Here is a 69044-nt window from a genome sequence, read left to right on the forward strand (position 1 = left end):
GACCGGGATTGTAATAATGCAGGACGACAAGGTCATTTTAGCCAAGGATCAATGTAATTTGTTTATTGCGTCGTTCCGTACAGCCCATAGAGCCCAAAGCAAAGTGAGAGAGGAGGCCAAACTAGCTTTTTTGCCCAATACAGAGCCAGAAAAGAGCCGGAAACCGAGACGAGAATAATCAAAATACCGGAAACCGAGACGGGAAAATTAAAACCGCTTTACAAATTAAACTAAGAGTATAAAAATATGCCTCCGCGGATAAATAAAACTACTTGTCTCAGTAGGCCAATTTTTTAAATTGACAGAACTTAAAACCGTAAATAAAACAGGAACCAAATGAAGCATCAATTTCAATAGTTCAATAGAGACAAGAAAACGAGAACAGTTTTCCAGAAACTACAAAAATTTAGATGAAATCACTTATTCTGGTCAACAACAAGGATAAAACGGAGTATATAACGCCAAACGTACAAATGAGAACTAGCACGAGACACGGAAGATAGAAAAATTGGTACAACCGACATCTAGTCGAAATTTTCTCTTCAAGAAGACAACACAGTGCAAGACCGAATCCGAAATATTCTACAGGTACACATACCGTTCTACAATAAAACAAAATTCAAAGATAAGCGATACAAAAACTCAGCCGATCATTTTATTTATGCAATATTTGAAACAACTGCCGACGTTTTAGCGAATCCAAAGGCTTTGGTCACAAAAACAGGGTTTAGCAAGACAACAGACGAGGGAACCTCATCGAGAGCACTTACTGCAAGGTTTAAAAAAATTCACAGATAAAAAAGTTTGGAACAGGACTAATAGCAAAAGTTGTTTGACCCTGAAATCCCGACCAAGAAACGAAAACCAGAGGTGCAGCTTACCATATTAGAATACACAATTAACGCAGAAAGCACAATTAAATTTCTAATAATCAAAACAGATAATTGATTTTAGATAACAAAGGTAAAATTTCAAAATTTTCCAAACAGACCGACAAAACCCAAAAACATTTGAACAAGAAAAATGGTTTCCGCAAGAGAAAAGAAATTTCAGAAGCCTTGCAATGACTAAAAGACATCCTCAACTAGCAGGAAAGCCGATCATAGCAACTATACAATTAAAAACCACCCAATACATTTGTGTAGATTTTGAAAAACGGGTGCGGAGATTCCCTAATCAAATCCCAACAACTTGTAGATACTTGAATATTCAAAAAAGAAACAGAGAACTAGAGTAGTTGCAACTTCGCAAGCCTATTATCCTGTATATCAGAGAGGGTTATACCAGGACATTCTACTACTCCTAAGATTCAGATCGGAGGCAGCACTATTTTTAAAATAGTAATGATAAAGTTGGATTCAGAGTTCTCTAGCCTCAACTATGAGCTAAATGTATAGAAAAAGGAAAACAATTATAAAATAGGTGGCACTATGATTGAGAAGTATATCAAGTTCTCATAGCAACTAAGTTATACTAGGAGATCAATCTGTGACCCTAAAGCTTACTAAAATAGAAGATGAAGCGAAGTTCGTCGTAGTTCACTCCACAACCCAACCAGACGAATACCAACCACTTGAAAAAAGAACGCAAGATCTACTTCCCATCAGGTACATCAGGCTTGCTGCAGTTTTAAGTGTCTACTTGGTTCGCCCATCCATACTACAGGGGTTCGTCTTACTCGCCAAGTCTTCCACGAGCAAGCCAACCCTCCCTCAGACTGGCTTCACTTATTTAGTCTCCAAAGGAGCGCGGCGATTGATACTCTTAGAAACTCTCGTCTTGAAGGTTTCTGCAGTCACTCTCTTGATGTCCAAGTCCCGGGAGATCACATTTTAGCCTAATAGTCATTGATCTCTGTAAAACCACCTATGTTCCTAAGTAGCTATGTTATGTTTTGCAATAAAGCCAAACTCTATTTTAAGAAATTACTAGACTTATAAATTGAAGATTGCAAAGTTACCACAGACCTTATTCCTAACTAAATCAAAGCTAGAATCAAACTAAGTGTATTCTACAACAAGTCTCATAACTATTTTCTATTTCTCTATTCGATCTCTGAGTCTACACCGACTCTATCCTATAATCCTAAGAAATAAGAAAAATCGAATTAAGTAAAGAATATTACCGCTGAAAATAACGAAGGTTGTATAGCAAGCAAGTGAATTTAGAATCAAGAAATCAGGATAAGAAAAAGGCTCAAAAATTAGCCGTATTTATACTAGCTTATTTTTTCATAACTTGAGATACTTGAGATAATGGGGCGCAGAACCAAGCCTCTTTCAGATATCTCAGTTCCCCCGTTACAAGGAGGTTGTATGATGCAGCTTCGGCATCCGCTCAATCTACTGCTCTTTAGGGTGTTATCTGTAGTTTGCTTTGTCCAGTTTTTTGTGGTAACTGACGAATTAAGAAAATTTCAATGCGCTAAATAGGTTGCAGTAGGCATTATTGAAATGTGGATGGCATCAAATTTACAGGTATGTAAAACAGCTGCTTCGTGACGAAAAAATAGACTGACCAGACAACCGGCTTGTTGGTTTCTAGTCATTTTGATGGGTTGTTCACAGACTTTTAGTCGTTTCGAATCTTGACAAGAGAAAATCTGTGCTTCGTCAACTTCAGCAAAGTTAGTCGTAGCTTCCGAGACGACAAGGAGTTCATGCTCGGGTACAAGCACTGACGGTGTTGTTGAATTTGCAATAGGTTGCGGAAGGGGCACCCCTTTAAAGACTTTGTGGATAGGACTTTGACTTGACATCGGGATTTCGATTATTAAGAGGAGCCCATTGTCTCCAATAAAAACATTACGAAGTAGCTCAAGTTCAAAGTAGAGACTAACATGCTGGAATGGTATTGACATCGTTTTGTGATGGAATCAAAGAGGTTGTAGGATTCGTTGCAGTTCGCCTGGTTCAACAAGTCTTGATGGTATTCTTCCGTTCGACATCTTCTGGAAAGCCTCCCGAACTTTGTTATTGAATTGCTTGAGTTCGTACTTAAAGGATTGCACTTCCGAATGAAAAGACACTAACGCGAAAACTTATTGATCACGCTTTGCGTTTTGAGGAAAAAGTGAATACGTCACTCCTCTTGTGGTCGCAGGCTTGGGCCTGTTTTACTTGTTCCATATCGTGTTCAAGGTTGTTAATGGCTTGCTCTACGGTTCCGAAGTTCCCAGCAGTATAGTTCAAGATAGTTTTCATTTCTTCCTGATGTTTTAAGTTTTCGTTGCCCAGGATGTGTATTGTGTCATCTGTGTTGCTCGATAAATGATGAAGCTCTTAGTCCATGCGGTCCAATTGACTTGCAATTCGTCAGGGTATTCTGACTGTTTTCCAGGATGCCGTTTAGTTTCTGGTTATTGCAGTATCCCCACTGCGTCTCTCTCCATACGTGAATTTCCATCTCTTTGAGGATTTTCAATAAATTTTAAAATGCGCCCCAGTCAATGTCGAAGGGTTTAGGAAAGGGCACTGGAAAGGGCACTGCAACAGAGACAACAAGTTTTTTTTTTGATACTGAGGTTTCAGTTTTGTTTAACAAAAATGTGCAATTATTATTTGGAACTAAGTTTTGTATTCAAATTGGTTCTTGTGCCCAATCTTTGTGTTCTTTTTTGTGCATGACTCATTTGCTTTTGTTCTAAAACTTTTTTTTAATGGTCTGGAAACCTTAATTGAACAAAAAAGATTTCAACTGATTATCATTTATAGTCCGGGTTCTGTTCCGACGAGTGTTGCTATGCTTAAGTGCTATTTAAAGTCTTAATCAAGACTTTTCGAACGTTTTGATCGCTTTTTTGTGTGTTTAGCGATCGGCTTGGAAGAAGAAGATTTTATTAGTCCACAGAGATTCTCTCTATCAAAGTGTTCACAGTACAATGATAAAAAATATTTTGGTAACGTTTCAAAGTTTTTTGAGCCGAGTTTGTTAGTAGGTTCTTCGTGATCGCTATGATTAATGTTTTCATTCGTCATCGATTCCGTATCTTTTGGGGAATCACTTTGACCAGTTGGGGCGTCCCTCCGTGTTAGAGAGGGGGCTTGGGCTCAGTGTTTTGAATTTGAGTGTCATTAGTGTTCGTTTGAACCTTTTCGCCTTAAGAGGTCTAAGGATGTTCTCGAACTCTGCATTGAAAGCCTTATCCGGGGTAGTGCTCTTTGATCCGTTGACTCTGGTAGTTCCGCTTGATCGGCACTTGGGGGAGAGGGTTCGTGGCTGGCTTCAGTCATGCTCTCTCTCTCTCATCAAGTCCCGTCAGTTCAGTTGCCTGTACTTTCTCGACCTCCTGCATCTCGTGGTTTGCATCTCGTCTGAATGCTGAAGTTTTCACCTACTCCTCAAACAAATTGTTGAAGAACTCTTCTTCTTCCTCCATCCATTTGTATCTTGAGGTGTCTCGGGGTTTTTCTGTGTTTCGACGAAAAAGTTTTCGTGTAGTGTTTTCCGAGAAAAGTCCTAGATTTGTTGTTTCTTCCAAGTCTTGTACTGCTTCTCCAGTTGGCTGTCGTCTTCCTGGTGAAGGTCGAGTAAAGATCATGCGTTGATCCGGCTCCTCTTTCACGGGTTTCAGCCTATTGTAGTGTACACTCTGCCATTTGTTTGAACTGCCCGTTTTAGATATCTTGTAATGTACATCAGACGTTTTCTCTGACACAACGTAGGGGCTTCCCACGGCAAGAAGAACTTTATCGATTTGGCATTGTGGGGAGCGAACAGCCGAACTCGATCACCATTGCGCTAGCTTTCTCCAAAGACTTCTTTGTGGTATTGGTCTTTTTGCCTCTCTTGATTGCATCCCAAGGTTTCTCTGGCGTTCATGTGTGCTTCAGGAATTTGTTCCTCCAACCATCGAGTGAATTCATAACTTTGAATTTTGTGACCTGGTGCCTTAGGTAGAAGTAAATCGATTGGGTATTTGCACTCTTGTCCGTAAACTAAAGTGAAGGTGGTATGCCCTGTTGTTCTGTGCACTGTTGCGTTGTAGAAGAAGCTCAGATATGGGAGCATCTCATACCAAGTGTTCGGATTTCCCGCACAGTATTTTGGAATTACATCAGCAGTGACCTGGTTGGGTCGCTCAACCGTGCCGTTGCCTTGAGGTTGGTAAGGCGAGGTTTTTGTTTTTTTTTTCGTTCCGAACAGCTTGCAGAGTTCCAAGATTAGTTCACTGCACAAGTTTGAGCCCTGATCAGTGTGAATTGAATCTGGGGCCCCAAACAGAGGAATCCAATATTCCACGATTGCTCTTGCCACGGCCTCGGCCGTTGTATTTTGCAATGGTGTGCTGAATACAAATTTTGTGAAGTAGACCGTGAATACGATAATTATTTGTACCCTACTGTTTTTGTTTTGGTTACTCGCCCCAGGATGTCTGCGGCAATTTTGTTGAAAGGAATTCCTACGTTGATTGTCTCCAATGGTGCATTCCGTTTCTTCCCAGCAGTAGATTGCGACTGACACGTCAAAGTGTTTTCACATTTTTTCTCGATGTACTTTCATCATATTTGGCCGCCAGAAACGTTGCCTAGCTCTGTCCAGTGTCTTCTGAAAATCGAAGTGTAGTGTCCACCACTTATCTTAGAGTCGTGTAGTTGTTCTAGCACCTTTTCCCTCAGGCTTGTGGGCACAACGAACTGTATGACATTAGAATTTGTTCCCTCAATAAGCCACTTTCGGTAGAGAACTCCCTCCGATTATTCTAGTTGTTCCCACACACACCAGAGTGCAGCGCATCCTCTCCGGCTACAATAGCTGCTGGTGTCGTCACGTTAAGTTTACCAGGGGACGTTTGTGTGCAGTTTTTGTCAGCATTGGCCCATTGAAAATCAAGTTTAATTGCAAGGTCTTGTGCCTGATGTTCTCTAGCCGGTTCTCTGCCCTCCTCTAGAATAATATCCATTGATGTCTTGTCGTTGTTGGAAAGGTTTTGCTTCATGTTTGCTGGATTCGTCCTCAATTGAGGTCATTTGAACTCTTCCAAAATTGTTATGACTGCATTAGTTGTTTCCATCGTCAGTTTCAGGAACTTCTATCTCGGGTTTGTTGAAATCGACAGTTTCTGTGGTCATCTGGTTCTCACCAACGTCGGTTTGGCCGGAGTAATCACTCTCCTCGTCGGTCGACCAGTCGAGTCCAAATTTTCCTCTGGATGCCCGTTCTTTCGTCACAGCATCATAGAGCTTCCGGAAGCTCAAACTGTAAGGAATTTCATATTCGTCGTCATTGTCGCTGTTGATGATACTGGATATAATTCCGATGAAGTCACCATTTGGATATGCCCGAGTGCGTCGCTTAAGCTTTCACCTGGGGGGCAGTCGCCGAACATCTCTTTCTTCTCCTCTTCAGTCAACTCGGGAGTCCAGCTACACTGTCGTGAAAGTCCAATTGCGTTTCCATGTTTCTCACCAGGACGTTGAACCACCTGGAAGTCAAACTCTTGAAGCTTTTGTAAAATTCGAAATATCATTCCATCCTTATTTTGCTTGAACAGCCATTGAAGTGAAGCATGATCTGTTCTCAACACAAACTCTGTCCCCATATGCATGGTTTGTACCACTTCATCGCCTGGATTACAGCTAGTGCCTCCGCTTTGTTGCTATATATTTACATTTGGCTGGTGATAGCACTCTGCTCGCAAACGCCACTGGATACTTAACACCATCTATGATATTCGAAAGAACTGCGCCCAAACTTTTGTAACTTGCGTCTGTATCTAGCACGAATGGTGAGCTGTAGTCTGGATGCGACAAAACCGTGCTCTCAATCATTGCTGTTTTCAGGTTCTCGAAAGCAGCTTGACAGTCCGGTATCCAAGTGAATCTCCGGTTCTTCTTTGTGATCTCATGTAGTGGTTTTGCTATCCCGGCAAAGTCCTTTACGAATCGACGAGAGTAACTGCAGAATCCATTGAACGAACTCAGTTCTGTAAAATTTGCCGGTCTTTTCCACTCTTTCAGGGCTCTGATTTCTCCCTCATCGGGTGATATTTTTTCGGCACTGAGTTTGTACCCCAAGTACGTAACCGAGTTTTGGTATAATTTACACTTCTTTGGCTTAATTTTCAAGTTTGCTTTCCGTAGGGCTTCAAACACAATTGGGAGATGTTCTTCGTTTTCTTCCTCTGACTTGCTGAAGACTAGAAATTTGTTCAGAAGTTTGAGAACAAAACTGAAGAGGTACTCGTTGAAGATTGCTGTCATCAAACGTTGAAATAAGCCTGGGACATTGCACATTCCAAATAGTAGTCGCAGGAACTCGTAATGACCACCGTCAGTGTTAACGAATGCAGTTTTTAGTATCGCTGACTCTGCTAGTGGGAACTGCTAGTATCCGGAGGCTAAATCCAAGCTCGAGAAAAATTTAACTCCGTGAAGATGATCAAGGATTTGACCGATTCTGGGTAATGGGAAAGCATCCTTTCTAGTTACCTTGTTGAGTTTCTAAAAGTGTACACACATTCTATTGCTGCCGTCTTTTTTTGTTACAAGTACAATTGGCGCCTTGTACGGGCTTTTAGATGACCGGGCGATATTCCTGGAGAGCATATCGTCTACTTCCTGTTTCACAACTGATATCTTCCCGGGTGCTAATCGATAGAGAGAAAGTTTAATTGGGCCAGCGTCTCCAGTATCAATCTCGTGCTCCATTAAACGTGTCTGACACAACTCTCCATCGTTTAGCGCAAAAACATCCCGAAAAGTGGCAACGGTACTCATTATCTTGAGTCCAGTTTCGTGGTCTGTCGAGTCCGATTTCACCAGGTCGCAAATTTGTTCCGCCTCGTCCTCTGATGCTGGCATTGGACAATTGTTTCTTTCTGTTTCTCCAGGTCTGTCGGATTGAAACTCACTCTCCGCGCCGCACACCTTGACTTGTCTGGGTTTTTTGTTTTCCAGAGAAATGTCAAATTGACTGTACTGCTTTTTGTGCCCATCATTAGTTGCCTTGACTGAAAGTCTATCGAAATTTGATTTTCCTGCAATATAGGTGTCCCTAAGATCAACGGTACGTCTGTGTCCGGGGTGACAAAAAATTCCGTCTGAACGACCATTCTGGGACCGAATGCAAGAATTCCAGCGAACTTTCCTAGAATGCGGAACGGGTCGTTTGTTGGAGATAAGACTGTATCGTGGAAGTCAGACGGTAACATTGGTGTTGAATAAAGTTTGTATGTTTGTTCAGATATAATTTTCGCATTACTGTCTGTGTCTAGCAGTGCCCTGTTCAGCTTAACGTTCGGTTTTGCATCAACACAAAGAGTAGGTCCAAAAAAGCAACTAGAATTCTTGATACCTGCAATGTTAAAGGTTTCATGTCGTTTTGTTCTCTGCAGAATCATCTTAACATCTGGCTGTCTTTCGACGTTTCCACCATTTTTTTTTCATGGGGTAGTGCTTCGTTTTGGGCATCGACTTGCAAAGTGCCCGAGTCCTAACAATGATAGCATTGTACGTTGCTGTTCCGATCAACTCTGGCAGGGCTGCGCGACGCTCTAGGGGCTGCAGCAAATTCTGTTAAAAACCAGCTCTGTGTATCCAGAATTCTATCCTGCTGTTCTTGCTGTGTGAAGTTCCTGCTGTTCCGACAATTTGCTGAAACTCCTGATCTAATTTTCCATCAAGTCACTGAGTCCCAAGACGACATTCGTCGATAAATCGCGGAGTTCGGCTTTTCTCCCATTTTCTTTGTCGTCGCTTTGCGTCCAACATACAAGTCCTGTCCGTCTTGGTTGGTATTGGGCGTTCTCAACTTTTGCCATTGCTTCGAGGGCTGTGGTTCTTTGTGCGGATGCATTGAAAGTATCCGGTTCTTTTTGGAGGAGGGTATATCGTATCTCACTGTCCAACAATCCGTTAATAACTGCGTCCTTATTTGCTTCCTGTCTTCCGGCTGCGTTAAAATGGGCATCATTTGGTGCTTCGCCCATTTTTTGGATTCTTCGTGGGAACTCCTGTATGCTCTCCCCTTCATTTTGCTAGCTGGAGAATTTTGAACTCGGTTCTGGCAATCCCTGCATTAGGAAAGTCTCTTATTCGGTTGTTGAGGGCATTGAGCACACGTTCGATCGTTGGGGCTGGTTGTCCTTGTACTTGATTGAATTACTAATTGAGGAGGTTGTAGAACTCTTCAAGTGCGTAGGTGTTCAACCAAGCGGGGAGGACCGCTCGCTGCCTGGCGTCATCTCAATTGTTTGCCTGAGACATTGCTTTGAAATGGCCTATCCATCGCTCGAAGCAGTCGGAGTCTTTGACTACCTTTAACGTAAGGTAGTTAGAGGTGAAGCAGCCACTACGATTTGCTGCGGGTGCTAATGTTGTTTACGTTTGCCATTTGTATTGCATTCACGTAAGGAACGTTAGTTGATTTCTTCCTTAAAAAGTGTTTTATTTTAATGCCTTGTTTTTTTGTTTCAAGAACCCCCTGTCAGTGATTTTTTTTTACAAAAAGGCAAACAAACAGAATCTAAAAACTACAAAACAACAATTTGGATTCGCAGTATTTCAAACGTTAAATTTTCTTTCGAATTGTTTTCAAACTAGCACTCAGTTTTCGTTTGTACGGTGGTCTTGATGTAAACTAGATTGATTATGATCGGTCTTTCTTCTCTATTGTTTCATAAGCGATCTCTTCTTTTTTTGTTCAAAGTTTTTTTTTTGAAATTTCACTGACGGTACGTGAGACCTGCTCGCGTTCTTTGTTTTATATCTAAGTATTCCTCTTTTTAGCTAGCTTTTACAGTAATGCCTGTGACTTTTTCTTATAATAAATCCCTCTGTGGTCACCAACGTAGAATTTGAAAAACTGGGGTGGGGAGATTCCCCAGCCATCAAGTCCCAACAACTTGTAGATGATTGAAAATTCAAAAAGAAACAGAGAACTAGAGAAGTGGTAATATCGTAAGCCTATTTTCCTATATAACAGAGAGGGTAATACCAGGCCCTTCTATTATTCCTAAGATTCAGATTGGAGGCAGCACTATTTTCAAAATAGTAATGATAAAGTTGGATTCAGAGTTCTCTAGCCTCAACTATGAGCTAAGTGTATGGAAAAAACGAAAACAATTATAAAATAGGTGGTCCTATGATTGAGAAGTATACCAAGTTCTCATTGCAACTAAGTTATACTAAGAGATCAATCTGTGACACTAAGGTTTAATAAAATTGAAGATGAAGCGAAGTTCGTCGTAGTTCACTCCACAACCCAAGCAGACGAGTATCAACCACTTGAAAAAAAGAACACAATATCTTCCGCCCTTCAGGTACTTCACGCTTACTGCAGACAGTTTTAAGTGTCTACTTGGTTCACCCATCCATACTACATGGGTTAGTTTTACTCGCCAAGTCTTCCACGAGCAGGCAAACCTACCCTCAGACTGGCTTCACTTATTCAGTCTCCAAAGGAGCGCGGCGATTGATAATCTTAGAAACTCTCGTCTTGAAGGTTTCTGCAGTCACTCTCTTGATGTCCAAGTCACGGGAGATCATAACTTAGCCTAATAGTCATTGATCTCTGTAAAACCACCTATGTTCCTAAGTAGCTAAGTTATGTTTTGAATTAAAACCAAACTCTAACTTAAGAAATTACTAGACTTATAAATTGAAGATTGCAAATTTTCCACAGACCTTAATCCTAACTAAATCAAAGCTAGAATCAAACTAAGTGTATTCTACAACAAGTCTACTAACTATTTTCCTTTTCTCTATTCGATCTCTGAGTCTACACCGACTCTATCGAATAATCCTAAGAAAATAGAAAAGTCGAACTGAGGAAAGACTATTGCCGCTGAAAATAACGAAGGTTGTATACCAAGCAAGTGAATTTAGAATCTGGAAATTGGGTTTTAAAAAAGGCCCAAAAATTAGCCGTTTTTATACCAGCTTATCTTCTCATAACTTTTTAAAATTGAGTCCTGTGGACTTAACTTAGCCTAATCATTTGAGAAAATACCCTTTACGGGCCCTAAATGTGGCCTGATTTCTAGGGGTTTTGTATATCCGTACGTATTATGTAAGGTCCGAAAAAATGCATTCCAGGTCATTTGTTCATGCCTTAATCTTTGAATAGTAATTTTAGTATACTTTCAAGGTGTTTCGTTTATTAAGATTATCAGGTCCGAATAATATTGTTTTAAATTTGGTACCAACTTGGTTTGAGAGAATCAAATCATAACTCTAATCCTGATCTGTTCAAATAACTATATTTCTCTTTGGTTTAGTTTCGGTTTCGGTTGATACGGTTCATCGAGAAAATTTTAAGGTTAGTTCAAATTACTTTAGCTTTCGTTTTCCTGTATTTCTTAAGTTTCAGTTTCTACAATCTGACAGATGGATTCCATGTGGCCTTAAAAGATTTTAAAAAGTGATTTCAGAACCATAGAAGCTGCTTACAAAACGCCGCGTACAACACTTGTTCTTGTTCCGAATAAAAGGAATGAAGAAGCCCCCAAACAGAGGAAAATCAGAAAACAAGAAAACTTCACCCGATTCAAACCACTCGCACTCATCCTATACGAGCTCAGACATTTCGGTATTAAAACAGCTCCCCAAGAACTATGGGAATTCCTTGTTTCTTAACACTGGACAACTGAATAAACTTTTGAGACCTACCTGAAAGCTTAGAGAGGCACTTAAAGGACTGATAGAAAGCCGAGGAACAAAAAATGTAAAAGTGGAAGAAATTTCACAACGAGACAAACAAACAGTTCTACACTCAAGCCTACCGCTGCTAACGTACCCAAACTTGACTGCAATAATCAGAAGATCGATTAGCAAAATTAAACGGTTAGCAAATCGGCCAGAAACGAGAAAGCCGACTGTAACCCTTTCAATTCGAATCGAATCCACTCTTGATGGGACCCAGTAGAGGTAGTGACACAAGAGATAATAGTAAAGGCAAAGCAAAATTAAGCAGGCTAGGTAATTTAGACCGAGTAGGCCGCCAGAACAATGATCAATCAAAAATTAACGATGAACCATAAACCAACAGACAAGGAGAAATCTAATGCATATACCAACAAATTCATACGCAAGTCAAGTGACAGATAAAAACGCAAATATGTTCATCTAGTTTGATAGAAATAATATTGATTATTTTTTTCTAGATCGTCATGCAGAGTTTTGAGTAAATCTCTGAAAATGGTCGAGCAAATTAAGAGAGGGTTAAGTCTAACAAGACTTTTTAGGTGTATTGGAGAGCAGACAACAGGCAAGCAACCAAATGTCGGACTACACCACAAAAGTCCTAACCCACAATTCCGAAACAAAACTAACAGAGACCGAAGTCAAAATTGGTCTGACGAAGACAGCCGGGTTCTATTTCCCGTAGAAACTATATCAGGAGAATCTATATCCCGTCAGAATAAATAAAGTTGTCAACATGATCTGTAGAGTTCAACCTCTCATCAATTGTCACACTAATATAATTGGGACCATTTACATTTTTCTTTTTTATTCTTTAGCGTGCTCCATATCTTCGCAAACTGCTTTGTCTCTGTTCAGAGTTTGTTTGGTTATCCAACTGCTGGTTTCTGCTCTATTTTAAAGTGAGTTCTGCGACTCTCCTTTTTTTATAAACAAAGTTTCAATCCCTGAAAAAATCCTAAAAATAGGTGTAGTAGTGCTACTAATAAACTTCCTTGGGGTCTGCCAATCTGGTTTATCTCACTTCTTCATTTTTCAATGTTGATTCCTTCAATGACTTTTGGTTAGTGAGATAAGAAATCAGCAACTATTAGACTATACCATTGATTCCATATGCGTCGCAATTTTTGTAACAACGTTTTATGTTCTGCATTAGCAAAAGCTATTTAAAATAAGTAATTGTTCCGACCCCCTTTAGTGGGAGAGGAACTATATGCTCAACTGGTTTTTTCTCATTCAATTTTAGCTGGTCGATATATTCATCTTAGAGATCTGTTAGCGGTAGCAGTGGAAATTTTGTCAAGCGTGGAATATCAAATCAAAAAGGTCTTTTAGTTAGCTTTTTCAGAGGAGTAAATGACGTTTAAAGTTTTGTAAACGTTACCCTCAGTTCTTATGTTTTGTGTTGTTTTATTAACTTTTAGAAGTTTTGGAAAAATATGGAAAATTGTTAAAACTAGATTCATTGGTTTTGCGACGAAATATAAAAGAAAGTTAATGAATTGTTTGAAACAACTCTATTGGCTAAGATTTTTATTAAATTTTGAAAATTCAGCATATTATTCTTTTCATGAATAATGGCATGACATTTGCATTTTTAGCCCATTTTGCCCAAATTGACCGCTATTGCAGACATGGAAACTGCTGCTAATAATTTTCGCCTACTCAAATGATGTCTTTTCTTTATCTCCGGTTCCTAAGAAAATGTTCTGGAACAAAGAATTTAGCTGTTTTTCTCTAATTTAATCGATATATTTCAAAAACGAATCATTTATTTTTTGATAAATTTAGATTTCCGTCTGCCATAAAATTTATCAGGCAATTGTCGTGAAAAATGACGCTCTTAACAGCCGTTCAGTGACAGCAAGGCCAGTTTTGGTCCCATCTCCATTTTTGCGATGAAATAGGCTTTGGATCGTTTTTTGGGTCTGTCCTTTTCAAAATGTTATCCGCATATTTTTCATCCCAACTAGAGACATGTATAATTTCTTTTAAAAGTCTTCTAATGAAAACTGCTTGTATGTTCAAATGATACCCAATGAATAACTATTTTGATTTCTGAGTAAATCTCAGGGTTTTTTGGCTCCGACAAATTGTTTTCGTCAATTTGGTTATGAATTCTTGAATTTTTCCAACATTTTTTTCGTGGTCTTTTGACAGAGTTTCATTGCTCAAAGACCTCTTTTTATATTGAAAATGCTACCAGCAAAGATTTCTAATGCTTTCAAATTGCACCTGAAGATTTTTTGATAATTTAACTCGATAATTATCCTAAATTCATCAATTAGTTTTGATTTTGATTTTTTTGCGAAATTAGCTATTTTGGTACCATTTTGAACACTTTTTTGATCTATTGGATGGACAGCAGTAGCAAGATAGTCTGCTTGTAGAATTTTAGAATTCAAAAATCATCAGGATGAAGTGGGCTGCTGTCTTCTTTTTTTGCCGTTTCCTTTTTTACGTTAGCTCAAAACCAGAATCAATTCAAGTAAAATTTTACTTATTGACAAACGAATTTTAGGTGCAAAAAAGGGCCAATACATTCACATACTAAATTTAGCGATGAGTTCATCAATTTTGGGCTTCAACACTGTTTGCCTACTATTGTTTGTGATATTTCGCTTTCATTCGTTCTGGCTTTATTCGTTGTTATTCTGTAGCCTACTGACTAATGACATGTCCGATCGGATTCTTAAAAGCTAAAAACAAGTTTAACTGTTTTTTGTTTCAAAGCTTATGGCTTTAGAAAAAATTGTTTATTTAGCAAAAATATCTGTTTGAGATTTGACAGTTTCAGCTTGTTTTTGCCACTTTGTAGCGTAGTCTCAGCATGGAGAGAGTTCGCATTCCCTTTCAAATGAATTAGAATTGTTTTTCACTGTTGTTTTAAAATTTTAATTATGTTCTTTTGGCATTGATATTAAGAGTCTTCAAAACTTTTTTTTTATTTTCGACATTTTCTTTTATTTTTTGAGGTTCTTTTTGCTGTAATGTCAGTTCATTGAATTTATTACACGATACAATGATAATTCACTAATAACAATAATGGCGTTGAAATATGGTGGAATTGATAACAGTTAATGTTTTCAGTTATTAGATTACGATTTTTTAGGCTTCAAAAACCGTTTTTTCGAATAATTCAACAGAATTTTTTTTTGCCTGAGTTTGTTCTTTTTGTAGTCGTATGTCACTCTGGGTATTGGCAGGTCTCAATGATTTTTTTAAGGAAAAAATGAAGTGATTTGATGATTTCAAATGACAGCTAATTGTTTTTGTGACTTTGAAGTTAGTGGTTTTCAAAAAGTATATTTTTTCTTTAGTTTTTTGTTTTTTTGTGAGCTTTTTAATTGTTGTCAATAAAGATAGGTCGCGTATCTTTTTTGTGAGTTTCAAAATTAATTATTTAGTTCAACTTTTTCCTGTGCTGTTTTGATTTTGTCATCAATTTAGAAAATTTTCAGAAATAGAAAAACATGGGGTTTTGATCGTAATAAAGGCCATTTTTCCGACCCCTATTGAGGGGGGCAGGAATTATATATATACTCAAATGGGGTTGTTTTGTTCAGTCAATTTTGACGAATCGATATGTTCATAGTAGAGAGTTGAAAATTGTATCATTTAAAAGCCCGTCCACAGTAGAATATTGATTTGAGAAGATTTTTTGATTTTTTGATATTTTTTCTAGAGCAAGTTTTCCTGGTTCTAATTTTTGTGAATATCAGACAGATTTGCGTTAATTTCTTTCACATTTTTGCCTAAAATTTCGTCAATTTTGTAAAAACATGTAAAAATGGTTAACAATGGCACTGCTGATTATATTTATAAAAACAAGAAGTATTGTTGACAGTTTTGATTTAATTTTTTGCCTAAAATTTTGGCTATATACTACAAAATTAAGCCTTTTTCATAAAAATTGCCCACTTTGAGCTACTTCAGTCCAATTTGATCAAATTTGCCGGAAGTACACGCCCAAAAATAACTAAGACAATTTTTGCAAACAACATAGGGAGCTATGAGCTAGTCTCGCTTCCACTTCCATTGAGAGTAGTCTGGAAGTAAAATTTTACCGTTTCTGGCTAACTTTGCTCTCGGATTATCAAAAACGCAGCCTTTATTTTTGATCTTTTAACTAACAAATTATCTAGATCTATGACAATCGAAACATTTAATTGTTATTAATGGACGAACAGCAATAGCTACGCGGGTTTTGATCCAATCTTAGTCTGTCTCAAACCAAAAATATTTCGGATTGTAATCAGTCGGTCTTTTTGTTAAAAAAATTCGATATCACGTGTTTAATTAAAGAACAGAATAATTCCATTCGAAGCTCACTATTGATAGTTCCAAATAGCTCACGAAGCAGTTCGAATATACGTTATCTTTTTTTTCTCCAAAGATTATGGTGGTTTTGACTTTTAAAAATGTTTGAGTTTTAAATAAACAATGGCTTTCATAATTTTTTGTCTTTTATCTAACGTTTTTACTTTATAGTTTTAGTCTAATGAAACTCCCTGGATAATGACAGATCTCATTGGCTTTTAATGAAGGAATAAGTGAGTCTATATTCTGATTTGATATTCTGATTGCTTTCATGATAGCTGATGGCTTTCAAGATTCTGGAAACAATTGTTTCCAAAAAGAAAAAAACCCCTTCAAATTGGCGTTTTTGTTCTTTTTTCTCTATTTGTTCCCTAGTCTCGATAATTACAGGTCACATATTGTTGTCAAGAGACGGTGCAAGTCTGCAAAACCTAATGTTTTTTGACAAAGCTCGTTATGAGTTTACTGGCTTCGACTCCGGGATTTTCGGAAAAAAGTAGATTAAACTTTAATTTTCGTCTATATTCGAAGTTTTTTGTGAACGTAAGAAATATTATGAATAATTACAGGTCTCATGCACTCATATTGGACGAACAAACGAACCTATTTAATTATTTTGTTTTGTAGCTTATGGTTTTCATGATTTCAGAATAATTGTTTCCGAAAAATACAAAAATAATAATTAATTTTCAACTTTTTTCCCTTTCTTAAGTTCTTGTTAAATTTTCTCGTTAATTAGAGGTCGCATTTTCTCATTATCACATTATTGGGGTTCGAGTGAGGTTCAATTGAACATATTTTGAGTCCTGAAATATGGCTTTATGGCTTCGACAGCGTTTTCTTGCAGGTTTTAATTGAATTTTTAATGGTTGTCTCTATTTGTTGTTCTTTTTGTAACCGCATTAAAAACTGAAAAAAAGGTCCTAAAACCCTCCCATAGAGGCGTATGTGATCATAAACATGGTGGATATATTCAATTGGTCTCCAATGGTTTTCATTACTTTGAAATTAATTGTTTTTAAAGAGTTTAAGCCAATTTTTTGTCTATTTGTTACGGAGCCTTATTTTGGAGTGGTCTCATATCTTTTCTAGTGAAATACAAAATTGTTTCTTTTGCTTTAATTTTATCTGACGCTTTTTAAGCATTGTTAGTATGTTTTTTTTCTAGAAAAATTGATATAATGTTTTGGATGCAATTAAAAGTTTGTTCTTAGGAGTTTTATTACTTTGAAATTAATTGCTTTTTAAAGAATTTAAGCCAATTTTTTTTGTTTATTTGTTAACGAGGCTTTTTATGGAGTGGTCCCATATTTTTTCTATTGAAGTACAAATTATTTTCTTTAGTTTCAATTTTATCTGACGCTATTTTAGCATTGTTAGTAGGTTTTTTTTTTAGAAAAAATGGATATAATGTTTTAGGATGTAATTAAAAGTTTGTTCTTATTGTGGTTTGAATTTGTTGTTCGTCTTAACTTGTTTTCCTAATAATGGCTGATCTCAACAATCTATATCAACATTTTTCTACTTTACTTAGTTGTTTGCGTTAGAGTTGATCTTTTTGTTCATACACAGTTTTATTTTGAAATTTTTTGGTTTTTTGGGTATCTGTTCCTCATTTGGTAGATATTTATGCCAAAAATGTGGTTGAGCGGGGTCGGAACTCTATGTGCAAACGCACATTGCCGAGCCTCCTTGATGTTTTATATGATTTTGTTAATTGTTTTTATCTGTTATTCTCCTTATTCGTAGGTATCATTGACACTCGAATGAGGCATTATTCATCTTGTTTAGTGGTTTACGCTTAAAGCGATTTTTGAAATGAATATACTAACTATTTTTGAACAAATTATGAAATTCTTAAAATTTTTTATTCCTCATTTCGTAGACAATTAGGTCGAAAACGTGTTTAAGCGTGTTTGGTACATTATATGCGAACACACATTACCGAGCCGTCTTGTTTAAATTGAATCTTAACTTTTTTGATCAAATAATTTTCTAATTTGTTTTGCTAAAAATCTCCACCGTATTTCACGTACTCCTGAATATAATGTTTTTTTATCGCATTTTATTTTGTCCATCGCAAAAAATTTGTTCGTGCCGCCTATCAGAAGTTTTCAAAATCTCTTGCCAACACCTCGCATTTTTCACTTATCTTGAATTTTTGTTGCTGTGCAGCACGACAAGATCTTGGTATGTTAATCCTGTTTTATCAGTATTTGATGTAAAAACATTCTATTGTTATATTAGGTTTTTCTTCACTGGCAAAGCATGTAAAATTTTTCTCATTTTCCCAACTTCCCATTTTGATCATGAAACTGTTTATAAATTTCTAAGTAAGTTTTCGAAGCTCAGTGCATCTCAAATTCTTGCGAAGTTCTTAGTACTCTGTTCATTTTTTTTTACTTGTAAAGGAGCGATATTTGCTGGAAAATTCAATGATGTATGCTTTTGATACACCGTTGATGACGAACAAAAGAGTTGATCAATTGCATCTTCAAAACAAAAATAACCAAAACCATTCTCTTACCACATGAACATAAATTTGAGTGAATATTTTTACACGAGCATTCATTGACTGCTGTTTTACCATTACTATACATATCATTACTTAAAATGATTAACTATATAAAAATAACGTGAAAGCTCAGAATACAAATTGTCAAATCTTTTTTTAGACATTGGATTGATTATTGACGTTCAAAGGCCAAAAAAAATCAAAAAATAAATTTTTCACTTTGTCTATTGGTTTTTCTCCATTTTAGGTTTCTTCTGATTCTTATCAAAATTTGATTTATTATTTAAAACACTTGCTACTTTTGAAGAAATAAAGTCATTGTTTCAGCCTGGATCTCATTTCAACATCTGACTTATCAATCGAAAGAAAATTGAAAATTGAATAAAATAAATTAAAAAAGTCAAGCAATTACAATCCAATGAGTTTTGATTGCTTTAAGAATTAACCGGTCGCTACTATATTTTGTTACGGATAATTTGTAAAATTGTTTTTAACGAAACCTTCGAATATTTCAAACACAATTTTGTCCACTGTTAATTACAATCGCTGCAGACTATCAAAATTAAAATAGAAAACTTTCAAATATATTCCCTCATCTATAAGCTTTGCTGAATGTCTCTGAGAACGAGAATCAACTGTTACACAGCCTGGGTCAACTTCCGACTCTTAGAATACGATGTCAATCTGAACAATGTCATCTTTGACATCCTGCAGGGTTCCAATTTGAAACTGTTGGTCAACTCGATGGTCGGGTACCCGCCGAAGCGACTGGCATCCTTGGATGATCTCACTCAAAATCAGGTATAAAAAGTTTGAAGAAATTTACACCAACAAGGAAATAGTTTTTCGTGCCTCATTGTAGTCAGTTGCCGACTACAATTTTGTATAAGAGTTTTGTAAATTTACGGTTATACTGTAAACTCTTGCAAGATTTTTACAAAATAACAGTATTCTTGGAAGATTTTGAGATTTGACAAGATAAAAGTCTTTCACAAAACCAAATGAAATAACAATTTTATGCATGAATCTTAACCAGATCTGACAAGATAACCACTGGAGTTCGACAATGGCATGAGAACAAAACAAATTCTTTGAAAATTGGACTCATATGCGAGGCCGGCTTGTTTTCTTCAGTCATTCTTCATTAGATCATTCCACATTATTCCATTTTTATTCACAGGTCATAACCAGAGTCGAATGGGCTGTGAAAGAACTGAAAAGCATCAATGTGATCCCTGCGAAGAGTGAAATAGACGGAAGACTGTTTGCGATGAGGAGTTCGGATCAGATATTCAACCTGTTAGGCCTTCTAGTTCAACATGACATCCAGTTTCTGTGGGATCGGCAGGAGTTCCTGAGGTCAGGCCATGTTAGCCTAGCTCATAAAAAAGATAGTATGCTCATGAAAAGATAGTATGCTTATCTTGCAAGATCTTAAAGAATCTTGCAGAAATTCTTCCATTATCTTCCTTAAACCCCCAGGTCGAGGTTATCGTTTGTGCTCGTTTATGACGCAGACCGTTTTTGAACGCACACAGGGGGTATGGTGCGTTCAAACATACACAGGCGAGGAATTTTTTTGAACGAGCAACATAAGCGCACCAAGTACTTACGGTCGAGCCAAAGTCTGCCCCATAGACGAGCCAAAAACTGCCCCATAGACGAGCCAAAAACTGCCCCATAGACGCACCAACTCTGCAACATAGACGAGCCAAAAACTGTCCCATAGACGCACCACTTCTGCAACATAGACGAGCTAGAAACTTTATCATAGGCGAGCTATAGTCTGCACCATACACTTTTTAAACATCTTTTTATAGAAGTACTGTCGGAAAATTGTCTCAAGTTGATTTAAAAAATCAACTTTTTGAGATTTTCCAGTATGTTCTGGGTGTGTTCCCCTCCTCCTTTTCTCAACCGGGCTGGGGACCGGCTACGGCGGAGTTACAAACAAACAACTATAGGAGAATTGAGCAGAGCACTAGCTAAAAACTAGGCTCGAAAAGCTCTCTCCAAAACAACTAAGAGACTAACTTTTTTTCTATACAAGCTAAATCAACTTGCAAATATACAAACTCTCCCAACAAGTTTGAGCATGCCATCATCATACGACAAAATGGGTGATTCCGATCACATTTTTTAAATATGGCTCTCTCTTATTTCTTAAACAACTGTAATTTGAACTTTGTGGGATAAATTAAAATATAAATTGTATTCGAGAAAGAACACATTATTTTCTTCCAAAATATTTATGAGAACTTCATGAACTGAAAAGTTTGTGAACATTTGATGATATCGTTCCTTTTTTCCAGATTACGAGATAACAACAAATTGTGTGAAGTACCACTGAAGTGGGTTCCAGATCAGGTTCCAACAAGAACCCTCAAAGCCAATCCCACCACTCAGGTAGAGTAATTTAATTTTTACAATTGCATACCTAATTGGGTTAAAAGCGGTTTAAAATAAAAACTAAATGATCAGTTAAATAATGGGCTAGCCATATTTTCCATTTATTCGCTTTAAAAAACAGAAAAGCTTGAGAAAAAATAATTGAGTTAAAAAAAATTGTAAATCCAATGATGCCAATACAACAAAAATGGTTGATAGAACTGAGAGTAATGTAGGAGAAGCAAAATTAAAAATTGTATACAATTAGCCATTTGATATAGCAAAACTCTAAGAAACTGCCTTTTTGCTCATTAATTTTGTCCACCAAAGATTGAGCACCACTGCCAGAAAAAAATTCAAAAAAAACTGTTGCGAAATGTTCTGAATTTCCTCTTACGTAATTTCAAGAGCTTGTACAAATTATTCGATGCAGTGTTATATATTAGTGGGCTTCCGAAAATTTATTCACGCAGTTAATCTTAAGCAATCAGATTGTTTTAGTGAATCAAGAACAGCATCTATTAATTAATACAACTGAGAGCAAATGATTTGTTGTTTTTTAAAAATTCACACGCTCACCATTAGTCGAAAATTTTTAATTCAAGATAAAAAAATTTGCCTCTGTTGCGAGTGGATCAGTAGGGTACTCTTACATATCGAACAAAAAGACGTGCTTTTTGCAAATTCGCTTTCGAGAGCATAAAATATATCAATACATCAAAAATGATCTTACAGGCAAATTTGTTTCTGCACCAAACATTGTTTTTTTTTATCAAGCTGTTACGAAAAAAAGCTGAAAATGTTTAGCTGAGGGTTGAAACAGAAACAACCGGGAAATGTATTTTAATTTTAAGAGGAGCCAAAAAAACCTGAGTAACCTTCATTTACGAAAAACTCAAAAGCACTTAAATAATGATAAATATTATCAAAACAGCTCTCCCGGAATGTGTTGTAACTAAACATGGACCTCTTCGGTTTGAATTTAATTTTGCATTATTGACATTTTTGATTCAGCTTGATCAGTCTTTTTAACAACTTTTGGAGAATTTAAATTTTTAAAAATCCAACTGTATATTGATTTCTGATTCCAAGTTAACAGTTTCTCGTGCTCTCCAACTTTCCCAGCCAGAATGTATAAGTCAGAAACCTTGGCAAATGTGGGTGTAATGTTAAAATAGTTTTAAGAAAACAATTAAATATTCATCTTTTATCAAGATAATTGACAACGAACCCAAAAAACTTTAAGGAAACAACGGATTTTTGTAGCCGAAACACTTTGTTTCAGAAGTGTGAAATATTGCAAATTGAAACAAAACTTATTTTTAATTGCCATAATTATGTCCATTTTGTGGCTTATCTTATCAACGTAACAAAATTGTTGCTTTTTTTGATTTTTTTTCTTGCAACATTCTCTGAACGGTGCTTTGCTGAAACAAATTAAAGGGCATTTTGAAATCGAAATGAAGGAAGGCATGTTGAAATCGAAATGAAGGAAGGAAGGCTGGAAGTAGTAAGTGAACCGAATCTGTCTGTTTGCGAAATTCATAGACATAGCAGGACAAGTCTGGCAACAACGAAACCACAATTCTGACTAATTGATTGACTTAATGACAACTGATGTCTTCTTTTAACGATAAAGCAAACAGGGTAACAAAATTGAGAACAAAATTAAATTTACTCTCCTAAGTCTGTGGTTTCAAAGAAATCAAAAATCGAGTCAATATGGAGATCGAGCTATGATTCCTAACGATGCACCCACACCACAAGTTGATATAGTTACAGCGAAAACTAATATTGAGAGCCGAAGATTAGCAAATATTAGCAAAAACAGGCAGAAATTACCAAATTTGATCTGATTTTGCGGAACAGGTGACGTCTAAATTCCTTCGAAACAGGCTAATATAATGCATAAAATTGAATACCAGATTACTTTTCGACAAAGTAGTGGTAAAATATATTTTATTCAAATAAAAGGAAGCTCAGTTTTCTAGTTCAAATATTGAGAAATGTTTTTCTATGTGGCAGCATTGAATTAGTAAAAAAATTTCTAGGTTAACAAAAAAAGTTGGCTAGTATAACTGTGAAGTTAAATGAAAAACTCGTTGAGGCACCTTGAAAAATCATAAGAGGTTTTTTTTGCAGTTTTCGTGTTGACACTCTTAGAAAGAATAGTTCTATTGTAAATTCAATTTTGACATTAAATTAATATCAGTTTTGATAGAGCTATTATCTACGTACAAGAAGGGGCAACAGGAAGACAGTATGAATTACTAGACAGTAACTGAGAGTCAATAACTGCTTCTGTTTTGGACAAAAAGACAAAACATTTTTCAATAGTGGAATAAAAGTTTCAATTTTTTAAATTATAATTGTGAAATTGTTCATGGGCTTTGAGTCAAATATTCATGCGGAAGAAAATCGAGCTATCAATAAAATTTTTAATTTGTCTTTATTTTTCTTGTTGAAAGTGAAAATCGTTTTTTTTTTCATTTTTCTATATTGTTCTTATCAATTAACAATTAATAGACAGATCATAAATGATTTTCTCCCTTTTCGATTTTCCTGAAGACCTAATCAAAGTCGCAAAACGAACGTAACATTGGATGAGAAGTTTGGTTAACACAAGTTAGGGACGAGCTATGAGCACATCACAATGTCTGAAAATTGGCTGAAAGTTTGAGGTGCCAGACCCGGGTTGAGGTGCCAGACCGAAAGTCGATATGTCCAGACCGTACCAGACGGAAAGTGTCTATGTCCAGACCCTCCCAGACGGAAAGTGCCTATGTCCAGACTTTCGTGCGTTCAAAATTTTTCGTGGGTTCATCGTGCGTTCAAGAGTTCTCATGTCCAGACTTTCGTGCGTTCAAAATTGCCTATGTCCAGACTTTCGTGCGTTCCAAAGGAAAATTTGTGCGCTCCAAAATTGATAATTTGTGCGTTCATGTCCAGACTATCGTGCGTTCAAAAGGCATTATGTCCAGACTATCGTGCGTTCAAAAATGCCTATGTCCAGACTTTCGTGCGTTCCAAAAGAAAATTCGTGCGCTCCAAAATTGATAATTTGTGCGTTCATGTCCAGACTATCGTGCGTTCAAAAGGCCGTATGGCCAGACTATCGTGCGTTCATTTTTTTCCAGACCGTGTAATTTTGAACGCACGACGCCACCTTGTGCGTTCATTTCGTTCTGGACATATCGACTTTCGGTCTGGGACCTCAACCTGGGCACGCTGATAAGAATATTGGGGTCTTTCCCATTATAGCCCCCCCCCCCCGGCTTAGTGGTCAGATAACCTATAGCTCACCCCAATCATGGTAAGTATACCATAATGAGGGCTATAATTTCACGGGGGGGGGGGGGCTGTTATGCGACTAACCTGAATATCCAATAAGATGGTAACTGAATATGATTTTATAGATTGATGAGGATGATGCAATGCTGATGGGATTTGGGAACACAGTTGCAGCTCAACACTCTGTTGAATACGAGCCCATTCCCGAAGATTTCGAAAGGTTAAACAATTTTATTCTTTTATTCACAGTTTTATCTTAACTTTCGGGTTTTAGCGTGTCACCCACGCACAATAAAATCCAGCATAAATAGGACGATTATGAGAGGAACAACAGATTTGTAATTGGCAACATAAAAAACGACCCAAGAAAGATATTTGCCAAACCAATGGTGGCCAAAGTCTGTTAAGTCTGGCCTATAGTTATCTTTGAGTATGGTTGGTCTGGAACCCCCTGGCCGTGACCCAAGTTGGTCCGGTCAATACCTGGCTTGGGTCGCGGACTTCATCCTAGCTTATTTACTATTTTCTTTTATGTAAATATGCAGAGTGGACTTTAGATGTATTTTTCGGATCTTTTCCGTTTGTGCCCACCCCCCCCCCCCCCCCCAGTACGTTATGCTCACCCCTGTTACAGAGCACGTGCCATTTCATATTAAATCATCATGTAAAAGAATGGCACGTGCCTCTGGGGTTTGCAAATAATATGCACCCATTAAGCTGGGGGGGGGGGGGGGGGGGGGGGGGGGGGAGGGAGGCACAAACGAAAAAGTGAGCCGAAAAATACATCTAAAGTTAATCCACTTTGTGAGCCGAAAATAATATTTACAATCTCAATTTCAACACAGCGCAGTATTTCACACTATCAGGATTAGACGTTTTTTTTGGATGATAAAGATACAGATAACATCTGAAGCTTAATATTTTCGATTGATGAAAGTTAAAAATTCTGAAGCATGCAACATTTTTTGTTCAAAATTTAGTTGCGGTTTTTGTTGCCGTATTGGAGGAAGTTTATTTAACAGCAGAATTTTGCCCCAGAAGATGTTTGCTTGAAATTAAAAACTCAATCTGTCAAAACCGTGTTGAAAATAAAATCTCTCCTGAAAAACGTTTTTTAGCTCTTTGGGAATTTGATAGCAAGTATCCTCTTTAGAAAAAACCTCATTTTGACAAAAAACTAGCATTTTGTTATCAGAATAAAGCAAATATTCAGTCAGTTTATAGAGAAATGTTCATTTTTGTTTCATCCAAGCAACCAACCCAGTATAATTGATTACACAGTATCGTTGTTATTTATGAACTTCAATTAATACTCTTCGAATTATTTAACATTATTGGACGGTAAGACTCAAAAGCATAAGTAAGTAGAACTTTATTTGAAAGTATTAGAAATTTATAAGTTAATATTCATTAATAAAGAACCACGTGGCGGTTTCAGATGTCAGCCCGAAAATCAAATCGACTTTGAAAAATATGACACCAAACGAGAGGTAGCCTGTTCAACTTCAGTAAAAATGTCACTGTTTGTTTACGCATCGTAAAAGGTGGAGAGAGAAATCGTTTTTGTCTGCTTAAAATTAGTATTTCTTAAAAAAAATGAGCTGCAGTATTAAAAAAGGAATCAGTTTAAAAAAGGAAGTTGAGAATGAAACTAGAGGAAAAATAAAAAGTAGTTGTTGTCTACCACTGAGTGATTGCCGAGAATTTTATTTGAACTAAAAAAATAAACAACCAACAGTATGAAATCCGTAAAAAATCAAAGTGCTAAACGTCGATTTTTCCCACCCGTTTTTGAAAATATTCATCTGGGTTTGAAATTCTTTTTTGAAATTCTTTTTAATAGCCGCGTCCTCAATTCTAGGCGGCTATTATAGCGCTCCTAATTTTTTTGTACAATTTAAAGAATTTGAATTGTATTGGGGCGCTGTCTTTTTACGACTCGAAGAGGAGTATTGGAGAAGTCCTTTTTTTAAATCAATTTTATTGGAGTGATTTTTGAAGCGGGAAATGAAACGTGCGAAAAAAATTGGAGTGATTTTGGTGCTGAACAAAAGTGAAGGGCCGAGCGAAAAAAGAGTGGTTTTTGTTCATACCGCTGTTTTTGAGAGAGCGAGAAATTGATGTGTGAAAAAATTTTCTCTAAGCGAGCGAATTTTTTTGTTCACGTGCGGCTTTTAAAAGCAGTTTTTTTGCAATTTTTGATGGTTATGAGGTTTGATTATGATGTTGTAGTAGTTTTAGGCTCGTTTTGATAGGAATTGAAGGTTTTAAGTAGTTAACTTGAGTTTAATGCTAATTTGGAGGTTTTTGATCAGTTTTGCTGATTATTAGACAAAATTTTAAAATTTTTTGCCTGTTTTTTGTTTCAATGCTTTAAGTGGGATTTGAATAGAAGCTTGTTACTTAAGGAAAATTTAGATACCAATTGACTAAAGTTTTCTTAGTATAAATAATATTTTTCTTAGGAAAATTGACAGAAAAATTGAGAAATTTTAAACAATTTTTCTTGCCTTTTTTGCACTTTCTCTTTTTTTAAAATCTTAGACAAGTTTCTTAGCCTATTATGATTTGTTCATTGTTTTGCGAGCTTTTCATTGCTCTAATTGCAAAGGAACTTTACTCGGCTTTATGTTTCCTGGTACTATTAAAAAACTCATTAAGTTTTGCTAGTTTTTTCTTGTTCGATTTGTTTTTGAATGCCGTTTCTATTCTTCCTTAATTTTTTATGGCATTTATGGAGGTTCAGGGTTCAAAATAGTTGTTCTAGTTGTTTAGTCATAAGTATGCGCAATTTTCTCTTTCGAGTCGTTTCCGGAATTCTTCCGGCTATGTTTTTTTAAGATCTGTTCACACATTTTTATGATTTTTGAAGTCAAATTGGAGTAGTGATTTTGGTCACGCCAAAACAGGAAATGGAGCAAAAAAGTGAGTGGTTTTGCGGCGTGAATTTTTTTCGCTCTAATTTTAAAGTAGAGTCAGAAAACAGTGTTTGAACAAAAATTCCGTTTCTCGGTAGTGGTTTTTGTTCACATGCGGCAATTTCACTCTGATTTTTACTTTTTTTTCAATTTGTTTGATTGGGTTCTTTTGTAAATGGTTTTCGCAATCCATGAATAGCTCATTCTAGGCCTAGTTTTTTCGTTTGAACCAAATTTTCATTTCTCGCTAGTGGTTTTTTGTTCACAAGCGGCATTTTGACACCGATTTTTTGATGTTTTTTTTTTAAATTTTTTTATCTGATTTTTTAGAAATGGTTTTTCCAATCCACTCATAGTCCGTTATAAGTTGTTCATTGTTTAGTCAACGAAAATTCTTTGAATTGTACATCAGGACTTGTCCTGCTTTGTTTTTTTAAGATCTGTTCACACATTTTCATGATTATTGAAGTCAAATTGGAGTAGTGATTTTGGTCACGCCTGATTTTTACTGTTTTTTCGATTTTTTGGATCGTTTTTTTCTAAATGGTTTTCCCAATCCATTAATTGCTCATTATAGGCCTAGTTTTTTTGTTGGAACCAATTTTTCATTTCTCGCTAGTGGTTTTTTGTTCACATGTGGCATTTTGACAACGATTTTTTGTTTTTTTTTAAAATTTTTTTTTATGATTTTTCAGAAATGGTTTTCCCAATTCACTCATAGTCCATTGTAAGTCGTTTCATGGTTAGTCAATGAAAATTCTTTGAATTGTACGTCAGGATTTGTCCTGCTGAGTTTTTTTTAAATCAATTTTATTGTAGTGAATTTTGAAGCGGGAAATGAAACGCGTGAAAAAAATTGGAGTGATTTGGTTGCTGAACAAAAGTGAAGAGCGGAGCGAAAAGAGAGTGGTCTTTTAATCGTACCGCTGTTTTTGAGAGAGCGAGAAATTGATGGGTGAGAAAAATTTCTCTGAGCGAGCGAAATTTTTTTGTTCACAAGCGGCTTTTAAAGGCAGTTTTTTTGCAATTTTTCTTGTTTATGAGGTTTGATTATGATGTTGAATTAGATTTGGGCTCGTTTTGATAGAAATTGAAGGTTCCAAGTAGTTAAATTGAGTTTTATGCAAATTTGGAGGTTTTTGATCAGTTTTGCTGATTTTTTGACGAATTTTAATGTATTCTGGCCGTTTGTTTTGTTTTACTGCTTTAAGTGCAATTTGCATAGAAGCTCGTTACTCATGGAATATTAGGGATACAAATTGATTACAATTTTGTTGGTATAAAACATTTTTTCTGAAGAAAAATGACAGAAAAGTTGAGAATTTTTCAACCACATTTTTTTTAAAAATTTTTTGCGTTTTTTCGTTTTTTTTCAATCGTAGACAAATTTTTAGCTTGTTATGACTTGCCCAGTTTTTTGCGAGCATTTCGTTGCTCTATTTGACAAAGTAACTTTATTAGGCTTTGTTTTTTCTCGTAAAATTTAAAAAAACACCTTACTTTTTCTTGTTTTTTTGTTCAATTTGTTTTTAAATGTCGTTTCTATTCTTCCTCATCCTTTGATAGCATTTGGGGAGTTATCTAGCGGGAGTCAGTTGTTGTACTTTTTTTGGATGTCTCTCGTTTTGATTGATATTAGGTTTGAGTTGTTTTTGTTAAAGGAAATCGAGTAAATCAGAGCAAATTTGGGCCGCTTTTGTTTTTTTTCTAAGTTTTTTGCCTATTTCTTCCAAATTAATGTTTTTTGTTGGTAACTTTTTCTCAATAAAGAGCTTTTTTGGTTTCGATACTATGAATTTGAACTTGAAGGCTTAGCAGGGCAGTTTTCATTTATACAAATTATACAAAACTCTAATTCGTTAAAAAATTTTCTTCGTCTTTTTTTAGTTTGTTGTTTAATGTTTCACTGAAAGTACAAAGTGGGCGATTGATCTAGTCAAATATTTAACTAATTGATTTCTATGAGTTATGGATGGTAAGCTGCATGTTATCTTTTTGTAGAGATTTTCGTTTGGATTTTTAGAGAATACTATACTTTGATTTTGTCCGTTGTCAAGTTTCCAGTTCTCCAGTCTTTTCTTTGTCAATTGGTTCCACTGTCTGTCGATTGGTAATATGCTGGTGATTCATCTGATTAGTGAGAATAGTCAGATTTCTACTTCGAGTCGTTTCCGGAATTCTTCCGGCTATGTTTTTTTTAAGATCTGTTCACACATTTTCATGATTTTTGAAGTGAAATTGGAGTAGTAATTTTGGTCACGCCGAAACAGGAAGTAGAGCGAAAAGGCTGATAATACGGTGTTTGAACAAATTTTTGCTTTCTCGCTTGTGGTTCTTTGTTCACATGCGGCAATTTCACTTTGATTTTTACTGTTTTTTCGATTTTTTGGATCGGATTTTTTTCTAAATGGTTTTCCCAATCCGTTCATAATTCATTATAGGCCTAGTTCTTTTGTCTCAACCATTTGTCCATTTCTCGCTTGTGGTTTTTTTGTCGACATGTGGCATTTTGGGATTTATTTTCTGTTTTCTTTTAAATTTTTTTGATCTGATCTTTTTTAGAAATGGTTTTCCCAATTAACTCATAGTCCGTTCTAGGTCTAATTTTTTTGTTTTGTCAATGAAAATTCTTTGAATTTTACGTCAGGACTTGTCCTGCTATGTTTTCTCTTTTTTGTCAAACAGATTTTTGTTTCGTCTTACCGTAACTTCTTGGAATTGACTTTTTCATTGACTTACCTCACTCAAAAAAAATGACTTCTGAGCTCACTTATGAAACTTCAAATTTTATGAGCATTTACCTATAAAAGGTCAATAGTGTGCATCTAAGTAGTGCCAAACATATATGCCCTAATTCTTGATTATTATTCTTGAGTTTTTGATTTCGAATATTAATTTTGGGATCTTTTCCGTTTGTGCCCCCCCCCCCCCTCCCCAAATATTGCACGTTCATCTGAGGGGTGCAAATAATATGCGCTCACTAAGCTGAGGTGGAACAAATGGAAAAGATCCTAATTTTGAAAAGCCCTTTTAGGGCTTTCTCCTTATAGAGCTTATGTGTCTCTTAAAAATGACACTCCGAAGCTAACCCAAAATTCTAGTGGTCTATTAAAGGACTGGTGGTCGATCTGTCTATTTTATTTCTATAGTTGTTTCAATACACGTAACGCCACAAGCGTCTATCGCGGCTATTTTCCGGCAATCTGCCGGCTATGTTTCTCCATTATTGGAAAATTGTCATTTATTTAAGATACAAACTGTTTAATGGAAAAAAGGTCATGAAATGAAATTAAAATAACATCCCTCACATTTCAACAACCATATCTAAAAATGATTCTTTTGATAAAATATTTAGAAGTTATATTATAGCAACCAAAGTTGGCCGTTAGAAAGAACAACAGAAATCTGGAAACAAAATACGAAGGAAGTAAAACATTTACTATTTTTTTCCTTACTCCAGGACGTAAGAAATCTTCGTTTTCACTGTAAATTTCAGTTTTTATACAGTTATATTTTTCTAGTTGATCTACTTCATTAACTACAAAAGGGCAATGAAAAAAAGCATCGAAAAGAGACAACGAGAAAGTTTCAAAACAAGAAAAACAACAAAAAATTAAACTAAAGGGGCCCTAAATTTTGATATATCTAAGATCCTAAAAGTAGGTTGAAAATTTTAATATTAAAAATACAATTATTAAGATATTGGATTTCTAAAGAATGATTAATCCTTTTGATCTATCTGTTTTGAAAAGAGATTAAGGACGAGACATCAGCAAAAATTTTAATTTCTGAAACATCATCCAGTAATTTAATGTATTTTGAAAAAAAAAAGATGATTTAATTGTATCATTTACTGATTTCTTAATTTTCATTTCAAGAGTAATTGTGGGTTGATGAGTTTCCCCAATTTTTAAGTCTATAAAAGCTTTGAGTTGAATCAGTGGCAAAATTTAACCTGCAATTTTTATTTATAACAAATTTTTCGCGAAATATCTCTGCCAGATTTTTTTTTTCGAGATTTGAAAAGTTTCTTCCAAAGTTGTTTATCACATAAAATTTACAAAATCCACAAATTTCGTAATTCAAAACAAATTTTCAATTTTTTTCTTTAAAAAAGGCGTTTTTGAGCCCAATTGATCTAGGTTCATTTTATTTATCCCAAATTGTCAATATCAGATGTGGTTCTCATAGATTAAATAGCTAAACAAAAGAAAAATTTGATGGAACCTGGCTTTACATAATCCCATGCCGCATTAGAGCACTAACATGATCCATGATCTGCCATTAACAAGGCTACGAGAAAAAAAGAACAAATAACAAAATCAGCAGAAAGAAAAACATATTTAACGGCAAAAACTCAATATCTAACTTTAATAGCACCTAGTAACAAGGTGAAAATACCATCTGTTAAAATCTTAGGTATACAAACTTACTTGTTCTTAACTACAAAGCAGCTGGGATTTACACCTGATGACAATAGGTAACAAATATTCAAAAAAGTGGCCCATGGAAAAATTGGTCAATATAAACCTAATAAATTTAAAAGTCATGAGAACAATTAGACTTCAACTAAGTTCTTAACAAATTTACTATTAAGTTTCTAAGAAACCAATAGGACATGCCTTTGGCTTGATTAAGCCGTCAAACCCGACTACGGATGCAGAAGTATTGAAAATAAAACAAGCGATTTACAAAAACACATTGTACTGAAGCCATTAAAATCATCAGCTATAATCTGAGTATTAAGTTTTATTATTTCAATGGAACTTTATTTATTACAGTAAAAATTAAAATAAAACTGGGCAAATAATCATCTTCACTTTAGTACCTTTTGAAAATCATGCGGATCTGTTACTAACGCGAACTTGCTAAAAGACAGGAAAAAGCAACACAAAGATTGACCTCCCACCATTTTTTTAAATGAAAAAGCATATTGTCCAACAAACAAAACATGATTTTTGGCATGATATCAATAGACAAACAAAATTTTGAAATATGAATGGTGGATTAGTAATTTTGAATTAGGAGCAAAAAAGGAAAGGGGATCGCTCAATGATGGGAAAAAGTACAAGTTGACAAGAGGAACTACAAAAAGAGAAAATTGAAAAAAACGCTTTAAAACGAACAAAATCATAAGATTTGAAACTATTGGCAGTCGACTGACTGCATTGAATACGTCCATTTACTGCTCAATAGAAAACTAATGAGACCTGACATTATTTGAAAAAACTTTTACGACAACATAAAGAATAAATACAGGCAAAAAGAAACTAATTCATTAAAAAATGCGAGAGAAATGATAGAAAAACAAGCATTTCAGTGAAAAAGTTTTTCACTTAAATTAATTTTTGTGCAAAAGCAATAAAACCCTTAGTATTTAAATAATTTGACCTCAAAAAATCAACAAATATGGAATATTATACAAAGAGCACGACATTTTGGAGAAAACTCGCAGTATCAAAAATTTCAGAGCACTAGATTTCAACGGAATTCAAAGAGAATTTTTTGACTCGTTGGGACGTCAATGAGATCTATCATTAAGCACAACAATCGGTCATTAATCACCGAAGGATTTATGACAATGAAAACGTCAACAAACACAGGCGAAAACCAAAATTTCAGAAGAAAAGTCCTAGACGAATGTGTTGAGGCTTTTAAAACCATAAGAATCTCTGAAAATTTTATATATGTTCAACCTAACATCTTTTCAACGCCAGTGGTAAGTTACTAACTAAAGATAAGTTGATTAGACATAAAGAAAAACAAAATTATGAACAAACTTCCAAAAATGAAAAAAAAAAGAAATTTCTTACCAGCGAATCATAAAACCAATAGTTAGAAGATAAAACCCACTAACCAGCAGATTAGATTTGGTTTGAGTAAAAATATGGGTTAAGTTATTAGTATGAGTGAACAACAAGTTCAAAGATAATTTTTGCTTGAGTTGTTTTTTCTAGGATTTTTTTAATGGCTTAAGAGTCATTAGATTTCCACTCTGAGCACAAATAGGTTACTTAAATGCTCTTTATGCAACTTTATGCGCATTTTATTCAACATATTGATAGCACAGAACTCCAAAAAAACATTGAATTCTCAAAATAAAGCTGAAAATTCAATTCCATTAAAAATTACGAAATCATTTTCGAAGCAAAAAATGCAGAGCGATTCCTTGAAAACAAATGATTTGTTCATTGGGCCTCGTTTGACTTTAAACGAGGTTTGTTATTAAGGGAACCTGCGTCTGAAAAATTGACAGGCAGAAAAAAAGTTGCGAAAAGATTTTAAAAAAAATACAGCGCTCGAATAGAATTCGAATCCCCACAAGTGGGGTCTGTACAATAGAAACAAACCTTTTCAAGAGGAAAACAAAACTGATGCGAATATGAGTTTGCATTAGGTACTCTGGTCAGCAGATCTGTCTGAATTACAAGCCTGTTCAGAAGAGGATGAAAAAGAAACTGTCGCCTGAGAAAGCAATGCTAGAAATACTGCAGGGACAGTTTAACTGTACAGAGGAGGGGAAAGCACTGGGTTAGCGTGCATTTCATTGTTTCTTGATTTGATATTTCAAGTGTGTACCGCTAACGATATCCAGAGTAAACCTACTCAGCTTTATAGCTGCTTTCCAGTTTTGTATCTTAATGCCTTGCTAAAATGGACTCAAAATACTTCAGTACCGGTAGAAGCTTATAATGGATCCATTTAAACAATAAATGAAATGTCTTAAGATTCTTGAACGGAAAAGTGAAGATATGTACGAATTTTCAACGCTTCTGCACGTGTTTGGGGAGATTAATAAAACATTTGTCCAAAAAGGGTGTCAAAATTTATCATGATAATTTAAGATCTAGCTAACTCATAAGTTTTCTGACGAAAACTAAGGTCTTGCCACGTCTTGCAAAGATGTGCGAAGTTTCATTCTACTAACGTCACTATCATCTTATATGATTTCGTTGTATACTTTAAGGACAGTTGTAGAATGTTGACCTGAATTCATGCCTTGCTTTCAAATTGTTTTTCACAATTTTTAAACAATTCTCGTTTTGATAACAACAGTTGCATAACTTGCCGGTGAAATAATACGCTAATGTCCAATTAACACAACGAAACCTGATTTGTCGCTAATCTACGGGCTTATTGCACTCTTTCAAAACCTCTGCGCTATATAAACAGTGGCGATTAAAAAAAGCGTGAAAAACTTGTAATCTAATAACGGGAGTGGAAACGTTATGAAACTGCTGTTATCACAACAAGAGTTGATTAAGACCTTTATGGCACGGTTGCTATCATCCTCTTGAAGTTATTCAACAACTCAGCTTCACCTCGGAGTTTGATAGTTTCTCGGTGGCGATAATAACCGAGTGGTAATAGTCAATAAAGATTGAGAAAAAATTTTGTAGAATAAAAAAATTGCTAATTCATATTGCTTGATATTTGAACTCATATTGATTGAAAATACTTTCCACAAGGCAAATTACGCCAAAATGGGGTCACTGCATTCCATATAAAGACTAATATGGATTCTTTCCTCATTTTAACTTATTAACATATTTCGATGTGGTTGATTTTCAGTGAACTCTCCTAAGCTTCAGGGAAGTACACCTAAGATCAACGAAATCACTTTACAATTCGCGCGTATTTTTTTAGGTAGTTTTGAGTAAATATCAGAAAGGTGTAATACGAATAAAGGATTTTGCCCGAACCATTCACATAAATTCAGTTGTACTTCACGCAAACCTTTGTAGAAATACGTTTCAAATGTAAATGTGCATGAGTTAATTTACTCGAGTTTGTTAATGATGTCCACGATGATTTGCTGCAAATTAGCACATGTCGATAGGATATATATTGAAAACTTTTTCTAATGTTATTAGTAAATAATTTCGAGAATATACTTTGAGATTATTGACGCTTTTTTATTGAAGTCGGAATGAAGCCGAAAGTGTATATTTTGAAACGTAATGAGTTGCTCAGCTGTTTTTCCGTCATTTGTGTGCTGTTCCTTGATGTGTTAGAAAATATGTCAATTTAGTTTATTTATAGGTAGATATGCCCGTGATCGATCGCGACACAGTAAGGAAAATAGTGCATTAGTCAATAATGAGTCCGTAATATGAGACTCATTTGCTTTCTAGCTTGCTTCTTAACTAGCTTCAGCTTGCAATAAAAACATTTTGGTTTTTGCTGGAAATGGCTGCGGCAATGCTCTATGTCAGCAATGCAGATACCTTAGCTGTTGTTCTTCCAAGACTCGTTCCTCACGACCAGACGACAATCAGTTCTCAACAGGGAGTATTGGTATACGCAGCTGACATAAAATGCTATCAAAATGTAACAAACATTTTTCAAGTGCTGTCAAGAATATTTGCTTGATAGGATCCTACTAAGATTTACCATGACGGGTTGGTGTTTCAAGTTCTTAGCAACACTTTTGAAGTTTAGCAAGAGATGACAAATGTAATGCATGTCCAATGAAGGTGTATCAAGGTATGTCAAGTTTCGATTCACTGGTATGGTTTGCAAGAAAAAAAATAATCACGTTGTATTTACAGGTATCAAATCGTTGCGAGATATGACAAACAGCCAAGCATTCTGTGCTTTGATCAACACTTTCATTCCGGACACGTTTTCAAATGAGATTCTACTTCGAGATAGATGGGCTTTCAATTTGGCTTTGAAAACTTTCGAAAAAATGACACACTTGCAGTCACCCGTCACAGCTGAAGGCAATGTTTCTTCATGAGGCATAATTTTACGTTTTAATAATTTGTGCTCAGCTAGCAGAAACAAACAAATCTAATATGGCGCATAAATTTTTTTCTCTTGCTAAAGTAGGAGGCTATATTTTCCGAGTTCTAAATTACTTGAATAGACCCTTGGAGTTTCCAAATATGGGAGTAGACACAGAAAAAAAATAGTTTATATAATTTTAATTAAAATTATATAAAATAATTTTTTTCTGGAAAGTTGAAGTCAACTGAAACAAAAGTTTGAGAGCTTTACACAATTGATTGTTTTATCCCCAAAAAGTTGGGAAAAAATGGTGATCCTGTTCAAAAATCAACCAAATGACTTCATTAATTATTACTTTTTTAAACAGCAGAGCACTGACCAAATTTTGGGCTCATTTATTTGTTCCGTTTATGAAATGATTCCTCAATCTCTTTCTCATCTTTGTTCGAAAAAAAACTAGAATGTTTTTTTTTATGAGAAACCGGAAACATTGCCCATTGCCATACATGCGCAGATCTCTCAAACTACGACAACCAATGTTTCTCTGCTTATCTTTGCACGTTCTTCATGCTAATGTACAAATTCAAGCAATGCCAATCAGTAGTACGTCGTTTGGGCGAAGTCAAAATGATGATTCGGAGAGCCGAACTCGAGATCGGAAAGAATTCCGCCCCGACTGTGGACGAATATGGTCTCCCGATTAAAACCCCGGCAAGCCAGCCTCAGAATGAGGCAAAATCACATTGGACGCATGTTTTGAAGTCGTGTCAGGACGAACTTGAATCGCTCGGGAAGTTATACGACGTGTCGTGGTGTGAAAATTGGGTTAAGCACGTGGGCGAGGTTCAGAATCAAACTCGGCAAATTATTCGGAATAAAATGAAAGATCGCTTTGATGTTATTGTAGTGCCTCAAAATATGTCTGTTAGTGAGCTAGTGACGTCACTGAACCTGAATTTGTCAATAACAAAATGTCACGGATTCGCGCAGCTTTATTCAAAGGTGGGATTTGGAGTAATTTTGAAAAACTTTCCTAAATCAGTATTTTTTAAAAATTTTATATGTTTTATTTTATATGTTTTATTTCTCTTTTTATGAAATTCAACGATGTTACAAAAGGTGTATTAAATAAATTTAAAACTGTTTTCGCTCAAGTCGAGGAATTTTCAGAAAATAATTTAAGAAATTATCAAAAAATAGCTCAAAACAGGTTATAATAATGTGCTGAATTTATGAAAAAAATTCGTGTACAGAATAAGCATTCATAATTTCAATGCATTATTACGTATGGTTTTTTTATAATGATTGAGAAGATTGGTGAAAATAGGATGAAAAATTTTGCCTGCAATGTGAAATCAAACAATAAATTAAGTCAATTTTCCAAATAATACCGTTCAACAAAAATGTTAACTATGATAGAATGAAAAATTATCATAAATGTTGGATCAATTGTTTCAAACACGGGTTGAATTTTAAGGAGCTGGTGGCGGTGGACAAAAAGATAGTGGTTAGAAACCACAAAACCGGTGAGTTTCTGGACGACTTCAGTGGATCCAGTAAAGACGACTTCTCAATTCGGAAGTTCCTCGGATACAACTCGGGCATAATGGTCGAGATCAATCCAGAAAAGCACCCCAAATACAACATATTTGTTGAAGTTAGTCGGAATTCAGCATCTTAATTCACTAACAAGGTCGAGGTTCTGGTTCAAAATTGCTTAGGATCAGAACGGCAAAAACGCTACACAGTAAAACATGCATGGTGCCCAAGGCATTTTAAATTGGACGTAAATTTATGGATTAAGCAATGTGGAATTTTTCTGTTGGGAATGTAACTTTCATTGAAACAAGCGATTGTTAACTTCGTCCTCTAACTTAAATTTATTATCTGAGTGACCCTCCTCCTTTTCCATCACCAGTTCTGTTCATATACAAAAATTGAAAGTAGTATCATTTACGACGTTAAAAAGTGAAACACTAACCGGGTGCAGGGGCCAACATAATTATATCCACGCACAAAGATGTGTGTGTGTGTGTGTTTGTTTGTGTGTGTGTGTATTTTGGGTGGTAGATCCACATTCTATCTCGCGATAGCTTAGCTTCTAACTCTATTCGTTTTATCCAGGTCCCCACCCTGAGCAAAATGCTGCGAGCAGGCAGTGAGTACCTGTACATGGTGTTCCCAGGAGGGATGGGACTGTATGAGAACATGTTGCAGAAGGCAGTCAAGAATGGGGAGTTTGAGATGGTGAGGAAGTTTGTGGTATTCTTCAACTCCAATAGTTACGTCAACTCGAGGGACCCAAACACAGGTAGTGACCGATTATCGATGTATACCCTGTTTGAGAAGATCGAAAAAAAACTGATGAAAAAGTTGCGAGAAAGCCTGGGCATCGTTTGATCGAAAAGAAAGAAAATTTTCTTCGCTATCTTTAGTTTATATGGCCTTTTTATTTTTTCAAACAGTGATTGGTTTAAAAAGGTAATAAATTGTCTGTATGTTCTAAAAAAGATGCTGGCAAAGTTTTTCTTACGTTAAATAACGAGCTAAACGACAATAATAGTTAAAAATACGGGTAAATGTTTCGGTTTTTACTGATATCTTTGTCCTGTCCTTTATTTTTTCAGACAAAACCAGAAATATCAAAAGAAAGAAATAGTTCTCACAAACTCTTGACAACAAATATATGGCTTCTTGATAACGAAAAAGGAAATATAACGACAATAAAACAGTTAGAGCATTCAAAATAAAATTACTTGTTGTAGCGGCTGCTCTCCTACTAAGGGCAAGGAGGCTTCGGTCAAACCTCCCAGTTGGCGTCATATCTCCCCGCATATTACGTTTTTGCGGTTCGCTTTTGTGAAATGTATTATCTGCTACACTGTAGATTACGTTGCATTACTTGATACTCAATTAGTCCCAGTATCAATTCAAATTTTGGTTAATAACTCAATCTACAAACAAATTTAGGAAAATGGCTTCTGGCAAATTGACAAAGAGGACTTCAAATAACAGTCAAACAAATCTGAAGTTTCTTGCAAATCTGGGAGGCGCTTTAAAAGCAACGCATATATTATAAATCTGATTTAAAATATTAAAATAAATCTTGTTTCTCAATTCGCTTCAATAACACCATTATTGAAACTATGCTAGGCTTCGTTAAAATTGGTTTGGGAAACTACTTACTTGGTTTGGGAAACTGTACTTTGTACAAAATTTCACTTACTCAAAAAGAAAGATTGCCCCATAGAGGAATAATGAGAACATCATCCAAACCAATTGTTTTCTCCACAATTCAAAATTAGTTAAACTGTATGATCACAGAGATCAATCAAAAACGACACACAAGTATTGTGCATCAATACGCACTAAATGTAAAAATTTTTTAAGACAAAGTTATCGAGTTTCAACTGATGTATTGCAGTGCTCCAAGCCTCATTTCAACTGCTGTTCGTGTAGTTTTTTACACGTCCCAGCTGCATCTTTGTTTGGTTCTAGATACCTATGTCAACAGTTTCTCTGTTTTTGTTGAGTTTGGGTTTAGGATACATAATATACGGCGTGGGGAGACAAAAATATACTAAAAGAGCTGAATCAAATTTGCATTTTGCATTTGCGAGAAAACCAATTTGCTCCTGAGGTAAAAGTGGAGGGCGTGTTAACAAAGCTCTGTAATCATTGGCTTCTCGCAATCCAAATTAAAGGATAACTTCCAATTCAAACGGATATAATGTAAGAGTTAACCTGGACATTCAACTGTATGTCTTTCATGTAATGCATATTTCTGCGGAGCTTGTTTTTTATTTACATTTTGAGTCAAGTTTTAGAGAGAGCTATCTGAAAGCGTTGTACATCATTAGTGCTTTTTGCTGCAGAACGCTGATTGATTGTACCATTCAGTTGAGCTATGTATAATAATGGCTAAAGTTTTCTTGTTCAGGCAATCACTTAAACCAAGTCGTGGTAGCTAAGAAGAAAAAAGTCATATCGATGTCACAGAGAGCAGATTTTGATATTCAAGCGCTCAATTTTTGTTTAAAACATTTCTTATCTAGGGATAACATGTTATCGTTCCACTTGTGAAATAGAGTTTTAATGATAACAAAACAAGTTTTTCCCAACCAACAATCTGTACAATCTGTTCTGGACTGTTGGAGGCCTGTCTCCCAGACTAGCCCTGGCTAAGAACAAAGTCAGGAAACCTAGTAGCAGCGATGTAGAGATCTTGCTGAGGTTAGGCGGCTTTTCATGCGAACGATGCTTTAAGTAATGGTTACGTGACTCTGCTTGAAGTCACTGAGAACTTCTGGCGTTTATCGAGAACCCCAAAGCGGCTCGGGATATAATGTCAGAATTTCGAAGTGACTTCTGCAGAGTCACGTAACCATTTTAAAACAAACATTGTGTAAGTTCGGTAGGAAGCTTAGCGGAAGTGACTTTAGCCGATTAAACAATCAAAATAGGAGTTTTCTTCCGATTGATGAAAACGACAATCACTTCCGCAGACAAATGGCTCTTATTTTCCAAAGCACTATAGCAACAAAATAATTTCTCAATTTCGTTGTTTTTTGATTATTTTGCTCAATATAAAAAAAAGCCAATTGTCCCTGAAAAAGAATGACCGATGATGATTCTATTCTTGCAAAAACAACATGTGACAAGATTCGATGGTTGGAAAATCTGTGGAAACGATGGATTCAATTTAAAAAAGGGAACACCCAGAGTTTTTGGGACATCTATGGATATGATTTTCGCGAGGAGTTTTGACCTAGCCGACCAATAGCATTGTCAATTCATACAAGGGATTTTTTCCTTTTCTCCATCCCCCAGGAATTTTTTCCGTTTGTGCAAGCTCCCTCCACACCCGCAGCCATCAGTACTCTCATCCTGCTGTAAACCAGTAACAGCACAATTAACATTATAATTAACGTTACAGTAACAAAACAAGCACTGGAAAAAAACGGAAAAAAATCTTTTCAAGATGTCTCAAATTGACATACCAAAGACGTTTTCATTTACTGAGATGTATTTGATAATTGTACAATTAATTTTAAATAAAGAACGTTTTTTAGATTTTTTGGAGTCAATTTTTAAGAATTTCAACTTCTGGCGAAGTATATAGGAACTTCTGGCATTTCAACTTCTGGCTAGGTATATAGGAACTTCTGGCATTCCAATTTCTGGTACTTGCGTCTTTAAGCATTGTAGAACTTGCACGTGCGTGTTTTAATATTTTATCCGTGGTAAAAAAAATGATGAGCTACCGTGCTTTCAAATATTGGAGGCTAGCCTCAAATTTTACATGCGCAGTGGTAAAGGGCCAAAGGGACCGTTAAGATTTTACATGCAAAAATATAAAATAGCACAAAAATGCTATAATTATATAATTATTGGGCATCATTCCTTTTCTCGTGTTAATCTTAGAGCCAAGAACCCCCTGGTTAATTGTGAACTCTAATTGTATTGTAATTAATTTCTTCAAAAAATCATGTTGATTATGTAAACTTTGCCAAATTTACAATGTTATCTTCAAGAAAAATGAAGCAGGAAACTAAAGTTAAACTTAAGGCCCAAAAATCAAGATAACAAAAGAAACTGTTTAGAGCAACTTCAAAAATGTTTGTATAATTTTGCAGGTAATACCCCCTTGCATTGGGCGTGCAAGTATGGGTACGAGAGTATGGCCCTGTTCCTATTGGAGAGTGGAGCCCAGTGCAATGCAGTCAATGCCACCCAGTGCACCCCATTCTCATATGCCATGAGTAGCATCCACAAGAATTGTGCCCATCTCCTTATAGAGTGGGGGTGCGATACATGGTACAAGGTTAGTGGTGGCCCGTACCGTGGCCTCAGAGAAACCAAGTTCTGCGCCATTGTAATTACAGATATGGCAGCGCTGAACCATCATATACGCATAGTAAATTTTCTTTTTATTCCGCCCTGTCTTAAGTCAGTGCATTTACAGTCTGTCCGATCTCTTAGCATAAGTTATTACAGACTTGCACATGTCTGAACAACATGATCAGTATCTACACTCGTTGAGGGTGCAGGAGGGGGGGGGGGGTTACATCGAAAGAACATCCCATTAGATTCTACTTATCGCCCAGGCTCAAAAAATGAACTCAATTCTATTGGTTTAACCTCAGTGATCAAACCACAGCGAATTTGGATCGACACATAGAGCGCATACGCTTAAATAAATTACAAAATCATGTTCTGAAGAAAAGTTTGTCCGTTTTTTCGTTAAACAATAAAATATGTGCAGTCTAAATAATCTTTTGCTGTTTTTATAGTGACTTCAAATCTTGACAGTAAAAGAGATAATTTGTGGTGTTGTTCATTGTAAATCGTTTATTTATTTATACTTATTGATCAAACATTCTTCTGTTTTCAGGACCACAGTGGTAAAACAGCATGGGACATAGTGCGCAACCAGGGCATGAAAGATCTGCTGTTTGAGTGGTACGAGTACTTGTCCGAACACGTTCCCAGAGTCGTCGAAGGAGAAACACAAACACTATTCAAGTAATCACTTTTTAATTAATGTTTGAAGCTCTGAACGAGTTTACCCAGGCTGAGGTGTCCAACTAGACGTCTGATCAGACAGCCTTCGAGCGCAAACCTGCGCATGGTGCGCTCAAGTTACAAGGTCATGAAAGGTCTTCGAGCGTAGTTTAGTCTGGACAACGGCCTGGAACTTGCATGATCAGAGGTCAGTTCAGTTTGGTTTGGTCTAATCAAAGGTCCATTCGCACTTCAACTATTATCAGCGCAATATGTCATTCAAAAGCGCAATAAATAAGTAAGCTTCTGAAGCTGGTGTTGTAGAATAAAATTAGCAAAACAATAACATTTAATTATTGATCGTTTTTATTTCAGGGTGATTGAGAACCACGTGGAAGGAATCAACCCTTTTGCAAGTATCAGAAGCAGGGCAATACAAGGTTAGTACAAGTTTTTGAATGATTTGAAAATTTGTATATCAGAAAATCAAAAAAAAAATTGAACAATTGTTAAGAAATTTTCATGCAGCTTTTTAATAGTTTAATCTGTTTGCAGTTTTTGATTGCTCCTGTTAAAAATTAGTTCAGTTTTATGTTATTTGGACGTTGAAAAACTTCTAGCTGGGGACCGGCTAGCGCCTAAAACTGTCTCAAAACGGTCCGGCTGTTTGTTGGTAATAATGCTTCTTGTACCAAAAAATGTTTTAGCAAAACTTTCCTCCGAATAAAATTATTAATAAAAATGACAACCAGAAATTCGTATACGTTGAAGCAGATCCTGGTTTTTGAGTACGTTCAACTGACAGAAATTTTCTTTTGACGAAGCCTATGAGTTGTGAACACTGACAGGCTACTTCAACAGTTCTCACTTAAGATAAAACCTTTCCCCATTTCTTTTTCTTGTAACTTGACTCCGAAACTCCACTAAATTTTGTTTCTCACAGACATGGTTTCATTCGCTAATAAACTAATAAAACAACTCTTTTGTCAAATTTTGTTGTCTTTGTAATTTCATTCACTCCATCTAAAATATTCTGTAAACGGTGAATAGACAAAACTGTTTCAGACAAAATAGTCCGGGGAAAACAATCCCAGAAAAAACAGTCCCAAAGTGCTGAATATTCCTAGACAAAACAAGCCCAGACAAAATAGTCTAAACTAAATATAGAGTCAAGCATATGCACATCAATTAACGAGAAAACTTCTCAAGTTATTCATATGACTGTATTTTATATGAACAAATATTAATCTCATAACACCATAATTTTTGTCAAAAAATGTATTTTGAAATAAGTTTTGGTTGAATCTTAATTCTCATCAATTAAAAACAATGCCTTCAAGAACTTAACTGATATAATAGGTTTCTTAATTGCTTGCAGATTACATTTACAATTGTTTCAATTTTTTACTTGGGACCATTTTGGCTGGGACTGTTTTGTCCATTTTCGGGGGACTATTTTGTCTGGGACTGTTTTGTATGGGGCTGTTTTGTCCGGACAAGCTGTAAACAAATAGTTATGTAATATAAATAGTAATAAAGAATTTTTTCTAAAAAGCACTATCAACTCCACTTTTTCTCTGAATTGCTCACAGCATGTAGCTCTCAACAAAATTCCTGCTAATATGAATCATTGATCTAAGGACTTCATATTTTATAAAAGAATGCTAAGGACTTTTCTGAATCAAAAGAACATGTTAACTACTATCACGAGAAACTCCTCAAATCATTGTTTTCTCAAAGAATCATCTACACGGGTTTGTTCGAAGATTTAGGAAAAATGAAAATATCTAATCATTGTGACAATTTGAATTAAAATTTGTCAACTTCGATACGAACGTTTTCCATAATATAAGTCTCAACCTTAAACTGAACCATTGAACTTTTCTTGTGCATTAAACAAGATGACCTTTGGGTCCATCAGTAACGAGAACTGCTACAAACTACCAAAAGCAGTTACAGAATAAGTTAAAGTATATACTAAGCCTTGTATTAAGACAAAGAACAATTTATGATTTAAATAAGAGTTATCTGCGATTCTAAACGTGAGATTTGAATACTATAACATGACACAGCTTTTTAATGGCGTCACAACGATTATTGTAATTTTGAGCATCTTATGGTCAAATGGGCTATCAATTATTTACAGAGGTCGACTTTTGCGGAAAAAATTTAGTTTATTTTCCACAATTTGGACGATCATTTGCGGTTTTTTTCGCCCTTTCAATTTGTTTGGAAAATATTTGAGAATGTCCAACGATAGGTCAAAACCACTATAATTTTACTTCTTATATTATTATAAAATATATAAGAAGAAGTGGAACGAATACTTTTTGTCGAAAAAGACATGAATCCTATGAGTTTGACCAATTGCTTATGATATTTAAGCCTATGCAAAATTGAAAGAGAATTTTGTGAAATTTTATGAAAATTGTATGACAGTTACTAATTCAAATCAGTGAAAAGGCTCTCTGACTCAATCCCTGTTTACAAAAAATTAGCGACAAATTTCAACACTCATAACTCTTACCTTTTCTAATGTGGCTCCCTAATGTTCAAGACACAAAAGGACAACTTCAAATAATGTCAGGAAAAATGTTTGTCTTCCAACAGTTTCGGCACTTAGATTGTTTTGTTCTGGCACTGTTTTGTTAAAAAAACGAACCTAAATGTGATATGGAGGGAAATCGACAGAAACCATAAGGCCGAAGTTTCTAAGTACGTTTCACAAGTACAATGTATTAAGATAGGAAAAGTGAAAAGTGAGTAATGCTTGGTTTGATGATATGTTCTGTATATTTCTGTTTCAGGAAGCACTCTTCTGCACACAGCATGTCACTTTGCACACAAACCATCAGTTGAGATGTTGTTGAGTGAAGGAGTGGACGTCAATGTCAGAGATTACAAAGGTTTGTGTTGGGTTATGGACTTTCGCAAGCGGAATAAAAAGCGTTTTTAACTAAGTAAAAGAATTAATTTCTCAAAAATGAGAGAATAACAAAATGATAATTTACAGAAGAATTTAGAGATTTACAGGAGAGATCTGATTATAAGATCAAGATGGTGATTTGATGAAAAAGGACTCAAAAAACAGCTGTATATATACCCATTATCAGTGTGAAAAAGTCAAGATACAAAACTAATCTTAGCACCTTGATTTATAGTGGGGGTCGCAAAGGTTACCCAATATGGTTTGCTTCTGCAAATCAGTCGCAAAGGGAACCATAAATGGAATGCATTTGCACTTTTCTAAGAATTCATTCACACTTCCGGAGATATCATCATCATTTAATACATGCTGGGAAGATTTTACATCACTTAATCTAACTCTAATAATAGTTATCTAGATTCACCAATTTGAACCGAATATTGATTCTCAGCACCATTTCTTGACGATTCATTTATATAATTTCTTTGATCGAAGTCATATTGCTTGTCTTTCTAATCTGGTAAGTCAAACTTTCTTTCTAATTCTCACTAAGTTTAAGACTATAGTTTGATCGATATTCTAACACCCCCACTCAGACTTGAGCTGATTGCGTAGAGTCTGTTCCCATCAAAACTGCTCTGAATGTTTCCACTTTCGAAACGGGTAAGGACTTTGTGAAGATGTCCGCTGCCATTTTGTCTGTAGGAACGTAATGAATTGAAATAGTCCCATCCTCCGTCTTGTCACGAATGAAGTGGAACTTTGTCTCGATGTGCTTGCTCCTCTTGTGCATGACTGGGTTTTGGCAAAGTCTGATACAACTTTGGTTGTCCTCTCCAATTGCTATTGGACGTTTCTGTTGGATGCCAAAATCCTCTAGAAGTTGTTTCAGGTAGAGTGCTTCCTGAACTGCTGCTGCCATGCCCTGATATTCTGCTTCTGATGAAGAAAGAGCAACTGTGGCCTGCTTCTTGACACCCCAGCTGGGTGCTGCGCCACGTCCGTTGAGCTTGAAGTAATAGCCCGTTGTTGATTTTCTGTCGTTCACGTCTCCAGACCAGTCTGCATCACTTTCCCCCACTAAATCATAACTAGCCTCTTTTTTGTAAGTAAGTTTTAAACCTTTTGAAACTTGAAGATATCGCAGAAGTCGTTTTCCGCACATCCAGTGTTGATTGGTAGGTGCATTCATGTGTCTGGAGAGAATGTTGACTGTGAACATGATGTCTGGCCTCGTCTGTTTGGCCAGATACAGAAGTGATCCAACCAAGCTTCTGTAGATCCTCTGGTCCACTTCTTTGTCTCCGTTCTGTGCTGTCTGAAGTTTCAAATTCAAATCAGCTGGAGTTCTTGAGGGTTTGCATTGATCCATTTGAAACCGCTCAAGCATTGTTTCTATGTAGCGTTCTTGGTCGTCTGTGACTTTGCCCTCTTCTCGTCTGATTCTTAGAACCAGAAACCAGTGTAGTCTCCCTCTGTCTTCCATGTGAAAGGTTGCTTCTAGTGCCTTCTTGACATCAGAGACCACTGTCATACTTCTTGATGCTACTATGATGTCGTCAACCCAGACCAAGATGAAGGTGTGATCGTCTGCCTCTGATATTGCGAACAAGCAGTGATCGTTCCTGCTTCTGGTGAACCCCTGTCTCAGTAGGAAGTTTGCCAGCTCTTTGTACCAGTTGTTAGCAGCCTGTTTCAAACCATAAATTGATTTATTTAGTCGACATACTAACTTCTCCCCATATGATCCGCGTTTTACAAACTCCTGTGGCTGTTCCGAATATACTTCTTCCTCGATTGGTGAGTGCAGGAAAGCAGTCTCAAGATCAAATTGGTGCATCACATGGCCCTGCTTCGCTGATAGCTGAAGTAGAATCCTGAATGTCTCCGGCTTACAAGTAGGCGCAAAAGTCTCAAAGTAGTCCAGTCCTTCCACTTGTTTGAAGCCTTTTGCCACATAGCGCGCTTTGTATTTGTCCACTTGACCACTGGGTCCCAATTTCACTTTGTAGACCCATTTGCCCGGTATGACGTCCCTGTCTGTGGGTGGTCTCACTAGGCTCCAAGTCTCGTTGTCTTAGAGTGCCTTGACCTCGTCCTTCATTGCCCGGTGCCACTGGTCCCAATCGCCACCTTGCTTGGCTTCGTAGACTGTTTTGGGTTCCACATAGTCGCCCTCAGTCACAGCAAGATGGGTCCTTACTTCTCCAAAAAATTACGGAACATTCCTTGCTCGTGTCCTTCGTCTGGGCTCTGCTCTGTCCGCGTGTTCCAGTGCATCTTCATTGAAGCCAACTGTCTCTAACTGTTAGAAGTCTTCTGTGTCACTGTCTTCCAGTGACTCTGAGTCTCTGTAACTCCCTCTTGTTGCAGTAGATCCCTCATCTAGTGCTGTTTCTCCAACATCTGAGGTCTCAGTGTTGTTTCTTGAGTATTCACGCTCCCTGCGTCATGCCACTCCTCCTTTATTGCAATAGATGTGTCCTGTCGTTCTCTGTTGTCATCATCTTGATGACCATCATCTGGGTGCCAGATTCCCAGTTCCGACCCATCATCTAGTAGGTCAGCCGTTTCTTTGTTGTCAGGGATTGAGCCCACTTCAGACTCCTTGATGATCACATCTCGAACTGCCATCACCTTGCGTGTGTTGGGTATGCACACCAGGTATCCGCTTTCTCCTTCAGTGTAACCCACAAACTTTCCTTCCAGTGCCTTGGGTTCAAGTTTGCTGACTTCTCTGTCCCTCTTCCTCATGAAGACTGTGCAACCAAAAATAGATAATTTACTAATTGAAAGCTTAGGTTTTATACCTCTCATCAGCTCTGCTGGTCATTTTTCTTCTCCTCGTCTCACAACCAAGTTTCTGATCCTTGCTGCGTGAAGAATTGCTGCTCCTCACATCATCTTGGGAAGTCCTGAGTCAATGAGCAAACATCTTGCCATCTCCAGCAGTGTCCTGTTGCACCTCTCAGCTAACCCATTCTGTTGTGGCGTCTCTGGTATGGTCTTTTTCTGTAGAATGCCTGCATCTAAGCAGTACGTCTTGAACTGCTCTGAGAGAAACTCCTTCGCATTGTCTTGCCTCAGCTTCTTGGGCGTCCCCACACTGAGAACAAATTTCTTCAGGCTGGCCAGTGCTTCACTCTTTGCCTTAAGCAAGTCCACAAACACAAACTTGGTGTACTGGTCTGCAAACACAATGCAGAACATGAACCCTGACATTGACTCTACTCTGAAAGGTCCCATCACGTTGTGAACACCCTCTCCAGCTTCTCTTCTGCTTGGGTCTCTGCCACTCTTGGTACTGGAGTCTTTGTGATCTTGGCCAATGCACACACATTGCATACATCATCGAGTTCCCCCACTGTCTCTGGTGCATTCCTGACCACATCCACTTGATTCAAATGACCCAATCGTCTGTGCCACTTCCTTGCACTGTCAAGTTTCACGCTGTTGGAATTCACCTTGAAGTCTAGAACGCTGCAGGGTAAGTAAAACAAATTATTTTCTTGTGTTAGTTTTTCCCGAGTTCCCTTCTGGAGTTTCATGCAGCTGTTTCCTCTCTCGAAAGTGAAACTATGTCCCCACTCTGTGCATCTTTAGACTGATAGGAGGTTTGAAGAATAGTCCGGCACACACAGAACATTTTTGAGTTCGCATTGGAATTCCCCTTTGTTTGAGCGTATGCTGATCCTCACACAGCCTCTGCCCACCACTCTGGAAGCTTCTCCGTTGGGATTTCTGACCACTGATTGAATGGGAACAAAGTCCACAAACGCATCGATGTTCGTCACTATGTGATCTTTACAACCACTGTCCACTAGCATGCCTGCTGTCTTCTACTGGGTAAGAGCTGCCCAGCATTCCTCGTCTGGTGTAGCCAATGTTGGGCCCATTGCCACTGACTCATGTTTGGCTCCATCTCTTTGTCTCTTGCATGCCCTGTCTAGGTGACCCTTCTCACCACATTTGCTGCATTGTGCTGTCTCCTTCCTCCTGCAGTCCTTGGCAAAGTGTCCAGGGATCCCACACACAAAGCAGTTTCCTTTCTTGGGTCCCTTCTTGAAGTCAAGCTTCACTGCCAGTGCCACTGAACCACTTTGTCCCATGTGTCTCTGCACCGTGCTCTCATGAAAGTTCTGCAGCCTTTTCCTCAACTCTGTGAAATTCGTTGCCGGGTTGAAGCTTTCCTGTATAACAAAACTTTCATACCTCATTGGCAGACCATTGAGGACCAAGGCGTTGAAGAGGGTCTCTGAGACTGCTTCCCCTGCTTCTTGTAGCCTTGTGAGCAACTCCTGTCCTCTGATGAAGAAGCTGTCCAAATCCTCAGAATACTCGAGCTGCAGTCGAGCAAGCTGTGCCACTAAAGTCACCACTGTCGGTGTCTCCACACTCTGAAATCTCTCTTGCAAAAGCTTCCAAGCCTTTGCTTCATCTCCAATGCCGTCAGCCAATCTCCCACACAGTCATGTTTCATCAGCATGAGGGTTGTTGCATCTAGAGTCAGTGCCAAATGGCACCACACATTGTTCCGTTTCTCCTTGATGTCTGCAACTTCCTTCTCATATGCATCCTTCAGCACCTTGTGGTTCTTCTTCTCATCATTGGTTTCCCCATTGGCCAGTGGCGCAGGCTCATTGGGTTGCTCCTCTGTCCCTAGTAGTGATTTGTAGAGTCCCTTCGTCTGCATCATCGCCACAAATCTTGTGTTCCAGATTGGAAAGTCCTGTGCCTTTCCTGTGTAGGTCAGCAGCTTCACTGTCTGTTGATCCATTGGAGTTTGAGCAGGCAAAACAGTTGTGAAAAGAAAATGTACTAAGCAGGAAAGGATTATGACTGTCAACAACAAATTAGTTTTGCTTTGGAAATTAATTTTATGACTTAGAAAATTGCTTGGCCCATAACCTGTTGGGTTATGGACTTTCGCAAGCGGAATAAAAAGCGTTTTTAACTAAGTAAAAGAATTAATTTCTCAAAAATGAGAGAATAACAAAATGATAATTTACAGAACAATTTAGAGATTTACAGGAGAGATCAGATTATTAGATCAAGATGGTGATTTGATTTTGGGGATGAAAAAGGACTCAAAAAACAGCTGTGTATATACCCATTATCAGTGTGAAAAAGTCAAGATACAAAACTAATCTTAGCACCTTGATTTATAGTGGGGGTCGCAAAGGTTACCCAATATGGTTTGCTTCTGCAAATCAGTCGCAAAGGGAACCATAAATGGAATGCATTTGCACTTTTCTCAGAATTCATTCACACTTCCGGAGATATCATCATCATTTAATACATGCTGGGAAGATTTTACATCACTTAATCTAACTCTAATAATAGTTATCTAGATTCACCAATTTGAACCGAATATTGATTCTCAGCACCATTTCTTGACGATTCATTTATATAATTTCTTTGATCGAAGTCATATTGCTTGTCTTTCTAATCTGGTAAGTCAAACTTTCTTTCTAATTCTCACTAAGTTTAAGACTATAGTTTGATCGATTTTCTAACAGTTTGTAACATTAGGTGGATCATTGTTTTTAACATGAAGAAACGGGCCTACTTTTGATAAGAAAGAAACTTTGAATTTTAAAAAAAATGAGTTCAAATCCCTATAAATCAATGAAAATAATTATAATATTGTAATTATGTTCATTGAATTGTAGGAATTTGAACTAACTTTTTTAAATTTCAAAATTTTCTTTTCAAAAGTAGACCCGTTTCTTCAAACATTAATTAGTGTTTAGAAACCATATTAAATATACTTGTTTTAAAATTCATGCTAAGAATTTTTTCTGGAATAAAATGAACTGCCGCACTTAAATCATCCAAAACAACATCTAATTGTCATATTTCTACATCTTGTATTAAAGTTTTGCGCTAGCTAAGTTTATTTGACACGCACACATATGATATCTGTTTGACATAATCTGTGATTGTCTTATTTGAAGCAGGTGATATCAATCTGGCATTGTCTGATCAGAGTTCATTTCAGTCCGGGATTGTCCTGATTAGAGTTAATTCCAGCCTAGGATTGTCTGATTAGAGGTCGTTTTGGTATAGGACCTCAACTTGAGCACATTATCCGCTTCAAAATATCATTTAATTCACTGTTTTCTGCATTTGAATCATGTTCTAATTTGTTCAGGAGCTACCCCTCTGCACCGAGTGAAATCTGCAGACTGTATGACTATCCTGATGGATGCAGGGGCTGATGTGGCATTGCAGGATGAAGAGGGGAACACTCCACTGCACATGATATGTTTCGAGGGAAGCCAGCAGGCGGGAGAGAATGAAAAGATGATACAAGTTCTGCTTAACAAAGGTAAGAATGAGACGCAATTATCTCATTAGTTTTGAAATTGATGTATACTTAGTAATTAGAAACGTAATCTTAGTCATAAATGATATTGAAATCAGTTGATTGAACCGTCCGACGAAAAATGATTCCAAGATACGAATCTTCAAATTTTGGTCGATGCAACCACTTCGTATTTTGTGCTTTTTAATTGCTCTCAAACCAATTTTGTAGCAATTGTGTTAGATTTGAGTTCTTGCGATTTTTGACTGGACCAATTTTCCGTCCGACCGGTTTGACTTTTCGGCCTCAAAACGGGATAAAAAAGTAAGCCAGGCGAGCATAAGGTGGCTTAACAGTTCTCATCTAGCTTTACACTTTAATAGTCTCTATGTATGCGATTCATCGATACTGTTTTGAGGAGACAATCTAAGGCTGTGAAGGGCGGTTCTTAATCTTTCTCATCTCTTTATCGCCTTTATCCCCCTCAGTCAGTCACACTTGCCCCACCCCAGCACCCCCTCTCGACACTTCCCCGTCTGGCGTTTGGACCCCTCTCTCGTCCAACTTTCCCACAAGCCTATCCCCATCGCTTAGCCGCCCATCACTTGATTCTCCCCTCGCTTGACACCCTCACTCCGTCACGCCCCCTAATGCTAGCACCCCCAAGCCTCAGCTGGCCATTAGCAAAGCCAGCCCCTCGCCGGTTGTTTAAGAGCAATTTACCCGACGTCAGTTGGTTATGTTTAGCACGTTCTATCTGGTAAATGGGTTGATAAATTGTCCCCTCTAATCAGTTTCTTTGTCGCCCCTCCAATTCGGAGAAGGATCTATCTCAGGGTATATCATTTTTTTTTAGTAAAAGTGCATTTATATGAGTAAAATTACTCGAGCTTGTCACTCTTTATAAAGTGTGTATTGACATTTCTGACTGTATGCAAATTTAGTTCACATTTGCATCAAGTTTGGAAAGATCCGTTTTTTTCGCGATAAAAGTTTTTGGGCCTTAGGCGTTGCCTATAGTGCCAAGATCTCTTTAAATACTCTTGTCCACACCCATTGTCACAATATTTCACCAATCACTGTTGTCCATGCTTGTAGTATTGGATAAAAACGATTGTGTCAATTAGACCAAATTGAAAGAAAGACTTGTCGATTAACTTGAGAAAAGTCCCTCCCAAAACTAATTGTGTAATAAAAAGCACTATTAGCAGATAGCGGATATGCAACTATTCATATTTTGGTTCAAAAAATTAATTAGGTTTTGGGTCGTTCAATTGGGTCTCAAATAACTTCAAATAAAATTATAGCAATAAAAATTTAGGCATGCTCATGGTCTTGGAGAATAGTTACGTTTACCGTGAATACGATCAAAGAAAGTCATGCATTTCCGTCACTTATATCCTCAGCTAACGTAACGATATTTTTTCTTTAAAAATGACAAAATTAGAAGTTTATGACGAGTTATTGTCACTGTTGTTCAGAAAACTCCAATACAGCCTCAAAAAACAGAAAAACGCACATTTTTTCGTTAAGCTTATTTTCAATTCATTTTAATTTGAATCCAGTAATTGCCACAAAAAATAAATAGAAAATAGCAGATTCTTCTTAGAGCATATACTTTTTTTTAGAGGAAAAGCTGAAAAACATTAGAATTAGCTTAAATATTTAAAAAAATATTTGTATTTCTGTGGTAGATCGTGCACTTGAGGTAGCTTTCTCTTAACCGAGCCTTGCAATCATTTACCGACTATATTTTTCAAGCGAACTTAAACCACGCGTCTGTCACTACATTTTACCTCAACTTTCTGTTCAGTAAACAGCACAAAACTTTAAGTATAACCACGTCAAGTCCGAAATATTTGCAAGATTTTTTCTCGGTTGGAAAAATAAATTTGATCTTGTTTCACAGGTAGCAACATTCTGGGTCGGAACACTCGCAACCTGATGCCCATTCACTGTGCAGCAATGGGTGGGAACATAGACTCAGTGCTCTCTCTATTACACCACAATGAGGAGGAGATCTTAGAGTCACTTGTGCAGGTCATTCGCTTGTTTTATCTCTTCTTATGTCAATCTTTGAACCTCTGCGCTTGTGCGGGATCAGTGACTGCCCAAAAAAAATTGTTTTTGGGATGCTCATTCTTTATCTTCGAATCTAACACAGGTTGCGGTCCCAAACAGAAGTTATTTCTGACCAGTACCAATCGAGCGTGGATGGTCTGATCAGAGGTCATTTCGGTCTGAAGCTTCAAACTGAAAAAAACTACTGTGATGCTCAGATGATGATGTTTTTCAATTTTCATTAAAAAGCAGTGAACCAACAGCGCAAGTGAAATTTTTCTCTTTTTTCTGTTTTATGAGTGTTTTTCAATAGTTTTTTTAGTAGATTATAGAAGTAACTGAATCAAAACTATCAAATCGAACCATTTTTTTCTCTCGATTAGGAGCCACAAGATGGGGAGCCAGCATCGCTTGTGTATCTTGCACTGAATGATGGACATCTGGAGTGTGCTGCTCAACTTCTCTCAATCGGTATCAAGTTCAAGGTAATGTGATTGATGATTTACCATTGTTAGCGCGATAGCAATCAAAAACAATTTGATCATTTAGATCAAAAAGCTACCCATTTTTACCCCACGTTACCTGCGTTTCGTGGCGTTGCAAAAGATTGCTAAAAAATTTGGGAGAATTTCGGTGAATTCTGTGAACGGTGGTAAGAATTATGTCACTTTTGACGCCTGTGAAACTGATCGAAATTAAGTTTTTACCACTAAACATCCCAAAAGTTAAATATTTTTTCGGTAAAACCTTGGCCCAGTTCGTGCAATCAACCTACGACCTGTTGACAGATTATTAAGTATCATTTGAAAATGGATAGCTCCTCGGGCATAAGATATCTCAAATTCGAGGGTATTAGCGGTTCATTTTTTTCTTGGCTATGTAAATGTCTAAAGTTTCGCAAACCTTTGGCCTAGTTCTGACCTACTTTTAGGTGGCGAATCCGAAAATTTTATCTGGCTGCTCGATGGCTGCTTTCTTCAGATTTGTTTTTTTCTCGAAAGTTTGTTCTGATTCTTCGATTTTCAGTTTTTCGCTTAACATTTATTTAGTTTACAAGATATCTTTATTATTTCGCTCACTATTGAGAAGACAATGATAATCTTTCGTGGAAACTCGAAAAAATTAACCGCATGAAAATAGAATAGTCATTGAAAATTTGAACGGGAGAAAAAATTGTACAGTAAAAGAATTCAACTTCAACACTGCAATGGAAAACAATTGCTTTTAAGTTTGTCAAGCAATCAACATGTCTGATACTCAATTGACTGAATGCTTAAAAAATGAACGAAAAATATATCATCGAAACCTTGAAAAGGAAATAGAGTTTCATCAAAAGTTCCAAAAGAAATAGAAATAAACAAACTTTCAGCAGTGTTTAACTCAGGTAAACTATTAAAAACTTTTTATTATTAATTCTGATCTGTTTTTTCTCTAAGATCGTTGTCTGAAAAATTAAACAGTAAATTGATTTTGTTTCTAGAAAAAAATATGATTTTTTTCTAAGATATTGACCAATCGGGAAGTCCCCTAACCGCTGAGTTGTATGAAATTGAAAACACTAAAGAAATTGTCAAAAACATGTCATCATGGCATTAGATATGTCTTTAGTTGTACCTATAAACATCTCTAAGAAAAAATTGAAAAAGATATTGAAATTGTGCAATTTCTAGAGCGCAGATTCAATTAAATTTTTTATTTAGTTTATTTAGTTTACAAGATATCTTTATTATTTCGCTCACTATTGAGAAGACAATGATAATCTTTCGTGGAAACTCGAAAAAATTAACCGCATGAAAATAGAATAGTCATTGAAAATTTGAACGGGAGAAAAAATTGTACAGTGAAAGAATTCAACTTCAACAATGCAATGGAAAACAATTGCTTTTAAGTTTGTCAAGCAGTCAACATGTCTGATACTCAATTGACTGAATGCTTAAAAAATGAACGAAAAATATATCATCGAAACCTTGAAAAGGAAATAGAGTTTCATCAAAAGTTCCAAAAGAAATAGAAATAACCAAACTTTCAGCAGTGTTTAACTCAGGTAAATCATTAAAAATTTTTTATTATTAATTCTGATCTGTTTTTTTCTCTAAGATCGTTGTCTGAAAAATTAAACAGTAAATTGATTTTGTTTCTAGAAAAAAATACGATTTTTTTTCTAAGATATTGACCAATCGGGAAGTCCCCTAACCGCTGAGTTGTATGAAATTGAAAACACTAAAGAAATTGTCAAAAACATGTCATCATAGCATTAGATATGTCTTTAGTTGTACCTATAAACATCTCTAAGAAAAAATTGAAAAAGAGATTGAAATTGTGCAATTTTTAGAGCGCAGATTCAATTAATTTTTTTTTGCTAGTATAATAAATTGACTCCCTTTTAAAAAAATATATGATCCTTGTGGGGGCTAACCATCAAAACACTGTCATTTTTTTGCACTTTCATCCAAGACAATAATGATGGCATGTCTCCAAAATATTATCACAATAAGGACAAGATGTGGATATAGATATAGCGTGTCAAAATTAGTTGTTAAAATCTGATTAGATACAATTCTACGTTTTTTTTCCATTTGAAAAAATAAAATATCAATTTGCAGTTATTTGATGGTCATTTTAAAGTCGGCTCACAGCCTATTCATTCAACAAGCAACCAACGCCCCTTAGCACTTCATACTCTTACATGTTCGACGAATTTGAGAGGTTACTTAGGTGAACAAAATAAGATTTCAACAGCCTTAAATATGAATTTGTCAAAAAATTCGATGTCAGATATACCAAAAAAATTAAATGTATCGGAAAAAGTTAATGATATGCAATTTTTTCAGTCAAGTAGCACACAAAATAATCTTAGCTAAGTAATTTTAAAGTTCCTCCTTGACAGGTCTTGGAAGGTAAACTTTTTGCATTGTTTTTTATAAATAAACTTTTTATAAATAAATTTTTTGGATATTTGCAAAATTTTTTACCCATTAGAGGACCATTAGAATCAAAATGATTTCTAGAATTATTCAACTCGATCAAAAAGCAGATGCTATAAATGAAAAGATTCAACATTGAAGGCCCAATGTAATTTGTTTGTGCAGATGTTTTGCTAGTGCTTAAAAAAGCCTATAATTGCGGAGAGGAAAACCTGCAGAAAACTATGCTTTTATCTTTGTATTTCAGTTCAGGCTGTTTTATTATTTCTTGAACTAGAATTTTAGAACAAGTTTGCTGATTTTCTTCAATAGAAAGCTTTGAATATTTTCCCAGTATTGTAAATTAACATTAGCATGCTGCAGAAAGTTGCATTGTTGACTAATTCGACCACATAGCTTTTTGATGCAGAAAGGGGGAATAACAGGGGACCAAGCCCCATTGCTTGAGGAACAACTCTGTAAAATTCAACCCAGTCAGATTTGCTGTTGTCAAAAAAAACTTTTTCAAATGTTTGCTGTCGGTTAAAACTACCTATTCTGATTATGATATGCGGAAATAAATTCGTTTTATCTAACATATTTTTATCAAAGATCGTTGTTCGAAAAATTAAACAGTAAATAGCTTTTGTCTAGCAAAAAAAATTAAAAAATTTTAATCAAAATATTCACGGGATACATTTTTTAAAAACAATCACCTTTTGTTTTTCAATTTTGCGATTACTTTTGTTCTTACTTTTGTTTTTCTTCAATTGAGATGACAAAACTTCAGAATGTTAGATCGGGGAGATGACGTATTTTAGTGAATGAGAGAATAACATGAGAATTTTACAGTAGAATTTGGAGATTTAGAGGAGAGATCTGATATCTAGATCAAAATGGTGATTTGGACTTAGGGCTAAAAATTGTCGTCTACGTCGATTGAAAAGTCGGGAAAAAAATATGTTAACCTAAATTCGTTATATAATTTTTAAAATAATGAGTTGATTCTTGAAAATGCGGGGGTTGAGTGAAATTAGCTATGAAAAGAAACAACCAAGTCCACTATCATGAATGGAATTTAGCATATACCGTAAACAGAAGGATGGTCGTTCATTTTACACTATGAAAGAAATGTTTTTCCCTTACGAAAGTAATTCTTATATTTCTTGTTCTGTCTATAAAACGCTTGCTAGAGAATATTATAGGTAGCTATATCTTCTTTGATTTTGATTAGAGTCGGCGCCTGCTTTTTTCTAACCAGTCTCTCCAGGTGAATTCTTTGCAAAAAAATTAGAAATTTTCAGGAAGACGAATCAAAGAGATTGTTGTACAAGTATCTAACTGGAACCTCTCGAAGTGACATGTTAGTTGACATGATCTCATTCCTTCTGGACAACGGGGCCTCAGTTTCAGACACTTACGATTCAGAGCAATTGACGGCATTGCATTTGGTGGCAGGGAATGTTCTCTTCACTGACTTGATTGAGGTGATGGTTGTCAACTATGAAGCTGACGTCGACATTCAAGATAAAGATGGTTAGAGTTTTAGATTTATGCATCCTTTATGATATTGCAGTTGTGTTTTATGACAGTTTCTCAGTTTTGACTTTTGGAAGATTCAATTCTGGTAAATCTCAGACTACATAAATGAAATTGATATTCTTCCCCTCAAATAATAGCTGCAAATACTTGCCAATCATGGCAATTACCTACAAAACATCACAAAAAACGATAACTTCAAGACACGTCTGCAAACCGATCTTTAATTTAAAAGACCAAGATGGTGTTTGATCAGATTTTCGTGCGCTCCAAATTACCATCTAAACATTTTTTTACCTCGAAATGACTTAGAAATTCGACAAGCCGAGCAATCATTTAGCGAGTTGCTTATAGGTGCAAGTCCTCTATTCTACGCGTGCAAGAACAACAACCCTTTCGGAGCTTCTCTTTTGTTGGAACACGGAGCAAATATCAGACAGACTAGCAACCACTCTACCATGGCCTTTGACCTCATCCCGGATTTTGACGACTGGATCGACTCGGGATTCTTTTCCAAGGAAATGGTCGCCAGGTAGTTTTCAGTTTTAATTCAATGTATTTCTTGTTTCATACTGAGGGTATGACAAATGATTCAATTTTTAAATTTTAAGTTAAATTGATATGAAATCTTTTGTAATTTTTTATTTAAAAAAGTTGGAAAGAATGAGTTTGTTTGAATAAAATCTCCTTACATTTCAATGTCCTTAATTTTCATTAAATTATTGCCTCTGAATACTTTTCTTTTTTAATTGCTCTCAAACAAAGTTTGCAGCAATTATATTAGTTCTGTGGTCCTTTTTATGCAGTTTTTCGCTTGACCGATTTTTCGTCCGGCTCATTTGACTTTTGGTCTTCAAAGTTAAGATAAACAGGTAGCGCTCAGAGTGCATTAAGTTCTATTAGAAACCTACGCCTTGACATACTCGATGAATGCAATTCACTACGACCGTTTTGAGGAGACAATTTCATGGTGTGAAGGTTCTTAATCTTGAAAGTTTGACCCCCCGTCAATCACCCCCTTCGCCCGTACAATTTGTACTGCCCTCTCATCTAAACCCTCCTCCACCTGTCAAAAGTGTGTGTGTGTGTATGAGAGAGAGAGAGGGCAAGCCCCAGGGCTTGCCAGTCCTCTCTTATACAAACTTACACACACGCACACACTCACAGGCACACACACACAAACTCACACACACAAAATCACACTTCCCTAAACCCCGCTGGTGACTATTGAAGCCAACCGCTCGCCGATCCTTTGAAAGCAATTCGCCCGGCGTTAGTCGGTTATGTTTGATTTTTGTTGTTTTTTTGGTTTTTGTTCCAACGCCCTTAAGTGGACGATCAACTGTCTGTTCAATGGGGTTTTTGTTCAGGCCACTATGTTTGACATAGACCGACATCAGTAAAATTATATAACGATTTGATTAAAAAACTTTTTAGTGGTAGGATTTCTTCATTTTGCCCCTTTTTATTGATATTTAGGTTTAAAGTTATTTGAACACTGGTCAATTTCCACTATTTTTCTTCACTTTATCAATTGTCTTTGCTCCAGTTTTTTCTTTTCATCTAAATTGATATTGATTGAAATTGATATATAATTCATCTAAATTGATAAATGAGATATTTCAGAAATGATTTGTGGCAAATTATTTTTAGCAAATTATATCGTTTTCAGCTGAATTTTAATTTAGGATTTACAAAAGTTGAAAAAAATAATTTAATTTAGATGGAGTTGTCAATTGAAAATGATTAAATTGTATTTTTTCAAAAACTGATAATTTTGGTTAATTTTTTTTCTTCCGCTTCCAATAAAAATAAATCTCTTCCTACTGTTAGTATTGTCGGGTCCTGAATCAAAATGAATGCGTACCTGAACCCAATTCAGAGTAAGTTACAACTAATTAACACACTTGAATGAGAATAAATCAGCGAAGCAGTTTTGAGGAATCTGTACTGCTTAAACTCACCAACTCTATTTTTCAATTTTTCCCATTTGCCGAATTTGTACTGGAGAAGTGAAATTTTTCTACTGTTTTTCGCCCAACACTACAAATGAATGAAACTCAGAGTTACTATTATCGATATCATGTGAAGTGAGAAAATTGATTTTTTAATACTTTAGCAGTCCTTCTTCAAACAAAAAACGACAAAATGAAAGGACCTCTTTTAACATTTCTGTTGCACTAGTTTAATCTGAATAATCAATTCAATTCATGTTGAAGTGTTGTATTTCTTAATTGACTCATTTTTTGTAAATATCAATCCAAAATCTTCAGATGATACTAATAATGAGGTGTTTTTATTTAACGTATAATAAATGTTGATGTGCGGGGTTATAACATTATGTTCGAACAAACAATGCTAGCCTCCTTGTTAGCTTTTCCCAGTATTATGAGCTCAAAAAATGCATAAGAGCATATACGTTGAAACAATATTTCTCGAGCGTGATTGTATATTTTCTGGAAGGGATCTTGAAATTTGTAATATAATGAGTTGTGTTTCAGATTGAAAGCTTACAGTCTGAAGCAGACGAAAGAACTGATCCACGCAATTAGCCGAAAAGTGAAGAGTGATCACTCTCAAAATAAACTACGATTCTCTATCATGAGATAAAATAATAACTTCAACGCTACTTTTTTATAAGATATTTATATTGAACACTTCATATATTAGTATAACCCTGGTCGAGGTGGCACCGCCATTCAATGCAAATATATGTAAGATAAGAGGTGAATACGGAAAATTTTGTAAGATAAGCGGTGAATGCGGTGAAATTACATAAATCAGGCGGTGAATGCAGTAAAAAAATTATCGCCTGGTAACGGTGAAATTACATAGTTTCACCACTGAATTTAGCGGTGAAATTACATAAATTCACCGCTTTGAAAATAAAGTGTACAAATTATGTAAGATAAGAGGTGAATGCGATGAAATTACATATATCCACCGCTTAATTTAATGGTGAAATTACATATATTCACCTCTTAGAAAAAGTGTCAAAAATGTAAGATTATGGGGGCATTTTTTTTTTTTTTGGGGGGGGGGGGGGGGTTAAAACGAGGTAAGATAAGGGGGCAATGGGGAGTAAGGGAGGAAATGTTAGATTTAACCCCCTTAAAATTACCCCCAATCTTACACCTTTTTGAAACTTTTTTCGAAGCGGTAAATTTATGTAATTTAACCACTAGAGTAAGCGGTGAACTTACTAAAAATCACCACATTTCACCGCTAAAATATGTATTTTTACCACTAAAAATCGCAAATCTTACAAAAATTCAACGCTTATGTTTCACAGAAACTAGAGTGAATTTGATGTAAATTCAAAACAAAAATCCCAGAAGTTCGTGAGAAGTGGAGCTGTGGCAGTAGAAGTGACTGATATGAAGGGGTGAGAGGTTCGAATCCGTGTAAGGTCGGCAAATTGTAGTAAGTGGTGAAATGGGGTGACTTTTTGCAAGTTCACCTCTTACTATAACGGTGAAATTACATAATTTCACCGCAACTCACCGCAAAATTATGTACGAAATTTACGGTGAAAAAAATTTTTCACCGCTCATCTGACCTATTTTTCTGATTTTTCCTCAACCCGGGGAGGAAAATATGATTAATAAATGAGGCAGAATACAATTGTATGAAAACGGTTGCAATTTGTTCGTTTTAAAGCGGTTTGCAGAGATTGGAAAGATTAGCAATGACTCACAAGTTCGATGAATAACAAAACAAAATAGGCTTGGCTGATTTTTATCTTAGAATCATGTAAACACAAAAACCACATAAGTAGATTGAAAAACAACTATTAATGCGGTTTTTAAAATTTGACAGTACTTTGCGGAGATTGTAAAGGCAAACTCGAAGCAGGGCAGCATCAGCCCAAGTTGAGGTCCCAGACCAAAAGTGGATATGATATGCCCAGATCGCCCCGACGGAAATCTCTACATCCAGACCCCCCAGTCAGAAATGTGTCTATGACCCGACTTTTGTGCTCTCACCAGATTTTCGTGCATTCATGTCCAGTCTTTCGTGCGTTCATCAGACTATTCGTGCGTTCATGTCCAGACTTTCGTACGTTCATCAGAAGATTAGTGCGTTCCTGTCCAGACTTTCTGGTTTCAACTGCCAATCCATATTTTGCTATTGTGTAAAAAAAATTGCGCTGAAACTATAGTCTTGCCGATTTTTGTGCTGAATCAGTTGAACAAATTGGGTTTCATTGAACCATCGCGGTTTTTCATCAATTGAAGAAAACAAAACCGGAAAAAAAGAGTAACAAGCCAGATTAGACCTTAAAATAATTTCGTTGCAACGAGACTGGATAAAGCCGTTTGCTTCTCTCGTCTGAAGCAAATGTTGTGTTTGTATTTCATGAAATGCTAAAATTGGATGCTTCTAAAGATTCGTTACAACAGCTTGGCTCAATGAATTGAAAAAAAATCATGAAGTATATTTAACTTTTCTATTATCATGGTAAGGTTGCTAGATGTCGAAAGCAATTTTTTGAGGAAACAAGAGGTTTTTGCCTATTACTGTCCAAAGATAATTCCAATATTAGCCTTGGATGACGTGATAGCGCAATCAGTTGAGAAGCTACAACAATTTTTAAAGAAGACTGCATTTTGAAAAAATTATTGATTACCTATTGATGAAAAGAGAAAAATGGACAACGAAGACACTTCAAACAAACTTTGTCTGCAATTGCTTGAGTTCTGTTGGATTTTTGGCATTTATGTAATATTGAATTCAACTGAAATTCAGTTTTTTATATTTAAATATAATATTTAAGCTTTGATATCTAAGCTAGATATCTATTTAAGCTTCAGTTAACAAAAACTGTTTTCTGTTAATCAATTTCCCATGTTCACATTTTGATTTTTTTTAATAAAGGAAAAAAAACCATCACATAACGCTTTAACGTGCTGTGGCCGGGGTTTACTAAAGGGTTTAAAAATTTGGTCAGAAGTTGAAAATTCCTTTAACTTTGTCGAGAGTTTTGGCTTTTAACTTGTGGTTCTCTGCAATTTTTTTGGTTTCACTTTTAATTTTTGAATTTTTACATCTCTTGACAGGGCAATGTCCAGTGATCCTGTTGGGTCCGTTAATTGCCCTCTCTGAGTGTTTTACAATTTTCTGTGTAGCCCAATGATAACTTGAAGCTTTCTGATGTTATGTAAAATTATAATTTTGATGTTCATTTATACTCAGAGAAATAAACTCTCTCTCTCTCTCATATCTAATTTTTTTTTTGATCAACCCTTCTATATTTAATACAATATCTTACAATAGACATATTTTTTATTATCAGTCTAATTTTTATATCTAGAAACATAAAAAATCTCACGTTTAAATTTTTTTTCTTCATATCTTTCAACTCTGTACGATAATTAAACATCGTGTTCTGACACATTATGATTGCTAACACCTCACAAATCCCATTTAAGTACCATGATAAGATGTTACCGTATTTACGGTTGTTTGAAACAATCAAAAAGCAAGCTTCCTACAGATAGTTTATGATCTGAACTCAAAGTGTTCCTAATATCGCAATTGATCGTTTTTATTGTTCACACAGATTCGGCGAGTACTCGTTTTGTTCCAAGTTTTGTATCAAATTACAGCATCTAAATTAAATTAAGTGTGCTGATTCAAAGTGCAGCTGATTTTCAATATGAACTCTCGCTATATCTAAAAAAATTGAAACAAAAAATCGAGCAACTTCTGTTACTTTCTCAGCAACAGTTAATTTTCTTTAAACGTTTTTCAAGAAATAAGAAAGCAAAAAGTTTAAAAGATGAACTTCTATCAAAGGTTTTGGGATCAGTTTGTTAAATTTGTTTTTCGAAATGTGAAAGGATTTTTATCAATGAATAAATTGCGGGCCCATGTGAATCAGATTGACATTTAATATTGACATTCTAAATTGACATTCAAACTTATATAAACAGATTGACATTCAAGATTAAATAAACAGATTTTCTGATTTCAAAAAATCAGTTTTTTCTACTTGCAAGCCACTTGCTGTTCAATCGTAAATCATAAAAATGATTTTAATTGAGAGTTTCGGTAATTGGAGTTTCCCTTGTAGACCGAAATTTAATTAACTCACTGTTTTTCAACTATCAAATTTAAAATAAAATAACTTATCACTTCACACATCCAATATAAACTACCTCATAAGAAAACAGTAATCGGTTCGAAAATCTATGAGTCTAGATTCAAGTTCTTCTATTGAGAAAAACACCGAAAAATGCTAATATTGTGAAAAGCAAAAAAAAAATTATGTAACGCCAAGTTTTCCTCTACGCAACAATAAGACAAATGATTGGACTCGAATCTGAAGAACTTTTCCAAAAGAATAGAAACAGATTGCAGCTTCTTAAATTTTTACGTGGTAAATGTTTGTGTAGCAAAATTTTCACGCTCAATTGGGTGGTACTATTTGGTTCTCCAAATATTGACCTATCAGTTTTGCCGTTTTGCGAAAAAATGCACAATATGGCCAATAGCAAAAAACCTAAAACCTTTTTACGGACATGCGTTTCTTTTGAATGTATGGATATCATTTCCGCTTGACAATTACTTTTTTAGCCTGAAAATTACTATTTTCGCTGATATTGCTGGAAACGAAAATTATTGTAAAATTGTTTTTTGTCATGGGTGTGCAAGTTGTTAAGGTCAAATTCTGGTTAACTAAAGGTCCAAATTTTACTGCATCGAAGCTTTTTACAATTCAGGTGAACACCAAACCAAAAAGCATTGAAATCTGAGCGAGCATTAATATCTTACCTTCCAGGTAGTTTTTGTTCCTGGAAGTGTTCACACATCAGAACCATATAAAATCACTATAGGAAACAATTAAGGTGACCGCATTTTGTTTTATGGTGTGAAAGCGTCTAAATACAATGCGAGTGGCGCATGAAAACGTAAAAGCGCAAAAATCTAAATTGGATTCCATGATAGCATAAAAAAATTTGATATGGAATTCTTGAAATTGCATCATGATGTTCTATAATACTTATGTATGTATGGTTTTTGTGGTGATATATATATATATATATATATATATATATATATATATATATATACATATATATATATATATATATATATATATATATATATATATACATGGATCTTCGATAAAGGCCAAACCGGGCCTATTGATATACAAAACCATATGTTTACCAGAACACGCAACTCTTCCCAGTGCACGAACCCTCTGAAGGTCTTCTAAGAACCTGCCACCATTGATTTTTCTTTTCTTTTTTGGCTAATGGGAAAAAAACAAAAGGCTTGCAAAACTCGCACAAGACGTTCCGATCTTTTGGAAACGGTAGTGTTGTTCTCGGAAAATCAAGATCTTGAGTGTACGTGGAAAAGATAGCGTGTGTATCCAATATCTTGCATTGTTTAGGGGGTGGAGGTCGTGGGTCCGAGCACTGGCTTAATTTACACAATATATAAAAACGGAACTCTTTAATTTAAAGTTTTTTTTTGACAATTTATAGTAAAAGAGTTTTCGCCCGTTAATAGCTGCTGCCTTCATCCTGAAGATTGAGGTCATTTTGAGGTGCATTCTGGATCACATTTTTCCATTGAGTCATAGTGAACTTTGACTTTGGCTTTCTCGTTTTCGTACTCATACTTCAAATAATAGCCAGGAATGTAGATTTCATTAGTTATTGTGGCGCCAAACGTTGTCACAGAGGTCAAATCAGAGTAGTAAATACTAAAACGAATTTTTAAAATTTAGAACTGCATAGCTTTGGAGGAAAGAGATGGATTATGCTAGTGCCATGATGCAAGAGAATTGGGTTATGCAAGTGAAAGGGGTGAATTGCTCAAACCTCTGTTTCGTTGTTAGATTCGAGTACCTCGTTGACTAATCTACTACCCTACTCATACGAAAATTTCTTTTTGATTAAAAATTAGCACCTCTGCAGTCACGTCAAAAAAGATTTTCTAAATTGAGTTTCCAACAGGTTTGTGCCAGTTACTTCTTGCCAATGCGCCTTATGGTCTTTGCAAAGAGGTCCAAAGGTTCAGCTGTTATTCTGTGGGAAATTGGTCTGGCTATTCACCTAGCTCCCGAATTCTTTTTATTTTTACCACGGTATTGTGTTTTCATAAGATATGATGATCGCGTGTTCATGCCGACACCAATTCCGTGTTTAGCAAATGTGAGGGGATAAGGTTTCGTGGGGTTCTCTCTGTTGCTTATTGATTCTGAATATTAAAATAGAAATTTTTGCGATCTTTAATTCATATTAGGGGTTTGATTTCTATGTTTGTGATATTAAAAAGGAGAATGCCTCCAATAAGCTCGCTCTCAAAATGATCTAGTCCGTAGTTCTCGCCAACTTCTGTGATTGCGCCAAAATTGGTCCGCTAATTCACCTTTGCCTTGGTGGCTCCACCGGGTCCATATGGTGAACTGATCAAACGTGGTATTTCGTTGTCTCATGGAATTTTTTTTTCCAGTCCTAAATTCTCAGACCTCTACTGTTTCGACGCTCACGAGAATTCTTATCTATTCTTTTCTTTGTGACCCTTTTTTCGATTGCTTAATCAAAACAAAGAGCTTAAAGAGCTTGCTTACTGTCCCCACATAAAGTCCCTTTTTTTCTTGTTTTCTTACATCTATTTTTCCTGTTTGTTCTTTATTGCGGATTTTGTGTTTTCTTTCACGTTCAAAAGTCTGATTGGTATCTGGTATTAAGTCCTTATAATGGGATCCGGTGAAACTGTTTGCGGCTTTTGGAGTAGGGCCTCGGAGTATTGATAGATATTGATCAACGCAGTGTTTCAAGCGACACGTGTACCAAGGGAGACCTATCGGAACAGATATGATCTGATGTGCGTTTGCTGGTACAGTTTCTTGTATTTTCCAGTACGGACTATTATTTGAATCGTTTTCATTGTTCAATTCTATTGTTAAGCTATAATTTAGAAGACAACCCAATTTGATGTCCCACGACATTTATTGGCCAAATGGAAATCTGTCTCGGACGGGGATTGTCTGGACCAATCAGACAAAAAAATGATCAGTGACAGCAAAATTTACTTTCGGCGGTTACAGTTGGAATGACGTTTCCGAGACAGATTTAACAATACGTTTGTCTGTTTGAATACTTCGAAAAATTTGTATCAACCCGTACCTAACTCCAATTGCGTTTCAGTACTGGGCCAGTATAAATGCAATTCCTCGCCGTTACTGAATCATCACTTTTTGACTTGTCAGACTTGCGTTCAGTGTGATTTTACAATGTCCAAATTTGGGCCAAGTGCTGAAATAAAGTTCCGTACGGGGCTCCAGCCATATCTCCAGCTCGATAGACCTTCGTTCTCCTTACTGCGACACCATGACGGTTGAAAGGTTTTCTTTTGAAGTTCACTACGGAGAAGCCAAAAAGAAACCAAAAGCCGAAGAGCAGTTCAAACAATTTATGCACAAAAATCCCAATTTGATAATGAATCAAAATTTTTTGTCTGAATTAATACACCAGCTCTACAATAACGTGATAAAATGAATGCATTTTTACTATTTCATATAGTCAGCCCCATAAAGTTGCAGCGCTATCGAACGTTTCAAAGGTCAATATTCAAATTTAATACATTAAGATATCTAGCAAAACACTGCCCATTTGCATCTCGAACGTTCGCTTGCGTTGCACCTTTATTTATGGAATTTACTATAGATACCAAGTTTTTCAATGTGAAAATTTTAGAGCTGACAACAAATATGAGACGGGACGCTATGCTCAATTGACAATCAATTTTTTTTCTGGTAATACACTTTTTCAATCTTTTTACGATTGCTTTTGAAAACATAGCTCATGAAATAATTCAGCATAAGTAATGAGACCAAGAGATGTTCAAAAGGGTAAATAAAACAGCAATTTTTTATATTGAGATGAATCATGAGACCTTTATTCAATGTTGTGTCCTCATGACCTCAAGCCTATCAATTTCCTGCAAAAGAAAACCTCATACGAAATTCGTTTATTAACTTTGATCACACGAAAACCTGCTTCAAGTCTGTTGATCTTCGAAAGTTTAAGAGAACAGATATAATTCTAACTTTTTGAGGAGAAAAACTGTGAGGTAAACAAACTCAAAACATCAAATGGCAGATTCCTCAAACTTTGCAATGCAGCATTCACTTATATAAGTCCGAATTCAAACTCATCAGATCAAAAAAAGCATATTAAGTGGATGCAATTTTATCTAGTCGTCATAAGGAATATCTAACCTAAAACTTTCAATAGCTCACAATTTTGTAACTCTAAATCTTTCTCTCTGAATAAACAATTGAGTAAAAAATTTGCTTGATCAATTTTGCGATATGGTTTTTGCAATTTTTGCAACTTTTTAATATTTTTATATTGTCGGGTGGGATATTTGCGTTGCGGCTTCAATCTTTTTTACGGAAATATATCAAAACTTTTACAAAATATGAATTTGAAATTTGGCCAGCAAGAGATTGGTTTTTTTTTCTACCATTTCGGTTTTCCATTTGTTTCTTATGTTCTGCTACCCCAATTTAGAGGTCGACCATACAAAAAGAAACAATAAATTATGATTATTTTTACATAGTTACACTGTTCGCAGCCCTAGTCTAGACCTGGAATTATTAGAAGACCATCCTCAACCGTTATAAGGCGTGAAAACAAGACAATCCTGGATAGATTTTTGCTATGAAAAGAATTTGTCTTGACTTTAAGTGATCTCTCCGACTTTGCCTAGCCAAAAAGACATGTCCTCGATTTTGATTGGACAATAAAATGTGTCCTGGAGTTTGACTGGACAATAAAAATGTTTCCTGTAATTACGCCCGCAACTGAAGGAATTTCTTGTTTTAACATCCTTCAAAGTTAAGGACGAGTAGTGCAATTGGTTAACCATTGGGTACGGTTGCTAAAGGTCACCAGATAGAACCAAGATTTTGGTTGACTCATTCTGATGACTGAATTTTTTGTATATGAAAAGATTTTGGCTGCTGGACT

General features: G+C 36.0%; 1 protein-coding gene across 1 annotated transcript; it reads left to right on the plus strand.

Moving 5' to 3' along the window:
- The first annotated feature begins 18526 nt into the window (after window positions 1-18526).
- Window positions 18527-60716, plus strand: LOC142350270 (uncharacterized). The gene is made up of 19 exons (XM_075402047.1): window positions 18527-19278; window positions 19658-19836; window positions 20790-20883; window positions 24282-24376; window positions 33472-33605; window positions 35627-35800; window positions 36322-36809; window positions 37285-37464; window positions 37932-38118; window positions 41444-41631; window positions 42202-42332; window positions 42687-42751; window positions 45119-45217; window positions 51392-51568; window positions 53454-53584; window positions 53989-54090; window positions 57813-58044; window positions 58402-58579; window positions 60549-60716. Exons 1-19 carry the CDS (start codon window positions 19090-19092, stop codon window positions 60655-60657), a joined length of 3132 nt encoding a protein of 1043 aa, XP_075258162.1. The 5' UTR covers window positions 18527-19089; the 3' UTR covers window positions 60658-60716.
- Window positions 60717-69044: the final 8328 nt, after the last annotated feature.

Source organism: Convolutriloba macropyga, chromosome 12 (genome assembly GCF_964194025.1).
Source record: "Convolutriloba macropyga chromosome 12, txConMacr16.3, whole genome shotgun sequence".
Lineage (NCBI taxonomy): Eukaryota > Metazoa > Xenacoelomorpha > Acoela > Convolutidae > Convolutriloba > Convolutriloba macropyga.

Excerpts from the sequence above, each read along its gene's own strand:
- LOC142350270 (XM_075402047.1), top strand. The coding sequence starts at position 19,090 with ATGTCTCTGAGAACGAGAATCAACTGTTACACAGCCTGGGTCAACTTC. Across the intron at positions 35,801-36,321 it reads GTCACCCGTCACAGCTGAAG|ATCTCTCAAACTACGACAAC; the intron begins GCAATGTTTCTT and ends ATACATGCGCAG. Across the intron at positions 42,752-45,118 it reads CAGAAGCAGGGCAATACAAG|GAAGCACTCTTCTGCACACA; the intron begins GTTAGTACAAGT and ends TTTCTGTTTCAG.